The following is a 70,043-nucleotide window of genomic DNA, read 5'->3' on the forward strand; positions in this document are numbered from 1 at the left end:
CATCTACTTTGTGCATGACACAAATCATTTTTCCAACAATTGTTTAAAGACAGATTATTTCACTTATACAGTGCCTTGCGAAAGTATTCGGCCCCCTTGAACTTTTCGACCTTTTGGCACATTTCAGGCTTCAAACATAAAGATATAAAACTATAATTTTTTGTGAAGAATCAACAACAAGTGGGACACAATCATGAAGTGGAACGAAATTTATTGGATATTTCAAACTTTTTTAACAAATAAAAAACTGAAAAATTGGGCGTGCAAAATTATTCAGCCCCCTTAAGTTAATACTTTGTAGCGCCACCTTTTGCTGCGATTACAGCTGTAAGTCGCTTGGGGTATGTCTCTATCAGTTTTGCACATCGAGAGACTGAAATTTTTGCCCATTCCTCCTTGCAAAAAAGCTCGAGCTCAGTGAGGTTGGATGGAGAGCGTTTGTGAACAGCAGTTTTCAGTTCTTTCCACAGATTCTCGATTGGATTCAGGTCTGGACTTTGACTTGGCCATTCTACACCTGGATATGTTTATTTGTGAACCATTCCATTGTAGATTTTGCTTTATGTTTTGGATCATTGTCTTGTTGGAAGACAAATCTCCGTCCCAGTCTCAGGTCTTTTGCAGACTCCATCAGGTTTTCTTCCAGAATGGTCCTGTATTTGGCTCCATCCATCTTCCCATCAATTTTAACCATCTTCCCTGCCCCTGCTGAAGAAAAGCAGGCCTTAACCATGATGCTGCCACCACCATGTTTGACAGTGGGGATGGTGTGTTCAGGGTGATGAGCTGTGTTGCTTTTACGCCAAACATAACGTTTTGCATTGTTGCCAAAAAGTTAGATTTTGGTTTCATCTGACCAGAGCACCTTCTTCCACATGTTTGGTGTGTCTCCCAGGTGGCTAGTGGCAAACTTTAAACAACACTTTTTATGGATATCTTTAAGAAATGGCTTTCTTCTTGCCACTCTTCCATAAAGGCCAGAATTGTGCAGTATACGACTGATTGTTGTCCTATGGACAGAGTCTCCCACCTCAGCTGTAGATCTCTGCAGTTCATCCAGAGTGATCATGGGCCTCTTGGCTGCATCTCTGATCAGTCTTCTCCTTGTATGAGCTGAAAGTTTAGAGGGACGGCCGGGTCTTCGTAGATTTGCAGTGGTCTGATACTCATTCCATTTCAATATTATCGCTTGCACAGTGCTCCTTGGGATGTTTAAAGCTTGGGAAATCTTTTTGTATCCAAATCCGGCTTTAAACTTCTCCACAACAGTATCTCGGACCTGCCTGGTGTGTTCCTTGTTCTTCATGATGCTCTCTGCGCTTTAAACGGACCTCTGAGACTATCACAGAGCAGGTGCATTTATACCGAGACTTGATTACACACAGGTGGATTCTATTTATCATCATTAGTCATTTAGGTCAACATTGGATCATTCAGAGATCCTCACTGAACTTCTGGAGAGAGTTTGCTGCACTGAAAGTAAAGGGGCTGAATAATTTTGCACGGCCAATTTTTTTGTTTTTTATTTGTTAAAAAAGTTTGAAATATCCAATAAATTTCGTTCCACTTCATAATTGTGTCCCACTTGTTGTTGATTCTTCACAAAAAATTACAGTTTTATATCTTTATGTTTGAAGCCTGAAATGTGGCAAAAGGTCGAAAAGTTCAAGGGGGCCGAATACTTTCGCAAGGCACTGTAAGTCACTGTATCACAATTCCAGTGGGTCAGAAGTTTACATACACTAAGTTGACTATGCCTTTATTAAATAGCTTGGAAAATTCCAGAAAATTATGTCTTGGCTTTTGAAGCTTCTGATAGGCTAATTGACATAATTTTAGTGAATTGGAGGTGTACCTGTGGATGTATTTCAAGGCCTACCTTCAAACTCAATGCCTCGTTGCTTGACATTATGGGAAAATCAAAACAAATCAGCCAAGACCTCAGAAAAAAATTGTAGACCTCCACAAGTCTGGTTCATCATTGGGAGCAATTTCCAAATGCCTGAAGGTACCACGTTCATCTGTACAAACAATAGTACGCAAATATAAACACCATGGGACCACACAGCCATCATACCGCTCAGGAATTAGATGCGTTCTGTCTCCTAGAGATAAACTTACTTTCGTGCGAAAAGTGCAAATCAATTCCAGAACAACAGCAAAGGACCTTGTGAAGATGCTGGAGGAAACAGGTACAATATCGACATAACCTGAAAGGCCGCTCCGCAAGGAAGAAGCCACTGATCCAAAACCGCCATAAAAAAGCCAGACTATGGTTTGCAATTGCACATGGGACAAAGATCGAACTTTTTGGAGAAATGTCCTCTGGTCTGATGAAATAAAAATAGAAATGTTTGGCCGTAATGATCATTGTTATGTTTGGAGGAAAAAGGGGGAGGCTTTCAAGTCGAAGAACTCCATCCCAACCGTGAAGCCCAGGCTGGCAGCATCATGTTGTGGGGGTGCTTTGCTGCTGGAGGGACTGGTACACTTCACAAAATAGATGGCATCATGAGGCAGGAAGTTATGTGGATATATTGAAGCAACATCTCAAGACATTAGTCAGGAAGTTAAAGCTTCTTCACAAATGGGTCTTCCAAATGAACAATGACCCCAAGCATACTTCCAAAGTTGTGGCAAAATAGCTTAAGGACAACAAAGTCAAGGTATTGGAGTGGCCATCACAAAGCCCTGAACTCAATCCTATAGAACATTTGTGGGCAGAACTGAAAAAGCATGTGCGAGCAAGGAGGCCTAGAAACCTGACGCAGTTACACCAGCTCTGTCAGGAGGAATGGGCCAAAATTCACCCAACTTATTTTAGGAAGCTTGTGGAAGGCTACCTGAAACGTTTGACCCAAGTTAAACAATTTAAAGTCAATGCTACCAAATACTAATTGAGTGTATGATCCACTGGGAATGTGATGAAAGAAATAAAAGCTTCTGGCACATCTGCCAACCTCCTGCGAGTAGCTCATAAGGTCTTCAGGATGTCCCCCAGTGCACCACGTACCTTATGTCATCAACCTGTACGCCAAGTCCAAAAGCCTCTGTAGCAATAACACAGAGTACGGTGCTGTCTTGCCAGGCAAATGTAGACAATATCCTCTGCTGAGTGCGCACTGGTGTAAAGTGAGATGTAAAAACACTTTGATTAAAACCTCTACGGGATCAGTGTCCCCTGTGGAACAATACCATGATAATGTTTTAGGTGAGTGCACAAAAAAAAATGTTATCACTGCAACTGGTAAGATACATTCACCTCTGAAGGTAAATAATGTACTTACATTCAGTAATCTTGTCATCCTGAGGGTCCCAGAGATAAAATGTAGCATACTGTTGTTTGATAAAATCCAATTTTTATATTAAAATGTAGGAAATGGGTTCTACAGTTTGAACCCCTGTTGTAAATTTGAGCAAATGTATAAAAAGACTACTTAAATATCACATTTACATGTTCATCTTTCCCTCAATCCTGACTTGTCTCCCAGCCCCTGCCGCTGAATAACATATCCACAGCATGATGCTGCCACCTCCAAGCTTCATCGAAAGGATGGTGCCAGGCTTCCTCCAGACATTACACTTTTGGCAAACTCCAATTGGATTGTCATGTGCCTTTTACTGAGTAGTGGATTCTGTTTTGCCATTCTACCATAATGACCTGATTGGTGGACTGCTGCAGAGATGGTTGCCCTTCTGGAATGGTCTCCCATCTCCACAAAGGAACTCTGGAGCTCTGTCAGAGAGACCATCGGGTTCGTGGTCACCTCACTGACAAAGGCCCTTTTACCCCGATTGCTCCGTTTGTCCGGTCGGACAGCTCTAGGAAGAGTCTTGGTGGTTCCAAACTTCTTCCATTTAAGAATGATGGTGGCCACTGTGTTCTTGGGGACCTTAAATGCTGCAGAAATATTTTAGTACCCTTCCCCAGATCTGTGTCTCAACACAATCCTGTCTCAGAGCTCTACGGACAATTCCTTCTTCCACATGGCTTGGGTTTTGCTCTGACATGCACTGTCACCTGTGGGACATCATATAGACAGGTGTGTACCTTTTAAAATCAATTGAATTTACCACAGGTGGACTCCAAACAAGTTGTAAAACATCTCAAGGATGATAAATTGAAACAGGCTGCACCTGAGCTAAATGTTGATTCTCATAGCAAAGGGTATGAATACTTATGTAAATAAGGTATTTCTGTTTAGAATTTATCATAAATTTGGGGTATTGTGTGTGGATTGATGAGGATTTAAAAAAATCCATTTTAGAAGAAGGCTGTAACGTAACAAAATGCGGAATAAGTCAAGGGGTCTGAATTCTTTCCGAATGTACTGTATCTGTCTGAATAGAGTTTTAGTTACGATATAAACACATACTTAAAAAATATATATTTACACTCTAGATTATGTAATTTTAAAAAATATATTTATATGTGTGCAGGAATGTCACATCTGTGACCAGAGTTTACAGCAAGCTTATGAAAGAACTGAGAGATGGGGCTTGGATCGATGGTAATCGCATGCAGGAGAACAAGCTTGTCGACGTGTACCACAGCCATACAGACCCACGCACTCCACAGTGGTGGAAAATGTACTCAATTGTCATACTTGAGTAAAAGTAAAAATACCTTAATAGAAAATGACTCAAGTAAAAGTAAAAGTCACCCAGAAAAAGTCTAAAAGTGTCCAGCTTGAAATGTACTTAAGTAAAGTGGTGGAACAAGTACTCAACTGTCAAAAGTAAAGTAAATGCTATACATCAAATTCCTTATATTAAGCAAACCAGACGGCAACATTTTTATTATAGTATTTGTGTTTAGTGAGTCCGCCAGATCAGAGGCAGTAGGGATTACATCGCGTTATATTGCTGTCCTGCCTTAGCATTCGAAATGTAGGCCTACTTTTGGGTGTCAGGGTAAATTTATGGGAGTAAAAATGTAGTGTACTGGAGCAAAAGTAAAAGTTGTAAAAAATATAAATCGTAAAGTACAAATACCCCCCAAAAATGACTTAAGTTGTACTTTAAAAGTTAATTTGTGGAATTTCTTTCCTTCTTAACGCGTTTGAGCAAATCTGTCATGTTGTGACAAGGTAGGGGTTGTATACAGAAGATAGCACTATTTGGTAAAAGACCATTCCATATTACGTCATGAACAGCTCAAATAGGCAAAGAGATATGACAGCCCATCATTACTGATATGAAGGTCAGTCAATCCGGAAAATGTCAAGAACTTTGAAAGTTTATTCAAGTGCAGAATCAAAAGCCATCAAGCGCTATGATGAAACTGGCTCTCATGAGGACCGTCACAGGAAATGAAGACCAGCCTAGAATTACCAGCCTCAGAAATTGCAGCCCAAATAAATGCTTCACAGAGTTCAAGTAACAGACACATCTCAACATCAACTGTTCAGAGGAGACTGCATGAATCAGGCTTTCATGGTCGAATTGCGGCAATGAAATCACTACTAAAGGACACCAATGAGAAGAAGACACTTGCTTGGGCCAAAAAACTGTTATAAAATAATTTACACATCACAAAAACCACAAAGACAGACGCCCCAACACACACACACAAACACACACAGTGAGAAATTGAGATGATGTGTGCTACTGATTGAACTCAGACAAAACTAAAACGTTCTTGTGCATGTGCAGCATATCCCCTCCACGACCCCACACATGATTCAAGTTCACAGACAAAATAAACAACATTTCTGTCAAAATAAACACAATTTCTGACAAAATAAACATTTCTTGAAAGCATTGTTTACTAATGGGGAATGCAGTCAGAGGCGAGAAAGGTGCTGCAGATCCTCCCCAGTTCTCTCTTTGCTGAAGCCATGAGTTCACGTTTCAGTGCTCAACAGGTCATAGATCTGATTTCTTCAGATGTCCAGGAGGAACAAGAGAACAATGATTTAGAAGAGGAGGAGGTATCTGAAGAGGAAGATCGGGAAGAATACAACCCAGAGCACGATGCATCATCTTCAGATGAAGAAGAAATCCCCCAAGCTGAAAGAGAGACATTTTTGTAAAAAAACAGCAAAATGACATTGTCCTTGTCACCATATGACAACCAGGGCAGGATTGCAGCACAAAAAATCATAAGAATGACCCCTGGGCCCACAAGACATGCAGTTGCCCATGACCAGGACATCGCCTCAACATTCTACATGTTCATCACACAAATCATCCTGGAGATGACAAATTATTTCTATAAATATGGAGACAACTGGAAAAGGATGGATGAGATTGACCTGTGTGCCTACATAGGGCTGCCAATCTTAGCGGGTGTGTATAGGTCCCAAGGCAAGGCTACATGTAGTCTCTGGGATGCAGAAAGTGGAAGGGCGATTTCTTTCACACTTTCTCAAGAATGCTACGATTTGTTAACCGTGAGTCAAGACCTGCAAGACGTGTGAGAGACAAACTGGCGACCATAAGAGAGGTTTGGAAGAAGTGGGTGGTGCGTCTGCCATATATCTACAACCCTGGGCCTGAAGTAACTGTGGATGAGCAACTGGTTCCATTCAGAGGTAAAAACAAAATTAATATCTGTAATGTAAGTGTTTTTCACTGTTAATATTATTATGTATTGCTGTAATATCATTGATTTATGTGATTGTTTTCTGTGACACTGACCTTAATTACTGACAGTAATCTCTTTTGTCAAAAGGTCGCTGTCCTTTCCGGCGGTATATGCTCAGCAAGCCAGCAAAGTATGGCATCAAGATATGGGTGGCCTGTGACGCACAATCCAGCTACGCTTGGAAGATGCAAATCTATACAGGGCAGCCGACCAGTGGAGGCCCAGAGAAGAACCTGGGGTTGCGGGTTGTGCTTGATGTGACAGATGGACTGAGGGGGCAGAATGTCACGTGTGACAATTTCTTCACCTCCTATGAACTCAGCCACCAGCTCCTGAAGAGGAAGATCACTATGGTTTGCACAGTTGGAAAGAACAAGCCTGAGCTCCCACCTACACTCCTCGCAACAAGGGGGAGAGAGGCCTTCCCATCAAAGTTTGCCTTCACCCCTACCGCCACCACTCTAGTTTCTTACTTCCCAAAGAGGAACAAGAATGTGGTCCTCCTTATCACACTGCAAAAAAACGGCTGAGATCAGTGGTCGTGAGGACAGGAAGCCAACCATCATACTGGACTGCAACCACAACAAAGGAGGCGTTGACAACCTGGACAAGGTGATCGGAACTTACAGCTGCAGGAGGATGACTGCCCACTGGCCCCTGGTCATCTTCCATAACATCATTGATGTGTCCTCATACAATGCCTTCGTGGTATGGAACAAGATCAACCCTACCTGGAGCAGGAGGGTGTTCCTGGAGCAGCTGGAGCAGCTGGAACAGCTGGAGCAGCTGGGAAAGGCACTTGTAACCCCACACATTCAAAGAAGGGAGCGCCTCCCCCACATAAGCCTTTGTAGCACATGTGAAAGCTGTTCAGGGGGCTGAATATTGTCGTGATCCACCTGAGGCTGCAGCTGTGGCAGGAAAGAGGAGCAGATGCCAATTCTACCCCCCAAAGAAGGACTGTAAAACAAATGCTATGTGCTGCACATGTGAGAAATACATCTGCAAAGTCCATGCACACACACTTGCATACTGTCCTACATGTGCTAATTAGAGTTGATTGATTTATGTTCTTCACGTTTTTGTTTTGTATCTATTAACTGATTTTATTCTTATTTATTGTTGTTGTTTATACACCTTGTGGGTGGGGGCAATGGTTCAAAAAGTGGGAAAAGACTAGCATTTTGTAGTTGAATTCCTCATTGTACAGTATATAAGAATATATCACTATGTTGCCAAAAAAGTTCAAGACTGTTATTGTTTCCCTTCAATAAAATGCATTCAAAACTACTTTCTACACATATCTGCTACTTTCTTAAGCTATACAAGTGCTATCTCTTGCTAGAAAATGTATGATTACACCTATGCAGTACCATTAGCAATAATAATAATAATAATAATAATAATACACCTCTACTTTAGTAAAGAAAACAATTATGACAGGTGTGTTGTAATAAATATGAGTGGTGTCCACTGATTAAATGCATTCTTTCTGCCTTGTGAAGAGGGAAAACCCAGATATTCACAAAGTTTGTGATGAATGACAGGTTGTTTCTTCATGCAAAATAGATTTGGGGTTTAAAATTCAATTAAGCTACTTTATTTTAGGGGTTTAGTGAAGGTGGGTCATTTACAGAATGTTAAGACTACACAAGGGTTAAGACTGTTGGAAAAGCATTCCAGGTGAAGCTGGTTGAGAGAACGCCAAGTGTGCAATGCTGTCATCAAGGCAAAGGGTGGCTTCTTTGAACAATCTAAAAGCTAAAATATATTTTGATTTGTTTATCACTTCTTTGGTTACTACATGATTCCATATGTGTTATTTCACAGTTTTGATGTCTTCACTACTATTCTACAATGTAGAAAATACTAAAGATATAGAAAAAAATGAGTAGGTGTGTCCAAACTTTTGACTAATACTGTAGATAGAGGAAGATAAGTGTTTCCAATGACATCATCGGTGTGCATCATGTGATTTTAACAAATTGTGAGTAGGCATTGTCTACTAATTGGTTGATGATGTGGAGTGGTGATTTTAGCATGTAAAATTTTATGGGGCACAAAAAAAATTATGCATGCCAGGAAAGGTATACAACACTAAACAATACATGAATTGCAGTATAACGGTGACAAACGGTGACCACAAACTGTTAGGGCCTACATAAAGCTGTCCCAACAGCAGAGCTTTCTTTTCAACACCATCGAGTGAATCCTTACCACCGCTACACCTGGCTATCAGAGGAGCCTTGTCTAGCAGCGAAACAGTTCATTCAGCCTCATTTACTGCCTTTTAAAAAAACAGAGCTGATATTGCTGACTTGTTTAAACAAATGTGGTTTCTACTGACAATTGAGATGTACACACTATGGCATAAGTGGACGACTAGCAGATAAGAGGCAATCCGTAACTTTGATTAAGACATTAATGAGTGAGCTAGGACGGACGTAGTCAATATAATTGTTCAGCACTTTTGAAATGTACAGCGACATAATTCAGAACATGGGCCGTTCTTACAATATTGTCCCTGTACACCAAGTCAGAACCGTAGGATAAATAAAGGGGGCATACAAGCAGACAATGAAAGCTCTTACAATATTCAATGATTACATTTCTCTAAAACAGGCTATAGGCTACATGTGCACCACCAAGGCAGAACAGTAGGCTAAGTTATGAGGGGGAAAGGGACCAAATTATTAGGGTGATACATATCGGCTACTAACAGCTTACTATACAATATACACTTAGCATTACTTTCTTAGCTACAGTATGGCATATTAAACCAACCTGGATAAAACCTAGTTTTAAACACGTTTTTTGATAGCAAGGGACACATTCAACTTTACGGTTGGTAAGTAGAGTTCTTGATATTATAGACTTGCCTTTGTAGACAGGAAAAGTTGTTTGCGGGGGTAAAGCTGGCTATATTGTAATAGGTTAATTTTTTTCTCAATTTCCCACATTTTTCATAACCAAGAGTCCAGCACAATGTAAAACTTTTGGTTGCATCGAAGCTAATATACAGTCATTGGCACTAACCCACTACCACACTCGCAGTGGTAGGTTGGGAGAGGGGACTATTTTCAAGAATCATGAGTTAGGAAACATGGTCTAGTTTGATAGGCAATTCGTTGAATGTAAAGTTACAATAGAGAAAATAGACCAATTTTTTTTTAAAGTAATAAGTAAAAAAAAACGCCACCCATCAAAATAGCACTTATTTAATAGGAGGGCAAAAGGGCAGGTTCTCCTGCACCCCTAGGGCTCTAGCTCTGCATGTGCCTGATACCAGAGCTACTGAAGGTACAAGGACAGAGGACACCCTGATTATTATTGCATTGATGACATTATGAACACAGTGTGATTCTGTAACAGCTGGCAAAGTCACTTTATTTTGTTTAGACTTCGTACAAGCCTCTCAGACTGATGTTTAAAAACATTCAGTACTGTTAGATTATTGTTATTCTACTGCTGCTCTTTAATTATTTGTTACTTTTATTTTTGTAGAGATTTTTCTTAAAACTGCATTGTTGGTTAGGGGCTTGTAAGTTAGCATTTCACTGTAAGGTCTACACCTGTTGTATTCGGCGCATCTGACAAATATTTTTTTTTTTCCATTTTATTAGAATAGAAGGGGCCTGTCTCCAAGAGGCCCATTATATATGTTCTTTGCTTCTGTTCTGGAGGTGTTCTCCCTGAATTCTTGTAGTAACACAGATTGTTTTTTGATTGACATTATCAACGACTGCGCTCCTTTTGGTCTATCAGAAAATTCATTCTACACGTGTTGTCCCTATATCACTAATTAAAGTTATGAATTTGTGTGACATGGAAAATAAGTGATATCCTATATTTATTCATAGGTAGGTGATCATCAGTCATTGACTGGCCATAGAGACATGCAGAATTAGACAAAGGGTAGCTCTATGTACAGGAAGGTATGGTTAACAGTCTTGCAGTATTAGATATGGTAAATGCTAGAGGAGGAAATGCATTTCTTGTCCATATGGTATCTGACAGTGTTTGCCTGCAGAGCGCTGATGTCAGGACTGCAGTGAAAATTATCTAAAATAATGTCATATCAGATAAAGTGTATGCAAATTCCATAAAACAGATACTGTATACAATTATTGTTTCCAGGGGCTTTCATTATTATGAAAAATAAATATGTTGGTGTACCAAGTACATTTAGGAAGAACTGTTTGCAACTGTGCATTTGCTCTTTTCTCTTATAAGAAAAGCATATACAAATGTATGAAAAAGGCATGTCTGAATGGATTTGTATTTTGTCTGCATATTATTTGCACAGAACAGTACAGTACAAGCATCATTCTGAATCTGGACATGCCTCCTACACACAGATGTGAGTGCTAGCACTGCAGAATCTCTAAGAGTGTGGGAGTATAAAAACAAGATGAGTCTGAATAGACAGATTATAGTCAGGCTCAGACAAAGAAATACATTCAAGTGACTGTCTGTTAATGAAAATCCAATTATGCGTACACATACCGACGTCTAAGAGAACACACAGGGTCTCAGACATGTATAATCCTCTGAGGAGACACTGTACGGCTAAATACAGAATCAAAAACAATATCCTCCTTTTAACAGTATGTTGTTTATCGTGATGGTAGGCTATACTGTATTTGAATGACACTTGTTTTGTAATTCTACTGTTAGAAGTGGTTTGCAGGTGTGCTGACATGACATAAGGCTTGATATGACAGCAACTCTAATTATCAGAGATGTCTGTTGGGGAACGGCCAAGCATGAAGCGCTCTGACAATCTACAGGGACATTAAGGTAAACAAATTAATTAACGCTAGCAGAAAAAAAAACATCTTCAGCAGATATCCTAGTTGTTTGTGAAGCAGACGTGCCAAGAGGACAACTAAGACACATGAAACTAGCACCTCTGTCACGGCTGTCGTAGGAAGGAGCGGACCAAAGTGCATCGTGTGTGTCGTTCCACATTTTATTTTCACTGTGAACCTATGCAATACATACACATAAACTAAAGAACAAAAAAACAACAAACCGTGACGCAGAGGTGAAACATACACTAACTCAAAAACAATCTCCCACAAACCCAGGTGGGGAAAAAAAACCCTACTTAAGTATGATCTCCAATTAGAGACAACGAGGACCAGCTGCCTCTAATTGGAGATCATCCCAAACAAAACCCCAACATAGAAATACAAAACTAGAACCTGACATAGAAATAGACAACATAGAAAAGACACCCCTCACGCCCTGACCTACTCTACCATAGAAAATAACATCTTTCTATGGTCTGGACGTGACAACCTCTCTCTCTGGGCACATGTAAACTAGCACCTCTCTCTCTGGAGAACAACACCTTTGAAAATATGGAGAACAACATCTTTGACATTATGGTATTTATCAGTTGTGTGAAATGACCGTCATAAACATAAACTCCATTATTATCTGGGAAAGTAATCACTCCTGTGTATAGCCTTTTCATGAAGCTGAACATAAGAAGTGTAACTCTCTCGTTAGTCATCGCTCCATCTGAGGCAACATCTTTTCAATTATCTTCCCATCATCCATCACAAATTTCTGCTGCATGGGAACTTTATTTTAATTACATACATGCTAGTAAATCATGGCATGTTCATTTGTCTTCACAAAAGGCCAGCATGTAAAAGAAATCTTACATAAACACCTGAATATTGTGTTTCTCATTTTTTACTTGGTGATGTCATGGAAATTACCAACAGGGACTCAAAGTCAAACTTAAATTAATAATTCTTTGTTATCAGCAAGCTGGAGAGGTTCCAACAAACTTAATGCACCATAGTACAAGTCGGGCGGGAGCACTGCCGGGGAAGTCCCGTTAGCTCTCATATGAGCTGAAGAGCTCAATGACTTTCAACGTGGCACTGTCATCAAATTTCTGCCCTGCTAGTTGCCCCAGGCAACTGTAAGTGCTGTTAGTGTGAAGTGGAAACGTCTAGGAGCAACAATGGCTCAGCCGCGAAGTGGTAGGCCACAAAAGCTCACAGAAAGGGACAGCAGATTGCTGAAGTGTGTAGCATGTAAACATCGTATGTTCTTGGTTCCAAAACTATCTACCTCCGGAAGCAACGTCAGAACAAGAACTGTTCGTCGGGAGCTTCATGAAATGGGTTTCAATGGCCGAGCAGGCGCACAAAAGCCTAAGATCACCATGCACAATGCCAAGTGCCGGCTGGTGTGGTGTAAAGCTTACCGCCATTGGACTCTGGAGCGGTGGAAATGCATTCCCTGGAGTGATAAATCCCGCATCACCATCTGGCACTCCGACGAACTACTGGGTTTGCGGATGCCAAGAGAACACTACCTGCCTGAATGCATAGTGCTAAAGTTTGGTGGAGGAGGAATAATGGTCTGGGGCTGTTTTTCATGGTTCGGGCTAGGCCCCTTAGTTCCAGTAAAGGGACATCTTAATGCTGCAGCATACAATGTCATTCTAGAGGATTCAGTGCTTCCAACTTTGTGGCAACAGTTTGGGGAAGGTCCACAAAGTACAAAGTGAGGTCCATACATAAATGGTTTGTCACCCTGTGTGGAAGAACTTGACTGGCCTGTATAGAGCCCTGACCTCAACCCCATCAAACACCTTTGGAATAAATTGGAACGCAGACTGCGAGCCAGGCCCAGTAGCCCAACATCAGTGCCCAATCTCACTAATGCTCGTGGCTGAATGGAAGCAAGTCCCCGTAGCAATGTTCCAACATCCTATTGGAAAGTCTTCCCAGAAGAGTGGAGGCTGTTATCACAACAAAGGGGGGGGGACCAACTCCATATTAATGCCCATGGTTTTGGGATGAGATGTTGACGAGCATACTTTTGGCCATGTAGTATGTGTGTGTGTGTGTGTGTGTGTGTGTGTGTGTGTGTGTATACACTGCTCAAAAAAAATAAAGGGAGCACTTAAACAACACAATGTAACTCCAAGTCAATCACACTTCTGTGAAATCAAACTGTCCACTTAGGAAGTAACACTGATTGACAATACATTTCAAATGCTGTTGTGCAAATGGAATAGACAACAGGTGGAATTTATAGGCAATTAGCAAGACACCCCCTATAAAGGAGTGGTTCTGCAGGTGGTGACCACAGACCACTTCTCAGTTCCTATGCTTCCTGGCTGATGTTTTGGTAACTTTTGAATGCTGGTGGTGCTTTCACTCTAGTGGTAGCATGAGACGGAGTCTACAACCCACACAAGTGGCTCAGGTAGTGCAGCTCATCCAGGATGGCACATCAATGCGGGCTGTGGCAAGAAGGTTTGCTGTGTCTGTCAGCGTAGTGTCGAGAGCACGGAGGCGCTACCAGGAGACAGGCCAGTACATCAGGAGACGTGGAGGAGGCCGTAGGAGGGCAACAACCCAGCAGCAGGACCGCTACCTCCGCCTTTGTGCAAGGAGGAGCAGGAGGAGCACTGGCAGAGCCCTGCAAAATGACCTCCAGCAGGCCACAAATGTGCATGTGTCTGCTCAAACGGTCAGAAACCGACTCCATGAGGGTGGTATGAGGGCCCGACGTCCACAGGTGGGGGTTGTGCTTACAGCCCAACACCTTGCAGGACGTTTGGCATTTGCCAGAGAACACCAAGATTGGCAAATTCGCCACTGGCGAATGGTGTTCTTCACAGATGAAAGCAGGTTCACACTGAGCACATGTGACAGATGTGACAGAGTCTGGAGACACCGTGGAGAACGTTCTGCTGCCTGCAACATCCTCCAGCATGACCGGTTTGGTGGTGGGTCAATCATGGTGTGGGGTGGCATTTCTTTGGGGGGCCGCACAGCCCTCCATGTGCTCGCCAGAGGTAGCCTGACTGCCATTAGGTACCGAGATGAGATCCTCAGACCCCTTGTGAGACCATATGCTGGTGCGGTTGGCCCTGGGTTCCTCCTAATGCAAGACAATGCTAGACCTCGTGGCTGGAGTGTGTCAGCAGTTCCTGCAAGAGGAAGGCATTGATTCTATGGACTGGCCTGCCTGTTCCCCAGACCTGAATCCAATTGAGCACATCTGGGACATCATGTCTCGCTCCATCCACCAACACCACGTTGCACCACAGACTGTCCAGGAGTTGGCGGATGATTTAGTCCTGGTCTGGGAGGAGATCCCTCAGCAGACCATCCGCCACCTCATCAGGAGCATGCCCAGGTGTTGTAGGGAGGTCATACAGGCACGTGGAGGCCACACACACTACTGAGCCTCATTTTGACTTGTTTTAAGGACACTACATCAAAGTTGGATCAGCCTGTAGTGTGGTTTTCCACTTTAATTTTGAGTGCGACTCCAAATCCAGACCTCCATTGGTTGATAAATTGGATTTCCATTGATTACTTTTGTGTGATTTTGTTGTCAGCACATTCAACTATGTAAAGAAAAAAGTATTTAATAAGATTATTTCATTCATTCAGATCTAGGATATGTTATTTTAGTGTTCCCTTTATTTTTTGAGCAGTGTATATGTATATATTTATGTATGTGTGTGTGTATATATATGTACAGTGCATTCGGAATATATTCAGAGCCCTTGACTTTTTCCACATTTTGTTATGTTGCAACCTTTTTTATCTCATCCATCTACACACAAGCCAGTTTGCACTGTTCTGTGAAGGGAGTAGTATACAGTGTTGTACGAGATCTTCAGTTTCTTGGCAATTTCTCACATGAAATAGACTGAATTTCTCAGAACAAGAAGAGACCGACAAGTTTCAGAAGAAAGGTCTTTGTTTCTGGCCATTTTGAGCTTGTAATCGAACCCACAAATGCTGATGCTCCAGATACTCAACTAGTCTAAAGAATGCCAGTTTTATTGCTTCTTTAACAGTTTTCAGTTGTGCTAAAATAATTGCAAAAGGCTTTTCTAATGATCAATTTGCTTTTTAAAATGACATAAATAACTTGGATTAGCTAAAATAATGTGCCATCGGAACATAAGAGGGATGGTTGCTGATAATGAGCCTCTGTACGCCTATGTAGATATTCCATAAAAAAATCTGCTGTTTCCTGCTTCAATAGTCATTTACAACATTGACAATGTCTACTCTGTATTTCTGATCAATTTGATGTTATTTTAATGGACCAAAATGTAGCTTTTCTTTCAAAAACAAGGACATTTCTAAGTGACCCCAAACTTTTGAACAGTATTGTATATTTTACCACTTTTGAAGTTAATATAATGCCATTGTTAAGTGAGAAAACCTCTCTGGAAAAGGACGGAACAGCTCCTCTGGATGTGAGCATGAAAAATATTTTAAATTCACTGTTGTATGAAGAACTATTTCAAAGTAGAGAAGTGTATGCAAGAGATAATAAATAAATAATATGTTATTGTTGACAAAGATGGAATTTGGAATCTGTCTGATATACCAAATGCTCGGGGAAAAATACAGAGAATGTCTAATTCCCTGACAAAGACACAATGGTCTTTAACTGTACTAGCCAAAGTAAGAAAACGGTATGAGAAATTCTTTCTGGAGATTCATGACAGTACATTGCAGAGAGATAAGTATAGTTTGAAAGCTCTTGGTGGACAGATCAAAACCTTGAAAGAAGAGATTCAATAATTACAGGCAAGGGATGTAAAACCAGACTTGGCTCCAACATGTGGAGGACCTTTTGTTCCTTCAAATCCACTCTCACACTGAGTTACGGAAGCATCTGGTCAGCACTGCATGGCTTTGAGTCAACAGATATTGATAGTGGTGACGGACGATGTCTTAGGCCAACCAGAACACAGGCTGTAAAAGGGAGTAAAGGAAACCTCCGGTGACAGTAATCAGACATAAATCAGCATCTCCAAAACAGTTGGATGAATGGTCGAAAACTTTGAAACATCCCAGAGAACTGGGTATGAAAACGTGGGACCATTGGAAGCATTATAAGAAACTCTACAATCTTTTATTTTATTTATTTCACCTTTATTTAACGAGGTAGGCTAGTTGAGAACAAGTTCTCATTTACAACTGCGACCTGGCCAAGAATAAAGCAAAGCAATTCGACACATACAAAAACACAGAGTTACCAATGGAATAAACAAACATGCAGTCAATAATACAGTAGAAAAAAATCTATATACAGTGTGCGCAGATGAGGTAAGTTAAAGGGAGGTAAGGCAATAAATAGGCCATGGTGGCGAAGTAATTACAATATAGCAATTAAACACTGGAGTGATAGATGTGCAGAAGATTAATGTGCAAGTAGAGATACTGAGGTGCAAAGGAGCAAGATAAATAAATAAATACAGTATGGGGATGAGGTAGTTGGATGGGCTAAAATAAAGATGGGCTATGTACAGGTGCAGTGATCTGTGAGCTGCTCTGACAGCTGGTGCTTAAAGCTAGTGAGGGAGATATGAGTCTCCAGCTAAAGTGATTTTTGCAGTTTGTTCCAGTCATTGGCAGCAGGGAACTGGAAGGAAAGGCTGCCAAAGTAGGAATTGGCTTTGGGGGTGACCAGTGAGCTATACCTGCTGGAGTGGGTGCTACGTGTGGGTGCTGCTATGGTGACCAGTGAGCTGAGATAAGGCAGGGCTTTACCTAGCAGAGACGTGTAGATGACCTGGAGCCAGTGGGTTTAGCGCTGAGTATGAAGCAAGGGCCAGCCAACGAGAGCGTACAGGTCGCAATGCTGGGTAGTATATGGGGCTTTGGTGACAAAATGGATGGCACTGTGATAGACTGCATCCAATTTGTTGATTAGAGTGTTGGAGGCTATTTTGTAAATGACAGCGCTGAAGTCGAGGATCGGTAGGATGGTTAGTTTTACGAGGGTATGTTTGGCAGTATGAGTGAAGGATGCTTTGTTGCGATATAGGAAGCCAATTCTAGATTTCATTTTGGATTGGAGATGCTTAATGTGAGACTGGAAGGAGAGTTTACAGTCTAACCAGACACCTAGATATTTATAGTTGTCCACATATTCTAAGTCAGAGCCGTCCAGAGTAGTGATGCTGAATGGGCTGGTAGGTGCGGGCAGTGATCAGTTGAAGAGTATTTATTTAGTTTTACTTGCATTTAAGAACATTTGGAGGCAACGGAAGGAGAATTGTATGGCATTGAAGCTCATCTGGAGGTTAGTTAACACAGTGTTCAAAGAAGAGGTGAGAAGTATACAGAATGGTGTCATCTGCGTAGAGGTGTATCAGAGAATCACCAGCAGCAAGAGCGACATCATTGATGTATACAGAAAGAGAGTCGCCCCGAGAATTGAACCCTGTGGCACCCCCATAGAGACTGCCAGAGGTCCGGACAACAGGCCCTCCGATTTGATACACTGAACTCATTCAGAGAAGTAGTTGGTGAACCAGGCGAGGCAGTCATTTTAGAAACCAAGGCTGTTTAGTCTGCCAATAAGAATGTGGTGATTGACAGAGTCGAAAGTCTTGGCCAGGTCGATGAATACGGCTGCACAGTAATGCCTCTTATCGGTGGTGGTTATGATATCGTTTAAGACCTTGGGCGTGGCTGAGGTGCACCCACAACCAGCTCTGAAACCAGATTGCATAGCGGAGAAGGTACGGTGGGATTCAAAATGGTTGGTAATCTATTTGTTAACTTGGAATTTGAACACCTTAGAAAGGAAGGATAGGATAGATATAGGTCTGTAGCAGTTTGGGTCTAGAGTGTCTCCCCCTTTGAAGAGGGGGATGATCGCGGCAGCTTTCCAATCTTTAGGGAATCTCAGATGATACGAAAGAGAGGTTGAACAGGCTAGTAATAGGGGTTGCAACAATTTCGGCAGATCATTTTAGAAAGAGATGGTCCAGATTGTCTAGCCCGGCTGATTTGTAGGGGTCCAGATTTTGCAGCTCTTTCAGAACATCAGCTATCTGGATTTGGGTGAAAGAGAAATGGGGGAGGCTTGGGCAAGTTGCTGTGGTGGGTGCCGGGCAGTTGACCGGGGTAGGGTTAGCCAGGTGGAATGCATGGCCAGCCGTAGAAAAATGCTTATTGAAATTCTCAATTATAGTGGATTTATCGGTGTTTCCTAGCCTCAGTGCAGTCGGCAGCTGGGAGGAGGTGCTCTTATTCTCCATGGACTTTACAGTGACCCAGTACATCCTTATGATGGGTTACACCGTGAACATGGTGTACTTGAAGAAAATGTTTATAGAGCTGTGGGTGGTGAAGAGCAAGATGTGGCTGATCAATGGAGAGCCATATATGTTTTCCTTAAGGGTCTGACCAATGCATCCACCAATTGGGGAGAGATTACTAAATGTGTTCAAAAACCGAAAGAACTGTTTGTTGAATTTGAAGAAAGGTTTAGAGCAGAGGTCGTTAGACACAATGGGTTACCTGACATGGAAGATGAAGATACACTAAATTCCTCCAAAAATGGGGCAATCACTCATCAGCTGATGCAATCTATTGTGGTTTCCACAACTAATGACTGGGAGAGACAAAACTACGCGGACATCATCGACAGACTGTCACAACTGGACAGAGACATCAATCAACATAATAAGCCAGCTGTTATCAGAGTTGTGCAGGTTCCTAGTGAAACCAACAACATTATTTATTCAGCAGAAGAGAAACCTGGTGAATGTCATTATTGCGGGATTTCTGGTCACTGGCAACGAGAATGTCGGAAAAGAAAAAGTGTTCTTATGAGGAATCGCCAGGAGATGCAGGGTCCATCTAAGAGAAATTGGAATCAAGACAACAGCCCCAATAACACAATGTTGATGCAGAAATTTAAGAAGCTCTCTCCGGCTTAGCAGCAGAGTTTGCTCGATGCTGTGGAGGTAAACTAATAGACTCCCTCTTACGTCCCATCTCAGCAGGTGTACATATGAAATCAGATGGAATATATGCAACAGATTTTTAGTAGATATGGGTGCTGAAGTCACTGTATTTGCAATGTCTTATGCAAAACATGTATGTCCTCAGGACATGGGCAAGAAGATGAGAGCAACAGGAGTGGGAGGGGGAGACAAATATGAAACAGACCAAACCATTATCAATTTCTATTGGTCCAATGAAGATTGATGCAGGGGTGTGGATAGGCTCATTTGAACAGCCTATTTTAGGCCTCGATGTTATTATTTAACTTGACTCTAAGTTGAACATTTCTGAAGGGAAGGTGATGTTGCAAATTAGGCAACTGCAGGGATCTACAGTTCAGAAACCATGCTATTTGGACTACAAATAAAACTATTTTGGAATTTGGATATGGAACCAGTGTGCTTGACAGGTGTTGCCCCACCTTGTACAAAACAATATCCCATTAGCAAGGAAGCTATGGATGCTACTAAAGTAGTGAGTAAACATCTATGGGACATTGGTATAGTTGAAAAGACACCATGTAATCCAGCTACTCTGATGTATCCTACAGATACCACATTACTTGTACACGACTGTTATGAGTTGTTATGGATCAGCTCTCTGGTGGGTTTATAGAGTCATTCGTTGGAAAACCCTGAGTTTATCTTATACACAGACGGTTCAAGCATTGTGAAGGGGGGTGTAAGGAAGGCAGTCTGGGCAGTTACTACAGTGGACAATATGATAGTGACAGGCGAGTTACCTGCAGGAACATCAGCACGGGTGGCGGAATTGGTGACTTTGACAGAAGCATGTAAAAAAGCTAAAGGAAAGAAAGCTACTATCTACACAGACTTAACTTCTTTGGGATAGGGGGCAGTATTTTCACGGCCGGATAAAAAACGTACCCGATTTAATCTGGTTACTACTCCTGCTCAGAAACTAGAATATGCATATAATTAGATTTGGAAAGAAAACACTCTAAAGTTTCTAAAACAGTTTGAATGGTGTCTGTGAGTATAACAGAACTCATATGGCAGGCCAAAACCTGAGAAGATTCCATACAGGAAGTGCCCTGTCTGACAATTTGTTGTCCTTCTGTTGCATCTCTATCGAAAATACAGCATCTGTGCTGTAACATGACATTTTCTAAGGCTTCCATTGGCTCTCTAAAGCCGCCAGAAAGTGGAATGGGGTGTCTGCTGTCTCTGGGCAAAGAACAGCAGCAGAATTTGTAAGTCGTCAGCCTGGGGACAGTGTGACTGGAGATGCGCGGTCACGAGACTACTCCATTTTTTTCTTTCAGCCTTTGAATGAATACAACGTTGCCCGGTTAGAATATTATCGCTATTTTTATGAGAAAAATGGCATAAAAATTGATTTTAAAAAGCGTTTGACATGCTTCTAAGTAAGGTAATGGAATATTTTGAATTTTTTTGTCACGAAATGCGCTCGCGCGTCACCCTTCAGATAGTGACCTGAACGTACGAATAGAACGGAGCTATTTGAATATAACTATGGATTATTTGGAACAAAAACAACACCTGTTGTTGAAGTAGAAGTCCTGGGAGTGCATTCTGACGAAGTACAGCAAAGGTAATCCAATTTTTCTAATAGTAATTCTGAGATTAGTGAGCCCCAAACTTGTTGGGTGTCAAAATAACTAGCCGTGATGGCCAAGCTATGTACTCAGAATATTGCAAAATGTGCTTTCGCCGAAAAGCTATTTTAAAATCTTACACCGCGATTGTATAAAGGAGTTCTGTATTTATAATTGTTAAAATAATTGTTATGTATTTTGTGAAAGTTTATCATGAGTAATTTAATAAATTCACCAGAAGTTTCCTGTGGGTTTGCTAGTTCTGAACATCACATGCTAATGTAAAAAGCTGGTTTTTGATATAAATATGAACTTGATTGAACAAAACATGCATGTATTGTATAACATAATGTCCTAGGAGTGTCATCTGATGAAGATCATCAAAGGTTAGTGCTGCATTTAGCTGTGGTTTGGGTTTATGTGACATATATGCTTGCTTTGAAAATGGCTGTGTAGAGACTACTTCATGATCCTTTGCTATTTCACTTCTGATCATACACACATTTCATAATCTCAGTTCAGAGGCAGAGAATCCCAGTGGAGAGAGGGGAACTGGCAAGGCAGAGACAGCAAGGGCGTTCACCTTCACACTCCTGGGCCAGACTACACTCAATCATAGGACCTACTGAAGAGATGAGTCTTCAGTAAAGACTTAAAGGTTGAGACCAAGTCTGCGTCTCTCACATGGGTAGGCAGACCATTCCATAAAAATTAAGCTCTATAGGAGAAAGCCCTGCCTCCAGCTGTTTGCTTAGAAATTCTTGGAACAATTAGGAGGCCTGCGTCTTGTGACCATAGCGTACGTGTAGGTATGTACGGCAGGACCAAAATGGAAAGATAGGTAGGAGCAAGCCCATGCAATGCTTTGTAGGTTAGCAGTAAAACCTTGAAATCAGACCTTGCCTTAACAGGAAGCCAGTGTAGGGAGGCTAGCACTGGAGTAATATGATCAAATTTTTTGGTTCTAGTCAGGATTCTAGCAGCCGTATTTAGCACTAACTGAAGTTTATTTTGTGCTATATCCGGGTAGCCGGAAAGTAGAGCATAGCAGTAGTCCAACCTAGAAGTAACAAAGGCATGGATTAATTTTTCTGCATCATTTTTGGACAGAAAGTTTCTGATTTTTGCAATGTTACAAAGATGGAAAAAAGCTGTCCTTGAAACAGTCTTGATATGTTCTTCAAAAGAGAGATCAGGGTCCAGAGTAACGCCGAGGTCCTTCACAGTTTTATTTGAGACGATTGTACAACCATCAAGATTAATTGTCAGATTCAACAGAAGATGGGTCATGCCTTGCTTTTGTCATGTGTTCTCTTATGGGTCAATGATTTTAATTACAATATAGCAATTATGTTCACGGCTCAATTACTTAGAAGGGCCTGTGGTCCCACCCCTCCCACATGTGCCCAGGTGCATATTTTATAGCACATATACATCCAGGATGTAAGGCTTACTAGTTATGGCAAATGTTAGGAAGACCTGGTTGTTGTAAAAAATGTAATAAAAAAAACCAGCAACGTTTTATACTTTGACCACATCTATTCACATACGTTTTATTTGGGTATATTTCATTTACCTCATTGATTGGCTCCAGGCATTGGAAGTTTGGTGCATGTACAAAGAAAAAAAACGCAATTCAACCATTGCTGGATGATGACGAGAATAATGACATTGCAAGTAGTCATGTTAAGGTTTTCAATGTTTTATTGGTGGAGTTTTATGGATTTGCATATGACTGTGCATTATATGATGCTTGAATAGGGAAGAGGATCTGATCAAGCCTATTGGTATTCTTGATCAATTCTTGATCCAAAAAGACACAGAACTGTTATGGGTTAACAAAATCTCTAGCTCTGAGCAATTGTATTTGTATAAAATAATATAATTTCTCAATTATTTTGAGCATACAATATAAGTATGATTGGTAATCATACTTAGGCAGCCCTTTTTCCCTTCCTTCAGTTGTGGGATCTTGTTTTTGTTCAGCTCAGTGAAAGCCTGCAGAACGTGACATTCATTTTCCTTTGTTTGTTATATTGTTTAGTGTTCTGAGTATAAATAAAAAGTAAACATGAGCACTTACCACGCTGCACCTTGGTGTTCTCCTTACGACGATCGTCACAGGTCACCGGATAAGACAGGAGAAATATTCCAGATATAACAGACTGACCCTAGCCCCCCGACACAAACTACTGCAGCATAAATACTGGAGGCTGAGACAGGAGGGGTCAGGAGACACTGTGGCCCCATCCGATGATACCCCCGGACAGGGCCAAACAGGCAGTATATAACCCCACCCACTTTGCCAAAGCACAGCCCCCACACCACTAGAGGGATATCTTCAACCACCAACTTACCATCCTGAGACAAGGCCGAGTATAGCCCACAAAGATCTCCGTCAAGGCACAACCCAAGGGGGGCACCAACCCAGACAGGAGGACCACGTCAGTGACTCAACCCACTCAAGTGACGCACCCCTCCTAGGGACAGCATGGAAGAGCACCAGTAAGCCAGTGACTCAGCCCTTGTAATAGGGTTAGAGGCAGAGAATCCCAGTGGAGAGAGGGGAACCGGCCAGGCAGAGACAGCAAGGGCGGTTCGTTGCTCCAGAGCATTTCCATTCACCTTCACACTCCTGGGCCAGACTACACTCAATCATAGGACCTACTGAAGAGATGAGTCTTCAGTAAAGACTTAAAGGTTGAGACCGAGTCTGCGTCTCTCACATGGGTAGGCAGACCATTCCATAAAAATGGAGCTCTATAGGAGAAAGCCCTGCCTCCAGCTGTTTGCTTAGAAATTATTGGAACAATTAGGAGGCCTGCGTCTTGTGACCGTAGCGTACGTGTAGGTATGTACGGCAGGACCAAAATGGAAAGATAGGTAGGAGCAAGCCCATGTAATGCTTTGTAGGTTAGCAGTAAAACCTTGAAATCAGCCCTTGCCTAAACAGGAAGCCAGTGTAGAGAGGCAAGCACTGGAATAATATGATCACATTTTTTGGTTCTAGTCAGGATTCTAGCAGCTGTATTTAGCACTAACTGAAGTTTATTTAGTGCTTTATCCGGGTAGCCGGAAAGTAGAGCATTGCAGTAGTCCAAGCTAGAAGTAACAAAAGCATGGATTTATTTTTCTGCATCATTTTTGGACAGAAAGTTTCAGATTTTTGCAATGTTACAAAGATGGAAAAAAGCTGTCCTTGAAACAGTCTTGATATGTTCTTCAAAAGAGAGATCAGGGTCCAGAGTAACGCTGAGGTCCTTCACAGTTTTATTTGAGATGACTGTACAACCATCAAGATTAATTGTCAGATTCAACAGAGGATCTCTTTGTTTCTTGGGACCTAGAACAAGCATCTCTGTTTTGTCCGAGTTTAAAAGTAGAAAGTTTGGAGCCATCCACTTCCTTATGTCTGAAACACAGGCTTCTAGCGAGGGCAATTTTGGGGCTTCACCATGTTTCATTGAAATGTACAGCTGTGTGTCATCCGCATAGCAGTGAATTTTAACATTATGTTTTCGATTGACATCCCCAAGAGGTAAAATATATAGTGAAACAATAGTGGTCCTAAAACGGAACCTTGAGGAACACCGAAATGTACAGTTGATTTGTCAGAGGACAAACCATTCACAGAGGCAAACTGATATCTTTCCGACAGATAAGATCTAAACCAGGCCAGAACATGTCCGTGTAGACCAATTTGGGTTTCCAATCTCTCCAAAAGAATGTGGTGATCGATGGTATCAAAAGCAGCACTAAGGTCTAGGAGCACGAGGACAGATGCAGAGACTCGGTCTGACGCCATTAACAGGTAATTTACCACCTTCACAAGTGCAGTCTCAATGCTATGATGGGGTCTAAAACCAGACTGAAGCATTTCGAATACATTGTCTGTCTTCAGGAAGGCAGTGAGTCGCTGTGCAATAGCTTTTTCAAAATGTTTTGAGAGGAATGGAAGATTCCATATAGGCCGATTCGTTTTTTAGATTTTCTGGGTCAAGGTTTGGCTTTTTTAGGAGAGGCTTTATTACTGCCACTTTTATTGAGTTTGGTTCACATCCGGTGGATAGAGAGCCGTTTATTATGTTCGACATAGGAGGGCCAAGCACAGGAAGCAGCTCTTTCAGTAGTTTAGTTGGAATAGGGTCCAGTATGCAGCTTGAGGGTTTAGAGGCCATGATTATTTTCATCATTGTCAAGAGATATAGTACTAAAACACTTTAGTGTCTCCCTTGATCCTAGGTCCAGGCAGAGTTCTGCAGACTCAGGACAACAGAGCTTTGGAGGAATACGCAGATTTAAAGAGGAGTCCGTAATTTGCTTTCTAATGATCATGATCTTTTCCTCAAAGAAGTTCATGAATTTATTACTGCTGAAGTGAAAGCCATCCTCTCTTGGGGAATGCTGCTTTTTAGTTAGCTTTGCGACAGTATCAAAAATAAATTTCGGATTATTCTTATTTTCCTGAATTAAGTTGGAAAAATAGGATGATCGAGCAGCAGTGAGGGCTGTTTGATACTGCACGGTACTGTCTTTCCAAGCTAGTCGGAAGACTTCCAGTTTGCTGTGGCGCCATTTCCGTTCCAATTTTCTGGAAGCCTGCTTCAGAGCTCGTGTATTTTCTGTATACCAGGGAGCTAGTTTCTTATGACAAATGTTTTTAGTTTTTAGGGGTGCAACTGCATCTAGGGTATTGTGCAAGGTTAAATTGAGTTCCTCAGTTAGGTGGTTAACTGCTTTTTGTCCTCTGACATCCTTGGGTAGGCAGAGGGAGTCTGAAGGGCATCAAGGAATCTTTGGGTTATCTGAGAATTTATAGCTCAACTTTTGATGCTCCTTGGTTGTGGTCTGAGCAGATTATTTGTTGCGATTGCATACATAATAAAATGGTGGTCTGATAGTCCAGGATTATGAGGAAAAACATTAAGATCCACAACATTTATTCCATGGGACAAAACTAGGTCCAGAGTATGACTGTGGCAGTGAGTAGGTCCAGAGACATGTTGGACAAAACCCACTGAGTCGATGATGGCTCCGAAAGCCTTTTGAAGTGGATCTGTGGACTTTTCCATGTGAATATTAAAGTCACCAAAAATTTGAATATTATCTGCGATGACTATAAGGTCCGATAGGAACTCATGGAACTCAGTGAGGAACGCTGCATATGGCCCAGGAGGCCTGTAAACAGTAGCTATAAAAAGTGATTGAGTAGGCTGCATAGATTTCATGACTCGAAGCTCAAAAGATGAAAATGTCGTTTTTTTTTTGTTGTAAATTGAAATTAACTATCGTAAATGTTAGCAACACCTCCAAACTTTGCGGGATGTGCGGGGGATATGGTCACTAGTGTAACCAGGGGGTTGAGGCCTCATTTAACACAGTAAATTCATCAGGCTTAAGCCATGTTTCAGTCAGGCCAATCACATCAAGATTATGATCAGTGATTAGTTAATTGACTATAACTGCCTTGGAAGTGAGGGATCTAACATTAAGTAGCCCTATTTTGAGATGTGAGGTATCACAATCTCTTTCAATAATGACAGGAATGAGGAGGTCTTTATTCTAGTGAGATTGCTAAGGCGAACACCGCCATCTTTAATTTTGCCCAACCCAGGTCGAGGCACAGACACGGTCTCAATGGGGATAGCTGAGCTGACTACACTGACTGTGCTAGTGACAGACTCCACTAAGCTGGCAGGCTGGCTAACAGCCTGCTGCCTGGCCAGCACCCTATTTCATTGTGGAGCTAGAGGAGTTAAAGCCCTGTCTATGTTCGTAGATAAGATTATTGCACCCCTCCAGCTGGGATGGAGTCCGTCACTCCTCAACAGGCCAGGAATGGTCCTGTTTGTGGGTGAGTCCCAGAAAAAGGGCCAATTATCTACAAATTCTATCTTTTGGGAGGGGCAGAAAATAGTTTTCAACCAGCGATTGAGTTGTGAGACTCTGCTGTAGAGCTCATCACTCCCCCTAACTGGGAGGGGGCCAGAGACAATTACTCGATGCTGACACATCTTTCTAGCTGATTTACACGCTGAAGCTATGTTGCTCTTGGTGACCTCTGACTGTTTCATCCTAACATTCTTGGTGCCGACGTGGATAACAATATCTCTATACTTTCTACACTAGCCAGTTTTAGCTTTAGCCAGCACCGTCTTTAGATTAGCCTTAACGTCGGTAGCCCTGCCCCCTGGTAAACAGTGTATAATCGCTGGATGATTCGTTTTAAGTCTAATACTGCGGGTAATGGAGTTGCCAATGACTAGGGTTTTCAATTTGTCAGAGCTAATGGTGGGAGGGTTATTATGTAGTATATGGGCAACACATAACCAAACCACAGGGTGGAGTCCGTTTGAGGTCGTCAAAGGTTGACCCATGTCACTACCAGGTATGTCAGATTTGAGAAAAGAAGACATTCACTTTATGAGTGACACAATGCTTAACTATTGCATACAACTCTCTAATGCACTAGGGGAAGCAGGCAGACAAGGTTTTATTTCACCTTTGTTTAACCTGTCTGGGAACGTGGGGTTTCTATTTTGATCTAGATTTCTAAAGGCACTTGCTTGCAGTTCCTTTCACTGGATGTCCAACAGTCTTTAGAAATTGGTTGATGTTTTTCGTTTGAGTAATGAAGAAGTATTGCTGTTTAGAACAAGGGTCGAGTCTAGTGTACTGTTGTGGATGGGGCGCGCGACCTGAAAGCTCGCTCCACTTTGTTTTCGTCCTGTATTGAACAAAATTTTAAAAAATGTCAAAAATGTTATTGATTATTTACGTTAAAAAAAACTAAAGTTGTATTAGGAAAGTTTTTGAAATGTTTGGATCAAGATTACAGGTAACTTATTAGATATTTTGTAGTCATGTTGCACGAGTTGGAACCGGTGTTTTTCTGAATAAAACACGCCAAATAAATGGACATTTTGGAGATATAACGACGGAACTTATCGAACAAAAGGACCATTTATGATGTTTATGGGACATATTGGAGTGCCAACAGACAAGGGACACCAGAGTGTCTAACTTAAGTTGGATCTGCAGTTTGTTCCATAAATAAGGCGCAAAGGAACTAAAGGCAGTCCTACCCAACTCTGTGGAGACCGCAGGAGTCTCTAATGTAATCCACATCTGTGATCTGGTTTTAAAATTTGTATATCTAGTGGAAATTAATGATGATATATATGGAGGTAGTTTTAAAAGAAGCGCTTTATAAATAAACAAGAGAGCATGTTGCTCTCGCCTCACAGATAGAGAGGCCCAACCCACATGTTGATATAGGATACAGTGATGAGTTTTGTAACTATCACCCGTGATAAACCTGAGTGCACAATGGTAAATAGCATCCAGTGGTTTTAATGTGTTTGCCGATGCATGCATATAGATAATATCACCATAATCTAAAACGGACATAAAAGTAGCCTGCACAATTTGTTTTATATTTACAAAGGACAGACAAGCCCTGTTTCTGTAAAGGAACCCTATCTTGAATTTGAGCTTTTTTCCCAATTCAGTAACATGTTTTTTAAAAGAAAGCCTATAATCTAACCATACCCCTAAATATTTATATGCAGAGACCTGTTTGATTTGAGTACCATCCAAGCTAGTGATTACAAAAGTGTTTCTAACTGAGAGTTTAGACCTAGAAAAAAACATGACATTTGTTTTCTTAGCATTTAAAACAAGTTTAAGCTGTAAAAGAGACCCCTGTAGTATCCTAAAATCAGACTCCGACTGCATTAAAGCTTGGTCCGCTGTTGGAGCAATAGAGTACATCACTGTGTCATCTGCATATAAATGGAATTTACAATATCTGACATCATCACCAATGTTGTTTATATAAAGTGAGAACAATAGTGGGCCAATTATTGAACCCTGAGGGACCCCTTTAAGTAACTGTAAGGAGTCAGACTTGACCCCGTCGACCATGACGGCCTGAGTTCTATCTTTAAGATAGTCATAAAACCATCGGCAGGCATCAGTGCCCACTCCTATAGATGACAGCTTACTCAAAAGGATAGCATGGTCTACAGTGTCAAAAGCTTTTGACAAATCTACAAACAACGCAGCACAGTGCTTTCTATCATCTAAGGCATTTGCAATATCATTTACAACAAGCATAGTGGCCGATGTGGTACTGTGTTTTGATCTAAAACCAGATTGATTGGTGCTAAGAATACTGTTAGCAGAAAGAAAAGACTGTAACTGTTTGTTGACTATAGATTCTAGGATCTTTGCCAGACAAGGGAGCCTAGAGATGGGTCGATAGTTATCCAAATCACTACCGTCACCTTCCTTATGTAATGGCAGAACAAAAGCTGCTTTCCACACCTTAGGGATAATTCCTGTGCTTAATGTTAGATTAAAAATGTGTGTCACTGAACCAGCAATGATGCACACTTAAGTAAGAACGGGTCTAAATTGTCAGTGCCTAAGGATTTCTTAGTATCAATGGCACACAGGGCAGCTAGAACCTCTGCTTCGGTTATTTTCTGGAAACTAAAAACAGGGTTACCATTTTTCAGAGTAACGGTTGAAAAGCAAGACGAAAAATCAACTAACTGGCCAGTGCCACAATGGCCACTTTTCCTTTCAAATAAAAAACCAGCAGAGATGAAATGCTTATTAAAAGCATCACAAATATAATTTTTTTCACTTATGATAGAGGAATCAGAGGTAATTTGCTTAGGAAGAGAAACAGCAGAATTCCGCCGTTTCAGTGAATTAACGGTTTTCCAGAATTTTGCAGGATCTCCTGCAGAATCTGTCATAGCATTAAGGAAGTAATTTGATTTTGCCTTTTTGACAGCTGCAGTACATTTATTTCTCAATTGCCTAAAAAACAGCCAATCAGCTGGAGTACCTGTTTTCCTCGCCAAGGCCCAGGCCCGATTCTTTTGCAGGAAAAGACCTGACAATTCAGGAGAGAACCAAGAACTGGTTCGGTTTCTTACTCTGTGATTCTTAAGCGGAGCATGTTTATCAGACATAGAGGTAACAATAGAAGAGAAAAAAGCAAGGGCTAAAACCGTGTCCAGAAAGCAGCAAGTGGATAAAAACTCAGAGTGATATAAGTCAAGGGTAAAAGCTTGCTGTGAGAAATGTTTATAATTTCTCTTAGAGATTATACAGGGATCAGAGTGTTTCAGCCTGGTATCTCTAATACAAGCAATAGGGCAGTGGTCACTGATATCATTTGCAAAAACCCCACTGGCTGTGTATTTATGGGGGGTATTTGTTAGAATAATGTCTAATAGAGTAGATTTTACTGGGTTCTTAAAGTTGGGACGGGTTGGTTTAGTTATCAGCTGAGTTAGATTTAGCTCAGTACAAATGTATTTTAATTTATCGGATACTGGTGAAAGCCAATCCAGGTTAAAATCTCCCAAAATCAGTAATTCAGTTTGCATAATTAGACAGTATATCAGATAATTTGCATAGAGTACAAGGAGGAGCTGAGGGGGGGCAGGTGTATCTGGCAGGTGTAGAGGCACTGCTGATCAGGGCCCTTCATGCTGGCGAAGAAGCGTGTGTTGCAGAAGCCCACTGGGTAGATGGCACACTGGTCATGGAATAGCATGCTGTCTGTGATGATCTGGAACAGGGAAGGACATAATTTATTATTCTCTAGCCACTGATCTGAGAACAGTCATGGGCTGTGTCCCAACAGTCTTGAATAGCCTCTCCTGGTCTCCTTTCATGGATAATGATCCCGAGCAAAATGATAAGGGAGGACAATATGGTGAAAATCTGTTCAGTACTTTCAACTGAGAGTGGTCATGCAAGTGAGGAGACATGGAGAAAACCATGTAAGATCATTTGGAGAGTGTTTATACAGAGCAAATGTGAGGCATAAGTATGAGTTGAGACACAGACATCCCCTAGACTGTACACAGTCAGACCCCCAAGTACTATGGGGAAGACAGGACGTCCTGAGGAGTCCAGAGCAATGAGTTAACTTACATCTAGACGTTCCGCTAGCGGAACACCTCTCCAATATCCAATGATAAGGAGTGGCGCGAAATACAAACTCCTCGAAAATCCGAAAACTTCAATTTTTCAAACATATGACTATTTTACAGCATTTTAAAGACAAGACTCTCCTTTATGTAACCACACTGTCCGATTTCAAAAAGGCTTTACAACGAAAGCAAAACATTAGATTATGTCAGGAGAGTACCCAGCCAGAAATAATCAGACACCCATTTTTCAAGCTAGCATATAATGTCACAAAAACCAAAACCACAGCTAAATGCAGCACTAACCTTTGATGATCTTCATCAGATGTCACTCCTAGGACATTATGTTATACAATACATGCATGTTTTGTTCAATCAAGTTCATATTTATATCAAAAACCAGCTTTTTACATTAGCATGTGTCGTTCAGAACTAGCATTCCCACCGAACACTTCCGGTGAATTTACTAAATTACTCACGATAAACGTTCACAAAAAACATAACAATTATTTTAAGAATTATAGATACAGAACTCCTTTATGCAATCGCGGTGTCCAATTTTAAAATAGCTTTTCGGTGAAAGCACATTTTGCAATATTCTGAGTAGATAGCTCGCCATCACAGGCTAGCTATTTTGACACCCACCAAGTTTGGTACTCACCAAACTCAGATTTACTATAAGAAAAATGTGATTACCTTTGCTGTTCTTCGTCAGAATGCACTCCCAGGACTTCTACTTCAACAACAAATGTTGGTTTGGTTCCAAATAATCCATAGTTATATCCAAATAGCGGCGTTTTGTTCGTGCGTTCAAGACACTATCCGAAGGGTAACGAAGGGTGACGCGCGGACGCGTATCGTGACAAAAAAATGCAAAATATTCCATTACCATACTTCGAAGCATGTGAAATGCTGTTTAAAATCAATTTTTATGAGATTTTTCTCGTAAAAAAGCGATAATATTCCGACCGGGAGACGTCCTTTCCGTTCAAAGACTGAAAATCTAAAATGGACTCTTCACGTACACGCGCGCACCCGTCTCATTGTTCTCAGATCGACCACTATCCAAATGCGCTACTGTTTTTCAGCCTGGGACTGCAAAGTCATCATTCAAAATTCTGGCGCCTTCTGAGAGCCTATGGGAGCCTTAGAAAATGTCACGTTACAGCAGAGATCCTTTGTTTTGGATAGAGATGACAAAGAAGGCCAAGAAATGGTCAGACAGGGTACTTCCTGTATAGAATCTTCTCAGGTTTTGGCCTGCCATTTCAGTTCTGTTATAGTCACAGACACCATTCAAACAGTTTTAGAAACTTTGGAGTGTTTTCTATCCAAAGCTACTAATTATATGCATATTCTAGTTTCTGGGCAGGAGTAATAACCAGATTAAATCGGGTACGTTTTTTATCCGGCCGTGAAATACTGCCCCCTATCCATAACCAGTTAAACCAGCTTACGAGACCCCCTGTCAGCAACCTTCCGCTTTTTCAACATTCTTTTTGGTCCGAGGAAAATATGTTTTATGGAGAATACATTGTGCTGCCCATCACCACAGGACATAAGAATGTGTCTAATCTACAGGTAGTCTGGTATAAACATGGCTCTACGCACCGTCTTCTTCTCTATTCTCCCTGCCTCCTTCCTTTCGTTCTTTCTTGGGCTTCTTAGGAAGGCCAGGCTTAGGGACCAGGTTATGACCCCCGGGCAGGACTGACCCCCACGTTGGGCTGGAGCTGAAGGTCACAGGGGGGTGAGAACTGGTACTGGCAGCAGTAAGCATCTCCCCCTCTGACACAGACTGGTACTGCGACAGCGATTTCAGTAAGAACCTGAAAAATAAAGGACAAGAGATGACTGATTAGACAACAAAAACAGTTTTCAAAGTACCTGTCAATCAGTGGCCGAAAGTGAAAATGTTTTTGCATCAATACAATGCAGTTAGAGGGAAGGTATTGGGTTACATGCACAGCCATGAGTGTACTCACCTGTGCTCCTCTTTTACTCGCACAAACTTCTCCAAGTGTGCAACTTCATCACAGAGAGCTGCATTCTCCTGTGGGTTACATACCATGTGACTTCAATTAGTGACTTCAGCCCTCAGCTTATAGTACCATAGTCTACTACACATCGACTATGCATTTAAGTGTAATGGGGGAAGCATGTAGCATCTGAATTCATTGTGTTACAGAAATGACTTGAATAATACTGATTCAAATCATTGTCTTTAGTATGTAGACTTTACTCACAAATATCATGGCCCTTGCTGCTTTGTTGACTTTACTCACAAATATCATGGCCCGTGCTGCTTTGTGTAGTCTGAGGTACTTTAGTCGGTACTTTTCGGTCGGGTTCTAGCTTGGGCCTGTTTTGTTCTTGGGCCTGGTCTCAGAGAGACCTGTGGGGGAGGGGAAGGGAGGCATAGAGGCTGCAGAACCCAAGCTGGAGAAGTTTGACTGGGGGGACACCCCATGAAATATTGGGTGGTGAAGGACTGTAGAGCCTGTTGCCCCTCATCATCTGTCTGTGGATGGATAGAGTGGGCATTGCATCATAACACCACATCCAAATACTAGTGGCAATGTAGGCCACAATACACACTCTTGACCACATCAAAGGATTGTGCATACAATGACAATGTTATGTGGATGAGGTATATCTGGAAAAGTAACTGATGCAACTCAAAAGAAAAATTATGACAGAGCAAAGTAACATAGCTACAATGACTATATAAAGAAAAAATAAGAATGTTCATTATCCAAACACATTGATCTTCAACTGCACTCTCCTAAGTGTGTATATTTGTCAGATCAGCAGTGATATAATTGAACTAAAGGAATTTCTTCTGATATCCTTTGCATAATGAGAGCAAAGACCCCATTTCTGTTCTCAACCCTCATGAATCTCCTGCTGTCTTTCTGTGTCTGCAACATAGTGGGATACTGAGGCGAAGGCTATGTCTTGGGGAACTGACATGTCTTAAGGGTGGGTTTCACTGTTGTAACCTTGAATGACTAAGATCAAGCCTGTGTTAAGTGCTACTTAGAGAACATCATGATGAATGTTCTAGTCCTGCACACTGTAGCAGGTTCTTAGGTTATTAGGTTCTTAGCTTCTTTCACATGCATTGCTTGCTGTTTGGGGTTTTAGGCTGGGTTTCTGTACAGCACTTTGAGATATCAGCTGATGTACGAAGGGCTATATAAATACATTTGATTTGATTTGATTTGAAAGAGAGCTATTGCATTTTCTCTGGTTCAAGGTACAGGCCTTTGATGTGCAAACCTGTCCTACGTTCAACTAATGGCCTGTCTTTCAATAACAAAAGGAAGAGATTTTAGATTTCTATTACGGAAATATCCACTTCGATAATGTACAGCACAAATAATGAAAATAATGTGAAAGGCTTAATTTATTGTGACCATGGTGTGGAGTCCATTCGAACACAGCAAAGAAAATGGAAATGCTAACACGGAACCCAAACCGGCTGTGCATGTGCGCCGTTGTACCCCATTGTGCGCCATCGTGCATAAATTTATTTTGTCCCCCCACACCAAACGCGATCACGACACGCAAGTTAAAATATCAAAGCAAACTCTGAACCAATTACATTAATTTGGGGATAAGTTGAAAAGCAGTAAACATTTATGGCAATTTTGCTATCTAGCTTGCACTTGCTAGCTAATTTGTACTATTTAGCTAGCTTGCTGTTGTTGGCTCATTTGTCTTGGGATATAAACATTGAATTGTTATTTTACCTGAAATGCACAAGGTCCTCTACTCCGACAATTAATCCACACATAAAAGGTCAACCGAATCGTTTCTAGTCATCTCTCCTCCTTCCAGGCTTTTTCTTCTGTGGACTTCATATTGCGATTGGCAACTTTCATAAATTAGGTGCATTACCGCCACCAACCTCGTTCGTCTTTCAGTCACCCACGTGGGTATAACCAATGAGGAGATGGCATGTGGGTACCTGCTTCTATAAACCAATGTGGAGATAGGAGAGGCAGGACTTGCTGCGCGATCTGCGTCACAAATAGAAATTACTTCTATTTTAGCCCTTGGCAACGCAGATGCTCGTTGGCGCACGCGAGCAGTGTGGGTGCAATAATTGAATAATATAGATTTCTAAATGTATTTTGCAAAGCTCGCACACACGACGCGAGGGGTGTAGTCAGGCTGTAAGAGCTTTGGGCCTATCACAGCCATTGCAGTGTCTCACTCATTAGCCTTACCTCACGGTAAATGACAGCCTCAAGGCTCAACTTCGCACTGTTCAGAAATAGGATGTAAATGTGGTTATGGACAGTTGAGGAATGAATACTGGGAATATCATGCTGTTGATCTATAAGGAATGTTTTTTTGAATGGATGCAGTTGATACATTTTGTCTTGCTTTAACCTGTTAGGGCTAGCGGGCAGTATTGACACGGCCGGATAAAAAACGTACCCGATTTAATCTGGTTACTACTCCTGCCCAGTAACTAGAATATGCATATAATTATTGGCTTTGGATAGAAAACACCCTAAAGGTTCTAAAACTGTTTGAATGGTGTCTGTGAGTATAACAGAACTCATATGGCAGGCAAAAACCTGAGAAGATTCCAAACAGGAAGCGCCCTCTCTGACAAGTTGTTGTTCATCTTGGCTCTTTTTATTGAAGACTGAGGATCTTTGCCGTAACGTGACACTTCCTACGGCTCCCATAGGCTCTCAGAACCCGGGAAAAAGCTGAATGATATCGAGGCAGCCTCTGGCTGAAACACATTATCGCGTTTGGATAGTGGCTGGTCAGAGTACTCTGAGACTCACGCTCGTGCACGAGGGCACGAGATGTATTTATTTTCTCTCTCTTTGTACGTATACAGGCTTTCCCGGTCGGAATATTATCGCTTTTTTACGAGAAAAATGGCATAAAAATTTATTTTAAACAGCGGTTGACATGCTTCGAAGTACGGTAATGGAATATTTAGAATTTTTTGTCACGAAATGCGCCATGCTCGTCACCCTTATTTACCCTTTCGGATAGTGTCTTGAACGCACGAACAAAACGCCGCTATTTGGATATAACAATAGATTATTTGGGACCAAACCAACATTTGTTATTGAAGTAGAAGTCCTGGGAGTGCATTCTGACGAAGAACAGCAAAGGTAATAACATTTTTCTTATAGTAAATCTGACTTTGGTGAGTGCTAAACTTGCTGGGTGTCTAAATAGCTAGCCCTGTGATGCCGGGCTATCTACTGAGAATATTGCAAAATGTGCTTTCACCGAAAAGCTATTTTAAAATCGGACATATCGAGTGCATAGAGGAGTTCTGTATCTATAATTCTTAATATAATTGTTATGTTTTTTGTGAACGTTTATCGTGAGTAATTTAGTAAATTCACCGGCAGTGTTCGGTGGGAATGCTAGTCACATGCTAGTCACATGCTAATGTAAAAAGCTGGTTTTTGATATAAATATGAACTTGATTGAACAAAACATGCATATATTGTATAACATAATGTCCTAGGATTGTCATCTGATGAAGATCATCAAAGGTTAGTGCTGCATTTAGCTGTGGTTTGGGTTTTTGTGACATTATATGCTAGCTTGAAAAATGGGTGTCTGATTATTTCTGGCTGGGTACTCTCCTGACGTAATCTAATGTTTTGCTTTCGTTGTAAAGCCTTTTTGAAATCGGACAGTGTGGTTAGATTACCGAGAGTCTTGTCTTTAAAATGGTGTAAAATAGTCATATGTTTGAGAAATTGAAGTAATAGCATTTCTAAGGTATTTGAATAACGCACCACGGGATTACACTGGCTGTTGAGTAGGTGGGACGCAAGTGTCCCACCTAGCCCATAGAAGTTAAAATGTATTATATATCTATAGATGGCTTCAAATTGTTTGTTTTATGAATTGATTAAAGTGTTGTACAGTACTTGGACTGTACCAATCCCCTGTCACTGATTTGCTGATTAATCTTCTTGATGTGCATTGGGCGTCCAGCTCCCTCCAGTACAATCTGGGAAAGCGCAGACTGTTGTATTGCAGCTGTATTTCACTGACAGACAGCAATCTGATTTTAAATGTCAACATGGTATATACAATAACCTACAGACGGTGCTGTGTTAAAAAATACTCCACCTGTGCAGCATCAATCCATGTGAGATTGAGCTTGTCTGCAACATTGTTAGGTGGTTCACTATGGAAAGAGAATAAACAGGCTTATTCATATTTATGTAGACATAGCTTTAGACGAGGCAAATAAATATTCAAGTATGAGACTTATCCTTATACCGGTACAAGCAGAAAGACCCAACACTATATTTCCAGTGTAGGGGCTGCCTATTTGTCCTCCCACATACAACAGAATGAGGATGTGTGTGTGTGCATGCTGTTCATTTGGTATTGCTTAACTTCTCTAGAGCCTCGGCAGCGCCTCTCAGACTGGCCATGTTGTCCAAGGCAGGGAAGAGAGAGTAGTTTCCCTGTCCGGCTCCATCTCGGACTCAAATTTGGACAGTGTGTTCAGTGGATCCATAGGTGAGAGAGAGGAGTTCTTGTGGTGTGGTTTCTGCTCGTTGAGGGCTGGAAAAAAAAGGAAAACACACATCCGAGAACTCTGGTAATCTGGATGAATTTTGCAGAGAATAGCTACTGCCTGGGAAAACAAGAAGAGCATGTTTAAAAACATAGCTCGTTTTAGGACATCGGCAACGGTGCATGCACAGCTACTACTATCGATCTATCAATGATCGCAGGCGAGAGATTTTTAGCAAGTAGATAACTTGAAAGGATGCACATAACTCTGCATCATTGGGTTGTATTGGAAAAAGTATCAGTTGTAAATCATTTTACACACACACTCTGGACCTGTATTTAGTTTTCATGCTAGTGAGGGCCAAGAATCCACTCTCACATAGGTACATCGTTGCAAAGGGCATGTAATGAGGTCTGTGTGTAGCTTGTGTAGAGGAGTCAGGTGCAGGACAGCAGATATGAGTAAATAAACGTAATTTACTCAAAATAGGCAAATACAATACAATAAAGCAAGCCCACATAACAGACCGTAAAACATACAAACAATCACTCACAAAAAAACATGGGGAACAGAGGGTTAAATTATGAACAAGTAATTGGGGAAGTGAAACCAGGTGTGTAAAACAAAGCCAAAACAAATGGAAAATGAAAAGTGGATCGGCGATGGCTAGAAGGCCGGTGACGTCGACCGCCGAATGCCGCCCGAACAAGGAGAGGGTTCGACTTCGGCGGAAGTCGTGACAGGGCATCAGTGTCTTAACAGCACAATTTGCCAAGGCAGGATACTCTGAGCCACAGCCCAATCCAGAAATCTGCTAGTAGCTTCTGATTAAATTCAATTTTAACACAACCGCTTGTTGCAATTTCGATGAGGCTCTCTTGATCAGATATCGGTAACTGGACTGGAGGCAGGGCGTGAAAGGGATAATGCAGACCGAGAAGAGCTCCAACTTCTTAATCATAGCCTCAATTTTGTCCCGCACATTGAATATAGTTGTGTAGAGTCCCTGTAATCCTAGATTCAGATCATTCAGGTGAGAAAAAACATCACTCAGATAGGCCAGTCATGTGAGAAACTCGTCATCATGCAAGCGGTCACACAAGTGATAATTATCGTCAGTAAAGAAAACTTTAAGCTCGTCTCTCAATTCAAAAAAACGTGTCAATACTTTGCCACTTGATAACCAATGCACTTCTGTATGTTGTAAAAGCGTTACATGGTCACTGATTAGTGCAGATTGTCACTGATTAGTGCAGATTGTCACTGATTAGTGCAGAAAATACACACAAAAGTTCAGGGACCTTGCTTTAACAAAGTTAAACATTTTCACTGTAGTGTCCAAAACGTCTTTCAAGCTGTCAGGCATTCCTTTTGCAGCAAGAGCCTCTCGGTGGATGCTGCAGTGTACCCAAGTGGCGTCGAGAGCAACTCCACTATGTCTCCCTTTCATGGATTTTGCTCCATCAGTACAGATACCAACACATCTTGACCACCAAGTCCATTTGATGTCACAAAGCTGTTCAGTACTTAAAAAAATCCTCTCCTGTCATCCTGGTTTCCAATGATGTGTAGAGGAGGATGTCTTCCTTAATTGACCCCTCCCCATAATCATAACGGACATATACCAGGAGCTGCCACGTCTGTTGACTCATCCAGCTGTAACACATAGAATTCACTGGCTTGTATGCGAAGCAGTTGTTTCAAAACATTTCCTGCCATGTGACTGATGCGTCATGAATCAGTGTTTTTTTTGTTTTTTGGGCCTTTTCCGCCAGCATTGTCCCAGCCATATCCGCGGTAGCAGGAATAATTAAGTCCTCTACAATAGTATGGGCCTTGCCTGTCCTTGCCACTCGGTAGTTCACCATATAAGACTCTTCTAGTCCCTTCGTATTAATGGTATTTGTTGTTTTTATACATGTCTTACTACTCAAAAGTAGTGTTAATTCTCGCTCCAAAAACTCCTGTGGCTTATTTTTGGCTTAGTTTTGTTTCTAAATGTCTGCGCAAGAGTGAAGGTTTCATCAAGCTCTGAGATAGACTTTTGCACATATAACACACTGTGGCTGAGGAAAGGCACTACTCCCAATATAAGTGAACCCCAAATCAATGTAGTTCTCATCATATTTGTGCCTCTTCGATGGTCCAACGTCCATGTCTGTTGTTCGGTGCTTTCCCGGGTAAGGTGGCAGTAACTCTTCGGCTGCATCAGATTCACAACTGTCAGTGTCCATGCTAGCTGGGCTAACAACAAATGTAGAATTACTGATGCTAGCATTGGATGCGCTTGTGGAAACAGAACAACTTGTGTCATTGACAGGTGCAGGTGTAGTACTGCTGGTAGTAGCAGTACTACCAGTATAGCTGGTATGTGTCTCTTACTTTTTGTTAACCATTTATCAGTTTTCGAGCAAACGAAATGAGCAGCAGCTACGTTTGGCTACATACGGACCGAGAGTAACGGTTAATGTGATTGGATGTTAATTATTTGACTAGGCTACCTGTATTTGACATTGTGTTGTTATTTCACTGAACGCTAGATGGTTTAATTTTATTTTTGGCATTGAAACGAGGCTACTCAGGTGAGAAAAAAACATAATCCAAATGCATTGACCCGTTGGAAAATAGAAATGGACTGTTTGAAAATGAGAAGAATTTTGTATTTAAAAAAAATAATAATAACCCGGCAGTTATCTATTATACCCAACAGTTATTTGAACATCATTTGATATAAATCAAAGACAGTAATCACTTATTTATAGTATTTAACCATTATTTTGAGTCAGGCTGAGACCAAGGTCTCTTTTAGAGATGAGCCCATACACATCAATATATTAATATTTTTTCATAAGGAGACATACTGTCACGCTGGCATGAATGATCTGGGAGACAGGCACAGGAATGCGTAATAGTTTTTTTTTATTATACCCCAAATTACGGCGCACCGTGTAAAGGCACGGTGACGAAGACCAAACAAACACGTAACAAAAACACAGGGTTGAAACCCAAACAAAAGAACGAGGATCACCTCAAATAAATACACGCGCACAATGATTAACGCATGGGACGAGACCTATAATCATCTGCGCAATCCACAAGGGCACGAAAGCCCAAAACACACAGCACAGGTACTCACACGCACCAACGGACATTGTAACAATAATGGACCATCCAATGGAAACCAAAGGGCAAATACAGTATATACAAATACAATCAGGGGAATAGGGCCAGGTGTGTGTAATGAAAGTTCCGGAGGGATCCGTGACAGTACCCCCCACCTCTGAAGCGCTGCACCAGCAGCGCAATGACAACGGCCTCGAGGACGATTATAGGAACGGCAGTGTCGGCAAGTTGCGGCAGTGTCGGACGGACCAGTAGCAGTGGCGTCGGACGGATCATTCCCGCTGTCTCCCTTAATGGTCGATTATTCTGTCACGCTGGCATGAATGATTCGGGAGACATGCGCAGGAATGCGTAATGCGTAACAAAGACACGGGGTTGAAACCCAAACAAAATAGCGAGGAGTACCTCGAATAAATACACACACGCACAATGATTAACGCACGGGACGAGACCCGTAATGAGTGCGCAATCCACAAGGGCATGAAGGCCCAAAACACACAGCACAGGTACTCACACGCACCAACGGACATTGTAACAATAATGGACAGCACCATGGTGAACAAAGGGCACATATATACAAATACTAATCAGTGGGAATAGGGGACAGGTGTGCGTGATGAAAGGTCCGGAGGGATCCATGACACATACACACACTCTATAACCGCTTTTTCTTCGTTTGTAGGGATAGACAAGCAAGAAGCACAGTAGTAGAACTACAACAGTTCCAAAATTATTTACAGAGACGGAAAATTTGCGAAATACTGCAGTTTGTAATTTCTTTGTGGGAACAGGACAAAAAGGCTTCTCAACAGTTTTTACCCCCAAGCCATAACACTCCTGAACAGGTAATCAAATGGCCCCCCAAACCCTCTTTTTACGCTACTGCTACTCTCTGTTTATCATACATGCATAGTCACTTTAACTCTACATTCATGTACAGTGAGGGGGAAAAAGTACTTGATCCCCTGCTGATTTTGTATGTTTGCCAGTCTCCAGACCTTAATCCCATAGAAAACCTGTGGAGGGAGCTGAAGGTTCGAGTTGCCAAACGTCAGCCTCGAATCCTTAATGACTTGGAGAAGATCTGCAAAGAGGAGTAGGACAAAATCCCTCTTGAGATGTGTGCAAACCTGGTGGCCAACTACAAGAAACGGCTGACCTCTGTGATTGCCAACAAGGGTTTTGCAACCAAGTACTAAGTCATGTTTTGCAGAGGTGTCAAATACTTATTTCCCTCATTAAAATGCAAATCAATTTATAAAATTTTTGACATGCGTTTTCTGGACTTTTTTTTGTTATTCTGTCTCTCACTGTTCAAATAAACCTACCATTAAAATTATAGACTGATCATTTCTTTGTCAGTGGGCAAACGTACAAAATCAGCAGGGGATCAAATACTTTTTTCCCCTCACTGTACATACTACCTCAATTGGGCCGACCAACCAGTGCTCCCACACATTGGCTAACCGGGCTATCTGCATTGTGTCCAGCCACCCACCCACCACCCACCAACCCCTCTTTTACACTACTGCTACTCTCTGTTCATCATATATGCAGTCACATCTACATGTATTTACTACCTCAATCAGCCTGACTAACCGGTGTCTGTATGCATTGGCGAAAATCTGATATCAACTTTGGAGAGGACAATTACATGAAATTTTCTCAAGAGCAATTCCTGAGGGGGACACCAAAAGTAGTGCTGTAAAACATAGCCTACATTGTAATATGGTAAATGTATATTGAGGAACCAAAGAAATAAGGTGTTTGCCGTACTCCTAACTACCGGTACCCAAAACTACACAACTAATCACAACAGCAATGCCATTGCCTTTAACAAATCTTAGTTCAGTCACTAGTTTAAGTTGAGAGTGGGGGTATCCATGGCATTTTCCAATTATGTTCCTATTTTACAAGTAAAAAAAATTGAGAACCTTTCATAATGTTGCCAAACAAAGACTCAAACTTACCTGAGACTCCCTGTCTCTGCCAGTCTGGCCCTGCATATCTGTCCCCAACTCTGCTGTCTGTGCGCCATCTGTTGCCTGCTCTACCTAATGACATCATTGTGAAACATTTCCATTAGAATTTCATTTCTTTCTTATGAACATTTTATCAACTAGTCTTTGAGATATTAGGCTACTAGGGTTCTTACTATGCGTTTTGGTGTACTGAAAAATACTCTGATGTCCGTCTTTTATTTTTCTGCCATTTTTCTACCTGGCTGGCTGGCTACACACAGTGTGTAGGTTATTTACAGTAGGAGATGGGCTTCTATCATCTTCTATCATTCTATTTGGGCTTCGATCTAAAAGGTAGCTAGCAAATGTGAAACGGATTAAAATGACAAGAGTTGACAGCTGTATGAGTTCACCATTTACACGACATATGCTGCAACCTTTAGTAATTTTAATAGTTTGTTTCATATTGGCTGGCTTCCAACAATAGCTGAATTTGCAAAGCTAGCGAGCACCAATTCCGTTTCAGTGGTGTTTGCTATAATCTTTGCTACGCGGGTTAAATAAAGGTGAAATAAAATAAATAAATAAAAGTTCCCTTGCGACAATTTAGCTTTTGCAACGCGACCATTAAATATATTTAAGACAATGGTAGAAGAGAGTGTAGTTCTGTTCAGTTTGGATTTCAGTTTATCGCTAACCTTATCACAGGGACTTTGAAGCACTAACTTACATCATCTGCATGCTGATTCCATCTTTGACGACGCCACATAAATGGAATGTCCGGGGGTTTCATCGGATGGGGCCACAGTGTCTCCTGATCCCTCCTGTCTCAGCCTCCAGTATTTATGCTGCAGTAGTTTATGTGTCGGGGGGCTAGGGTCAGTCTGTTACATCTGGAGTATTTCTCTTGTCTTATCCGGTGTCCTGTGTGAATTTTAATATGCTCTCTCTATTTCTCTCTCTTTCTCTCTTTCTTTCTTTCTCTCGGAGGACCTGAGCCCTAGGACCATGCCTCAGGACTACCTGGCATGATGACTCCTTGCTGTCCCCAGTCCACCTGGCCGTGCTGCTGCTCCAGTTTCAACTGTTCTGCCTGCGGCTATGGAACCCTGACCTGTTCACAGGACGTGCTTGTTGCACCCTCGACAACTACTATGATTATTATTATTTGACCATGCTGGTCATTTATGAACATTTTAACATCTTGACCATGTTCTGTTATAATATCCACCCGGCACAGCCAGAAGAGGACTGGCCACCCCTCATAGCCTGGTTCCTCTCTAGGTTTCTTCCTAGGTTTTTGGCCTTTCTAGTGAGTTTTTCCTAGGGAGTTTTTCCTATCCACCGTGCTTCTTTCACATGCATTGCTTGCTGTTTGGGGTTTTAGGCTGGGTTTCTGTACAGCACTTTGAGATATCAGCTGATGTACGAAGGGCTATATAAATAAATTTGATTTGATTTGATTTGAATAGGTACTAGCTAGCTTAACCTGTTGGGGGTAGGGGGCAGTATTTACACGGCCGGATAAAAAACGTACCCGATTTAATCTGGTTATTACTACTGCCCAGAAACTAGAATATGCATATAATTATTGGCTTTGGATAGAAAACACCCTAAAGTTTCTAAAACTGTTTGAATGGTGTCTGTGAGTATAACAGAACTCATATGGCAGGCAAAAACCTGAGAAGATGCTGTACAGGAAGTGCCCTCTCTGAACATTCCTTGAGCTTCTTGACTCTGTTTATTGAAGACTGAGGATCTTTGCTGTAACGTGACACTTCCTACGGCTCCCATAGGCTCTCAGAAGGCGGGAAAAAGCTGAATGATGTAATTCCAGCCACTGGCTGAAAAACATTAGCGCGTTTGGCAAGTGCTCTATCAGAGGACAATGGGCTGAGGCGCGTGCACGAGTCGACCCCATGTTTTTATTTTCTTTCGTCTTTGAACCTAAACACGCTTTCCCGGTCGGAATATTATCGCTTTTTTACGAGAAAAATGGCATAAAAATAGATTTTAAACAGCGGTTGACATGCTTCGAAGTACGGTAATGGAATATTTAGAATTTTTTTGTCACGAAATGCGTCGTGCGCGTCACCCTTCTTTACCATTCGGATAGAACAAAACAGAGGATATTTGAACAGAACTATGGATTATTTTGAACCAAACCAGCATTTGTTATTGAAGTAGAAGTCCTGGGAGTGCATTCTGACGAAGACAGCAAAGGTAATAACATTTTTCTTATAGTAAATCTGATTTTGGTGAGTGCTAAACTTGGTGGGTGTCTAAATAGCTAGCCCTGTGATGCCGGGCTATCTACTGAGAATATTGCAAAATGTGCTTTCACCGAAAAGCTATTTTAAAATCGGACATAGCGAGTGCATAGAGGAGTTCTGTATCTATAATTCTTAAAATAATTGTTATGTTTTTTGTGAACGTTTATCGTGAGTAATTTAGTAAATTCACCGGCAGTGTTCGGTGGGAATGCTAGTCACATGCTAGTCACATGCTAATGTAAAAAGCTGGTTTTTGATATAAATATGAACTTGATTGAACAAAACATGCATGTATTGTATAACATAATGTCCTAGGGTTGTCATCTGATGAAGATCATCAAAGGTTAGTGCTGCATTTAGCTGTGGTTTGGGTTTATGTGACATTATATGCTAGCTTGAAAAATGGGTGTCTGATTATTTCTGGCTGGGTACTCTGCTGACATAATCTAATGTTTTGCTTTCGTTGTAAAGCCTTTTTGAAATCGGACAGTGTGGTTAGATTACCGAGAGTCTTGTCTTTAAGACGTTCATCAGTAGTGTATAGTGATGGTATTGAGTCAATACCATTGTCATGGTCCATACTCACATCCACCCTTGAAGAGGATTATGATGTCGGCAGTGTCAGTGTAGATCTGTTTGAAGTCCAGAGGGATTACATCGCTGTAGATCTAGAAGGCCTGGGCTATAGTTGCATCTACGTACATCACTGCCTCGGGTCTGGTGTGTACTGAGTGATTTTGTCAAACACAAGTCATTCAGCACTCCCTCATTGACATTACATGACAAGTAAAAGGGACCCATTTTACTCCTCCAGTGCAGGCATTGCACAATGACCCAGGCTGGGCAACAACAGATTTGACATTTTTAGCAGATGATCAACAATGATCCATGAATACAATAATCTTTTCCTTGATTATAGCTGTCAAACTTAATGCATTTCAAAAGCAGTCAAAGTGCTCGTCTACAGTTAGAGCTTTCACTATACCTGTAGGTAACAGTGTTCTTCTCCCATTTTGGTTTCCTGTGGAGTGTCCATATCTGCTGATGTCAGACACTTTACATCTGGACACCTTCATCACCTCCAGAGTGTTTTTGTCCAGAACCCCAGTGACCTCCAGGCCAAAGAGTGCCTGCATGGCCTCCGGGCTCTTGTTGAAGTCAGGCTTGATAATACTCTGGGAAGTTGAGTTTGTCAACCTCACATCTGTGTGGTATTGAGACAGATAGTCCTGGTGTTGGAGGAGGATTAGAGACAACATTTTAAACAATCTGTTTTCTCATTCCTATTAGGACTCTCATGCGAAACAGGACAAGCTTAACCTCTCTAGGGTAGGTGGGACGAAATCTTCCCACCTACTCAACAGCCAGTGGAATCCCATGGCGCGTTATTCAAATACCTTAGAAATGCTATTACTTCAATTTCTCAAACATATGACTATTTTACACCATTTTAAAGACAAGACTCTCGTTAATCTAACCACACTGTCCGATTTCAAAAAGGCTTTACAACGAAAGCGAAACATTAGATTATGTCAGCAGAGTACCCAGCCAGAAATAATCAGACACCCATTTTTCAAGCTAGCATATAATGTCACATAAACCCAAACCACAGCTAAATGCAGCACTAACCTTTGATGATCTTCATCAGATGACAACCCTAGGACATTATGTTATACAATACATGCATGTTTTGTTCAATCAAGTTCATATTTATATAAAAAAACAGCTTTTTACATTAGCATGTGATGTTCAGAACTAGCATTCCCACCGCAAACGTCCGGTGAATTTACTAAATTACTCACGATAAACGTTCACAAAAAACATAACAATTATTTTAAGAATTATAGATACAGAACTCCTTTATGCAATCGCTATGTCCGATTTTAAAATAGCTTTTCGGTGAAAGCACATTTTGCAATATTCTGAATAGATAGCCCAGCCATCACGGGCTAGCTATTTAGACACCCACCAAGTTTAGCCCTCACCAATGTCAGATTTACTATAAGAAAAATGTGATTACCTTTGCTGTTCTTCGTCAGAATGCACTCCCAGGACTTCTACTTCAATAACAAATGTTGGTTTGGTTCAAAATAATCCATAGTTATGTTCAAATATCCTCTGTTTTGTTCGTGCGTTCAAGACACTATCCGAAAGGTAAAGAAGGGTGATGCGCCCGACGCGTTTCGTGACAAAAAAATGTCTAAATATTCCATTACCGTACTTCGAAGCATGTCAACCGCTGTTTAAAATAAATTTTTATGCCATTTTTCTCGTAAAAAAGCGATAATATTCCGACCGGGAAACCCTGTTTTAGTTCAAAGAAAATAAAAACATGGGGTCGCCTCGTGCACGCGCCTCAGTCTCATTGTACTCTGATCGACCACCATCCAAATGCGCTAAAGTTTTTCAGCCAGGGCCTGCAAAGACATCATTCAGCTTTTTCCCGCCTTCTGAGAGCCTATGGGAGCCGTAGGAAGTGTCACGTTACAGCAAAGATCCTCAGTTTTCAATAAAGAGAGTCAAGAAGCGCAAGAAGTTGTCAGACAGGCCACTTCCTGTAAGGAATCTTCTCAGGTTTTTGCCTGCCATATGAGTTCTGTTATACTCACAGACATCATTCAAACAGTTTTAGAAACTTTAGGGTGTTTTCTATCCAAAGCCAATAATTATATGCATATTCTTGTTTCTGGGCAGTAGTAATAACCAGATTAAATCGGGTACGTTTTTTATCCGGCCGTGCAAATACTGCCTCCTACCCCCAACAGGATAACAAGTAGGCTAACAAGTATTTTCCCGCCTGATTCTGAGATAATACTGACGATAAGGGTAGCAACATACTGAGCCATGTGATGCAATTCTTCAGGTAAATTACCTCAGCGACTGTCTTGTCGTCCTCTGGTGATGTTTGGACCTCTGGCGCGCTGGCCGGGGCAGCATGACACAGACCCAAACAGGCCAGAAACAGGACTGCAGAACCCGTATAAAGACAATTTACAAACCTGTGGTAATGCAGAGGGGAGACTCCCTCTCTATCACTCTGCCCTGTCCACATTCTCTTTTGAATGATCCCTGACAGTCTGGGGTGTACATGGTTCCGTTTAGAACATGAGTGAGATGCCAAGGTAAGCTTTGTGCTCTTGAACATTCCTGTAAACTTTTGGACAAACCCCTATCCTCATTGAAGAGGGATCGTTCTCCTGATAACATTGTTGGAGGTGGTGTGTAGTTTTGGGTGATTGTTAGGGTGAGGTTTAGGCATACTGTAGGTACACATAAGTTAACATTGTAAGGATAAAACTGTGGTTAGTTTGAATATCTTTGATCAGTCAATGTAAGCACATTTATTAACAATCAAACTTCAAAATACTTTTTTATTCAAAGACATTTCAAAAGTATAACATGTTACTACATTATAATACAATTCATCAATTTGTAATTTATGTTCTGTACCCATACAGTAAGATACCACAAAGGTTTAAGTGAAATGGCCTTGAAGATGGTTGCTTGATGATGCAATTTCACTTCTTGCAACACTGTCATCAACATTCAGCTGATGAGTTATCTTGGTTCATGCTAGGTGAGGTAGCCCTGAGGTACTTAGATACTGCATATTAATCTTACTCAATACAAGATTCAATTAATCCGATTTAAAATATCAAATAAAAAAAAACTACTTTGAACAGCAATTCTTGATATTTACGTCAAAGCTACAAAAGACGTGTTTGGGCAGGGACATTAAACCGATTGCTACGTACAAAATCTGGCATACTCATATCCCTAAGGTATACTTCAGGATATGTTCAATTGATTGAGCAGGTACACTCTTGTCAGATGTTCTTTCAAAGTTGGGCTAGGTCGGTAACAAGCTTTGTAACAGAGACAGGTAGCCTAGCAGTTAGAGCGTTAGGCCAGATACCAAAAGGTCGCTGGTTCATAGCCCCGACCCAAATTGGTGAAACAAATCTGTCGATGTGCCCTTGAGCAATGTACTTAAAATCGAATTTATTATGTAAGTTGCTCTGTATAAGAGTGTCTGTAGGTAGGGTCACATCTAGTGTCTTTGACAGATATGTTAGCAGCCCAGCCATGCATTGGCTAGGATTCGATTCAGCACCCGGTTCCGTCTGTAGTCATAGTTGTATGCTTTTGTTCCACTGAAGAGATAGATAGTACCTGTTGTTGAGAAAATATGATAATGTTTTGTTAAAGTGGGCCTAGTAATCAAGATAACACAAACTTGTCATGATATTAAAATGTATGCAATTTAAGGCAAGGTGAAGTGTTTTATAGGCTACCTTGTAACTCAAATGCAGCATCAACCCTCCTCCCAATACCTGGGCAGGAGGTTTGGATGTCTCTTGGAAATCCTGGATCCATCCTACGTCTGTGTTCATCATATCTGTACAATAGACAACGAATAAACATTGAACTTATAAATAAATGACGGATAGCTTATGTGCAGTTCCTTTCTAAAAAACGTCTCATTGTTAAACACTAGATGGCAGGCTTTGCCTCTCAGAAGCTGGAATGCCTATTCATCAAAACATTGCTACAGTGAAAACATACTGCTCTTACCTAAACAGTGGACATTGGAAACAGTATATTTTCTGCAACAGAATATTGTATTATACTGTAATAACCATTCACTTTGTCATTTACCAAAAACATTTTGTTAGAGGCTGTTTACCTGTAGTAATCGTGTCCTATGAAGAAGAAGGTTTTTCCATATTCACTGATATGAACAGCAGTGTCAATGTTCCTTACTCTGGCTGGGAATCCATAGTCATATATGGAGCCAAAGTGGCTTTTCATCTTAAGCTGTCGAACCACCCAGTACTTAGGACCTGAAACAAAGAGCACTTTCACTGCATTTGGAACCCTATGAAAACATACAACAAGAACTGCCAGATGCCAATGAGCTTCGTGAGTTTCTTGCATGAAGTGTGACAATTTTGACCCAGGGCCATAATTTAGGTCCAGTGGTTCTTTGAAACAACGTTCTGTTTCAAATCTAGCCCTGTTATGCTGCGAAGCCTAAGTGAGGCCTTTGAGGCGATCAGACCGCACATTACCAGTGAAGACACATGCCACGCCTTTGGCAGGGATGTCATAGGCCGCGTCCACAGGAGAGTTGATGCTGGGGAGGTATGTGCTGCTGGGGCCCTCTCTCAGACGGTTCCAGTATGTCGTCCATGTTGTCCTCAACCACATGTACCTGGAGGGAAACAAACATCTGTGTTGGGGCAAATAAGAACATATACTATAAAAGTTATATTGCATAATTCAAAACTCCTTTACCTGTTTTTAAAGAACACAATTTCCTTCCCGAACACTGCCACTGCATCAACAGAGAAGTTGGGATCGCACTTCTTAGGAAGGTTTGGTGGATCCTGTTTTCTGACTGGCTTGCCTTGGAAATAAAAGCAAAGTCTCCAATGTTTAGATAGAAATCCACCCAAAAATGTACCATGTGATAATTATGTTATTGCTGATTTCTACTCACCATACAGCGCCTGGATTCCCAGTGCATCATCTCGTGGCAGTGTGTACTGTGCTCCATTGTAATAATTGTAGTTGGGGTACATGAGAGATGAGGGGTCTTTGGAATGGGAGAGGCCAAGGGAGTGGCCTAACTCATGGGCCGCAACAGTGAACAGGTTGTAACCTAAAACAGCATCCAATAAGAAAATGTTTATTTGTCTACAACCATAGTCTTTTATAAAAGAAATTCAGATCATGTTATGCTTGTAACAGTGGCCCTACCTAGCTTGGAATGCCCCATCGTCCAGATTTCGTCCTCGTCAAAGTGCACATCTCCCCCCATGTCCTCCCCTGGCGCGAAGGCGTGGGCCAGAACACCCTTGGGGCCGTCAAAGGGAAAGAAGTCTCCGTGAGCTATGATGGATGGATGGATGGAGAGAGATGGATTATCAGTCATGTACCTGGAAACTGGCTCCAATAAGTATATAAGTATAGCACAATTAAAACCTCACATGCAGCCACATACATTCTCTACCACCTCTATTAGAAAATACGCTGAACTGAACGGAGAATGATTCAGGGTCAGAATACTTTTTTTTGCGAAGGAGAGGATGATATCTGCCTTGTCGTGGTTGACCTTGATGAACTTCAGTGGGGCCGCGTCACTCCAGATCTTCAGGGCCAAATGGAATGAGGTATCCACCTCCTCCTGTGTAAGGTCAGGGGTGTACTGATCAATCCTGCAGGTCATTGGCACACAGAAAACAAAGAAAAACATGAAGCAGCCTGAAAGAAAGCATAAAAAAACTGGGCTAGTTAGATCCAGTGAGCTGGTAATCTGTTGGCAGATGTCTGGTTTTAAAAGGGAAAGGGGGGTACCTAGTCAGTTGAACAACTGAATGCATTCAACTGAAATCTGTCTTCCACATTTAACCCAACCCCTCTAAATCAGAGTGATGCGGGGGGCAGCCATAATCGACATCTTCGACGTCTTCGGCGCCCGGGGAACAGTGGGTTAACTGCCTTGCTCAGGGGCAGAATGACAGATTTTTACCTTGCCAGCTCGGGAATTTGATCCAGCAACCTTTTGGTTACTGGCCCAATGCTTGAACCACTATACAATTCAGTGATGAAACAAAACTGTGATGTTATGATGAAAACATGGTTAATTTTGGGGATTATGTCATTCCTCTTATACACAGTGTACAAAACAGGAACACCTTCCTAATATTGAGTTGTACCCCATTTTTCCCTCAGAACAGCCTCAATTCATTGGGGTGTGGACTCTACAAGGTGTCGAAAGCATTTCACAGGGATGCTGGCCCATGTTGACTCCAAATTTTCCCACAGTTGTGTCAAGTTGGCTGGATGTCCTTTGGGTGGTGGACTATTCTTGATACACATGAAACTGTTGAGCATAATCCAGAAACGTTGCAGTTCTTGAAACACTCAAACTGGTGCGCATGGCACCTACTACCATACCCCGTTCAAGGCACTTAAATCTTTTTTCTTGCACATTCACCCTTTGAATGGCACACATAAACAATCCATGTCTCACTTGTCTCAAGGCTTAAAATCCTTCTTTAACCTGTTTCCTCCTCTTCATCTACTCTGAGTGAAGTGGATTTAACAGGTGAAATCAATAAGGGATCATAGCTTTCACCTGGATTCACCTGGTCAGTCTATGTCATGGAAAGAGCAGGTGTTCCTAATGTGTACTACACTTAGTGTAATTCCCTGCAGTTAAAAAATATGAAAGTCTGTTTTAGGAAGTTATATCTATATTCTGACAGATATTTTGAATATCAATAGAGCAAATCCCAAAAGATAAAATAAATACATTTTATCTTTATTTTACCAGTCAGGTCTATTTAGAACAAATTGTTATTTACAATGACGGCCTGGCTAGAGGCAAAAGGAATCCTGTGTGGCAGGGGCATGGGATTACAAAAATGGTACAACAAGATGGATAACACAGATGGAAGACAATCATCAGCAAAAAGAAGAAGACATTGTGACCGACAACTGATACTAGACAGATAACAGATAATAATATGCACCTGTATGTGATGGTGTGATTCTTCCACTTGATCTGGTCAGGGTTAAAGCTGTAGTTTTTCACATCAGGCACTCCACACCTATGCTTCCTCATCACAGAGAGTGTCTGGAGATCCAGTATGCCAGTCTGCTTCAGACTAAAGAAAGCCTGCATCTCCCTGATCTTTTCCCGCAGGGCTGTGGTGGCAGTGGCCCTCCTATTGCGGGGCCGGGGGCCACTGCTGGGGCTCATGTGGTAGAACCTCCTCAGGTAACCCTATCATACAGCTGGTTACTAACCAAACTTCCACTGATAGCAGGTCACTTCTCTTATGAGGACAAAAAAGTCTTATTTGTCCTAAAGTAGGCACAACCATTAGTTGTCCAGAAGATGACAGATTTTGCTTGACCTAAAGTAGTCTTAACTTTGTTGTTCTAAAGTGCACCTCATAAATGTACTCAATATTTACCATTGAAAAACAAACAATAACTAGAATTGCAATACCTGAGCAAGTAGTCAAAACACAATCAATGTATTCCAATACAGTTTTTTTTCTTCTAGAGATAGGATTTTCCAGAAGATTTTCTAAAGAGTGGATGAAGACACAAACCTCAGCCAGTTCCATGTCCTCAAGCCTTGGCCATTGTTCCTTAGAGATGGGTAAAGTCCACAACAGGTCTGTGAGCACTAGAAAGCACAGCACTTGGATCCAGGGCCAGAGCCACTCCATCTTTAAATGAACAAGCTCTTCACAGCCCATGGCTTTATAGATAAGAGCATGCTTAAGGTCTGTGGTGAATCACATGGTTTCCAAGCCCTCAAATCATGCAGTTGCAGCAGTTCTACCTGCAGCTATTACCATGAGGTGTGTGGTAAGAATAATTACTCTTTGGAAAACCCTGAACTATATCTTGTTTACCTCAATCCAGGTCTTAAGAGTGAGAAACAGGATAAAGGGATGTCCTATAGCCCTATCTGTCAACACTGGGCTTGTTACTTTGGTTACCAAGTATATTGTTTCCTGCAAGCAGGCTAGACGTTTGCACATCAATCGTCTTTCTAATATTTCCAAAATATCCAAATGACATATGGCCTTATGTTGGCCATGATTTTTAAACAACAATTGGATTAGACTAGAGTTATTTGGAATAACTTTCTTATACTGGAGTTATTTGGCTGACCTGTTGAATTGCACGTGTCAAATAGGCAGTGTTGTCCTCCCTTAGTCGTAATGTGTCAATTGGCACACAGCTCCAATAACATAGATACTCTCGGTCTGGTTTGATATCTTCATTACAATCTCAACCGTACTTGTAGATGTCTGAACTGAAATATGTGATTTAGGAAATGTTTATGAAATTAGCCATAGAAACTCACCCATTAATTTCTGCCTGATGTGCTGGGAGCATGTTGGTATTATGTAACACATTCCTTTCTCACGGTATTGATTCATGAACCTGTAAATATTTCCAAAATGTTTTCCTTACAGGCAACCCAATACATTGGACTGAACTCAACATGTTAGAATTATGCCAACAGCTTTATACAGCTTTGCATAGCCTTTATTGCATTATGGACACAAACATTTAATTTCCCATTAAATGTTTTTGGTCACTTCATATCAAAATCCTTCCGCATCTGAGCCAGGTATTTCCTTTCTCAGTTCCAACAACTTGTTTCTGGGTATAATTGTACTTAAAAACTTTGGTCCAACGAAAAAGTAGATGAAGTCTAGGATAAACAAAAACTGAACAATTAAAAGGAGTTTTACAAAATGAAATGTTCAAATTGAGCTGGCATGGTCTTTGTTGTTGTGATATAATAGTAGCTTACCATCTGTGAAGGAGGACCAATACGCAGCAGGTACGTGTATGCTCATCTTGAGAATTTATTTACTTCAAAAAATGAACGTACAAAAATCACAAAACAAAAAGAACGAACAAACAACTACAAACAGTCTGGTTAGCATAGGCTCAACACAGAACAATCACCCACAAATAACACATACAAACACACCCTAATATATGGGACTCTCAATCAAAGGCAGATAGACAACACCTGCCTTCAACTGAGAGTCCCAACCCCAATCAACCAAACATAGAAACACACACACTAGACTAACCATAGAATTAACTAAACATAAACCAAAACCCGGAAATACTAAATCAAACACCCTTTACACAAACACACCACCCCGAACCACATAAAACAAATACCCCCTGCCACGCCCTGACCAAACTACAAAACAATTAACCTTATATACTGGCCAGGACGTGACAGTACCCCCCCCTTAAAGGTGCTACCCCGAAGCACCTTAACAAAAAAATAACCCCAAGCAACACCAACAAAAAGTCCAAAAGGGAGGGTGGCTGCCGTCAACGACGGCACTGTGCGACACCCCCTCCCCAACCCACCTATTTCTGGAGGTGGCTCTGGTTCCGGCCGTTCCAGGCTGTCGGGCCACTCTGGCATCGCCGAGGGGCAGTCGGGCCAGTCTGGCATCGCCGGGGGACAGTCTGGGCAGTCTGGCAGTTCGGGACAGTCTGGGCAGTCCGGCAGTCCGGGACAGTCTGGGCAGTCCAGCAGTCCGGGACAGTCTGGCCACTCCGGCAGTTCAGCGCAGTCTGGCCACTCCGGCAGTTCAGCGCAGTCCGGCCACTCCGGCAGTTCAGCGCAGTCCGGCCACTCCGGCAGTTCAGCGCAGTCCGGCCACTCCGGCAGTTCAGCGCAGTCCGGCCACTCCGGCAGTTCAGCGCAGTCTGGCCACTCCGGCAGTTCAGCGCAGTCTGGCCACTCCGGCAGTTCAGCGCAGCTCTGACGACTGTTGACTGGCGGGCAGCTCTGACGACTGTTGACTGGCGGGCAGCTCTGATGATGACTGTTGACTGGCGGGCAGCTCTGATGATGACTGTTGACTGGCGGGCAGCTCTGAGGATGACTGTTGACTGGCGGGCAGCTCTGATGATGACTGTTGACTGGCGGGCAGCTCTGATGATGACTGTTGACTGGCGGGCAGCTCTGATGATGACTGTTGACTGGCGGGCAGCTCTGATGATGACTGTTGACTGGCGGGCTGACGCACTATAATCCTGGTGCGTGGTGCTGGTACCGGATATACCAGCTTATGAACACGCACCTCCAGGCTAGTGCGGGGAGCGGGAACAGGACGAGTCGGACTGGGTTGACGCACTTCCGGGTCCGCACGAGAGACAGGAGCTGGAAACCCAGGGCTATGGAGGCGCACAGTCGGTCTAAATCTTACCTCCTGCACAACCCGCCTTGGCTGGATGGAACTAGTAGCCCTGTACGAGCGGGGTGCTCGTACAGGGCAGACTGGGCTGTGCAGGGGCCTGATGGTAGCCGTGCGTAGAGCGGGAGTTGGGTAGCCTGGTCCTCGGAGGCGTACCGGCGACCAGATGCGCTGCGCAGGCATCCTCCTACCAGGCTGGATGCCCGCTCTAGCACGGCACCTGCGAGGGGCTGGAATAACGCGCACCGGACTGTGCGTGCGTATGGGTGAGATAGTGCGCTCCTCAGCGAAACATAGCGCTCTCCACCCCATACGCTCCTCCATATAACCACGGGTAGCTGGCTTCCTGCTCTTCTTACGCCTAGCCAAACTACCCGTGTGCCCCCCCAAAAAATGTTCTTGGGGGTGCCTCTCGTGCATCTCCTTCAGCGCGTCCACTCTGGCCTCGTACCACCGCCTCTCTGCCTTGGCTGCCTCAATTTCCCACTGCGGGCGGCGATAATCCCCAGCCTGATGCCAGGGTCCGGCCCCGTCCAGAACTTCCTCCCAAGTCCACTTCTCCCGCCAGTCCAACTCGAACTCCGTCTGCTCCTTCCTCTGCTGCTTGGTCCTTTGGTGGTGGGTGATTCTGTCACGGTTGTCTTCGTCCTCTGATGATATAACGAAATCATCGTTGGAAAATGTGGACCAATACGCAGCAGGTACGTGTATGCTCATCTTAAGAATTTATTTACTTCAAAAAATGAACGTACAAAAATCACAAAACAAAAAGAACGAACGAACAACTACAAACAGTCTGGCTAGCATAGGCTCAACACAGAACAATCACCCACAAATAACACATACAAATACACCCTAATATATGGGACTCTCAATCAAAGGCAGATAGACAACACCTGCCTTCAACTGAGAGTCCCAACCCCAATCAACCAAACATAGAAACACACACACTAGACTAACCATAGAATTAACTAAACATAAACCAAAACCCGGAAATACTAAATCAAACACCCTTTACACAAACACACCACCCCGAACCACATAAAACAAATACCCCCTGCCACGCCCTGACCAAACTACAAAACAATTAACCTTATATACTGGCCAGGACGTGACAGTACCCCCCCCTTAAAGGTGCTACCCCAGAAGCACCTTAACAAAAAATAACCCCAAGCAACACCAACAAAAAGTCCAAAAGGGAGGGTGGCTGCCGTCAACGACGGCACTGTGCGACACCCCCCCTCCCCAACCCACCTATTTCTGGAGGTGGCTCTGGTTCCGGCCGTTCCAGGCTGTCGGGCCACTCTGGCATCGCCGAGGGGCAGTCGGGCCAGTCTGGCATCGCCGGGGGACAGTCTGGGCAGTCTGGCAGTTCGGGACAGTCTGGGCAGTCCGGCAGTCCGGGACAGTCTGGGCAGTCCAGCAGTCCGGGACAGTCTGGCCACTCCGGCAGTTCAGCGCAGTCTGGCCACTCCGGCAGTTCAGCGCAGTCCGGCCACTCCGGCAGTTCAGCGCAGTCCGGCCACTCCGGCAGTTCAGCGCAGTCCGGCCACTCCGGCAGTTCAGCGCAGTCCGGCCACTCCGGCAGTTCAGCGCAGTCTGGCCACTCCGGCAGTTCAGCGCAGTCTGGCCACTCCGGCAGTTCAGCGCAGCTCTGACGACTGTTGACTGGCGGGCAGCTCTGACGACTGTTGACTGGCGGGCAGCTCTGATGATGACTGTTGACTGGCGGGCAGCTCTGATGATGACTGTTGACTGGCGGGCAGCTCTGAGGATGACTGTTGACTGGCGGGCAGCTCTGATGATGACTGTTGACTGGCGGGCAGCTCTGATGATGACTGTTGACTGGCGGGCAGCTCTGATGATGACTGTTGACTGGCGGGCAGCTCTGATGATGACTGTTGACTGGCGGGCTGACGCACTATAATCCTGGTGCGTGGTGCTGGTACCGGATATACCAGCTTATGAACACGCACCTCCAGGCTAGTGCGGGAGCGGGAACAGGACGAGTCGGACTGGGTTGACGCACTTCCGGGTCCGCACGAGAGACAGGAGCTGGAAACCCAGGGCTATGGAGGCGCACAGTCGGTCTAAATCTTACCTCCTGCACAACCCGCCTTGGCTGGATGGAACTAGTAGCCCTGTACGAGCGGGGTGCTCGTACAGGGCAGACTGGGCTGTGCAGGGGCCTGATGGTAGCCGTGCGTAGAGCGGGAGTTGGGTAGCCTGGTCCTCGGAGGCGTACCGGCGACCAGATGCGCTGCGCAGGCATCCTCCTACCAGGCTGGATGCCCGCTCTAGCACGGCACCTGCGAGGGGCTGGAATAACGCGCACCGGACTGTGCGTGCGTATGGGTGAGATAGTGCGCTCCTCAGCGAAACATAGCGCTCTCCACCCCATACGCTCCTCCATATAACCACGGGTAGCTGGCTTCCTGCTCTTCTTACGCCTAGCCAAACTACCCGTGTGCCCCCCAAAAAATGTTCTTGGGGGTGCCTCTCGTGCATCTCCTTCAGCGCGTCCACTCTGGCCTCGTACCACCGCCTCTCTGCCTTGGCTGCCTCAATTTCCCACTGCGGGCGGCGATAATCCCCAGCCTGATGCCAGGGTCCGGCCCCGTCCAGAACTTCCTCCCAAGTCCACTTCTCCCGCCAGTCCAACTCGAACTCCGTCTGCTCCTTCCTCTGCTGCTTGGTCCTTTGGTGGTGGGTGATTCTGTCACGGTTGTCTTCGTCCTCTGATGATATAACGAAATCATCGTTGGAAAATGTGGACCAATACGCAGCAGGTACGTGTATGCTCATCTTAAGAATTTATTTACTTCAAAAAATGAACGTACAAAAATCACAAAACAAAAAGAACGAACGAACAACTACAAACAGTCTGGCTAGCATAGGCTCAACACAGAACAATCACCCACAAATAACACATACAAATACACCCTAATATATGGGACTCTCAATCAAAGGCAGATAGACAACACCTGCCTTCAACTGAGAGTCCCAACCCCAATCAACCAAACATAGAAACACACACACTAGACTAACCATAGAATTAACTAAACATAAACCAAAACCCGGAAATACTAAATCAAACACCCTTTACACAAACACACCACCCCGAACCACATAAAACAAATACCCCCTGCCACGCCCTGACCAAACTACAAAACAATTAACCTTATATACTGGCCAGGACGTGACAGCTGCATCGATAGTAGTATTGAGCCATGGGAAGTCATCGGAGATGTACTGTGGGTATCCAGCATCCATAACTCTTCGTTTTTCATTATAACTGAAAATAAATATATATAAATACAGTACCAGTCAAAAGTTTCAATACACCTACTCATTCAAGGGTTTTTATATATTTTCCTATATTCTACATTGTACAATAATAGTGAAGACATCGAAACTATGAAAAAACACATATGGAATCATGTAGTAACCAAAAAAAGTGTTAAACAAATCAAAATATATTTATATTTGAGATTCTTCAAAGTAGCCACCCTTTGCCTTGATGACAGCTTTGCACACTCTTGGCATTCTCTCAACCACCTTCATGAGGTAGTCAGCTGGAATGCATTTCAATTAACAGGTGTGCCTTGTTTAAAGTTAATTTGTGGAATTTCTTTCCTTCTTAATGTGTTTGAGCCAATCAGTTGTGTTGTGACAAGGTAGGTGTGGTATACAGAAGATTGCCCTATTTTGTAAAAGACCAAGTCCATATTATGGCAAGAACAACTCAAATAAGCAAAGAGAAACAACAGTCCATCATTACTTTAAGACATGAAGGTCAGTCAATGAGGAAAATGTCAAGAACTGAAAGTTTCTTCAAGTGCAGTCGCAAAAAACATCAAGTGCTATGATGAAACTGTCTCTCATGAGGACCGCCATAGGAAAGGAAGATGCAGAGTTACCTCTGCTGCAGAGGACAAATTCATTAGAGTTAACTGCACCTCATATTGTAGCCCAAATAAATGATTCACAGAGTTCAAGTAACATACACATCTCAATATCAACTGTTCAGAGGAGAATGCGAGAATCAGGCCACCATGAATTAATTTCTGCAAAGAAACCACTACTAAAGACACCAATAAGAAGAAGAGACTTGCTTAGGCCAAGAAACACGAGCAATGGACATTAGACCTGTGGAAATCTGTCCTTTGGTCTGATGAGTCGAAATTGGAGATTTTTGGTTCCAGCCGCCGTGTCTTTGTGAGATGCAGAGTAGGTGAACGGATGATCTCCACATGTGTGGTTCCCACTGTGAAGCATGGAGGAGGAGGTGTGATGGTGTGGGGGTGTTTTGCTGGTGACATTATCAGTGATTTATTTAGAATTCAAGGCACACTTAATCAGCATGGCTACCACAGCATTCGGCAGTGACACGCCATCCCGTCTGGTTTGCGCTTAGTGGGACTATCATTTGTATTTCAATAAGACAATGACCCAAAACATAATTCCAGGCTGTGTAAGGGTTATTTGACCAAGAAGGAGAGTGTTGGAGTGCTGCATCAGATAACCTGGACTCCATAATCACCTGACCTCAACCCTATTGAGATAAATTGGGATGAGTTGGACAGCAGAGTGAAGGAAAAGCAGCAAACAAGTGCTCAGCATGTGTGGGAACTCCTTCAAGACTGTTGGAAAAGCATTCCTCGTGAAGCTACCTGATACACTTGACCTACTCCAATTTGCTTACCGCCCCAATAGGTCTACAGACAAGGGAATTGTCATCACACTGCACACTGCCCTATCCCATCTGGACAAGAGGAATACCTATGTAAGAATGCTGTTCATTAACTAAAGCTCAGCATTTAACGCCATAGTACCCTCCAAACTCGTCATTAAGCTTGAGACTCTGGGTCTCGACTCCGCCCTGTGCAACTGGGTCCTGGACTTTCTGACGGGCTGCCCCCAGTTGGTGAGGATAGGAAACAACCTCTCCACCACGCTGATCCTCAACACTCCACAAAGGTGTGTTCTCAGCCCCCCTCCTGTACTCCATGTCCACCCATGACTGCGTGCATGCCTCCAACTCAATCATCAAGTTTGCAGACGACACTATAGTGGTAGGCTTGATTACCAACAACAACGAGACGTCCTACAGGGAGGAGGCGAGGGCCCTCAAAGTGTGGTGTCAGGAAAATAACCTCTCACTCAACATCAACAAAACAAAGGAGATGATTGTGGACTTCAGGAAACAGCAGAGTGAGCATCCCCAATCCACATCGATGGGACAGTAGTGGAGAAGGTGGAAAGTTTTAAGTTCCTCGTCGTACAGATCACAGACAAACTGAAATGGTCCACAAACACAGACAGCGTGGTGAAGAAGGCGCAACAGCTTCTCTTCAACCTCAGGAGGCTGAAGAAATTTGGCTTGTCACCTTAACCTGTCTGGGCTAGGGGGCAGAATTTTTAAGGCCGGATAAAAAACATACCTGATTTAAACTGGTTACTACTCTTTTCCAGAAACGGGAATATGCATATTATTAGTAGATTTGGATAGAAAACACTCTGAAGTTTCTAAAACTGTTTGAATGGTGTCTGTAAGTATAACAGAACTCATATGGCAGGCAAAAACCTGAGAAAATTCCAAGCTGGAAGTGGCATGTCTGCGAATTTGTAGTTCTCCCTTTGCTTCTCTATCGAAACTACAGTGCATGTAGCACATTCTAAGGCTTCCATTGGCTCTCTAAAGCATTCAGAAAGCGGATTGACGCGTCTCCTGTCTCCGGGCAGAGTCACGAGACCTCGCCATTTTTTCTCTTCCTTTTTGAATGTACAATCATCTATCCGGACCCGTTTTACTGCCGATGCGGAGCCCCATCGGGCATTCACGACTGGACTACCAACGTTATTTTCCCGAGGGAGTTATCCAACTGGGCCCTCCGTCGCGACGTAACCTGAACTCCCATCTGCGTCCTGCTAATCGTTAGCTGTCTTATCGGCTGCTATCTGAATAGGTCTATTGGACAATTTCCTTGGGCCACTATAACTATAACTATTTTGCCAATTGAACTGGTCCCCCCTACCACACGGAACCCCACTAATCTACAGACGGAAACGCATGAGGTGGCTAAAAACAGACCTCCCTCCATCTTCTGCCAGCTTGCTACCTAAAGCCCTGCTAGCTGTCTGAATCTCCCGGGACCCTTATGATCACTCGGCTAAGCATGCCTCTCCTTAATGTCAATATGCCTTGTCCATTGCTGTTCTGGTTAGTGTTTATTGGCTTATTTCACTGTAAAGCCTCTAGCCCTGCTCATTATACCTTATCCAACCTTTCAGTTCCACCACCCACACATGCTATGACATCTTCTGGTTTCAATTATGTTTCTAGAGACCATATCTCTCTCATCATCACTCAATGCCTAGGTTTACCTCCACTGTATTCACATCCTACCATACCTTTGTCTGTACATTATACCTTGAAGCTATTTTATCGCCCCCAGAAACCTGCTCCTTTTACTCTCTATTCTGGACCTCATAGACGACCAATTCCCATAGCTTTTAGCCGTACCCTTATTCTACTCCTCCTCTGTTCCTCTGGTGATGTAGAGGTGAATCCAGGCCATGCAGTGCCTAGCTCCACTCCTATTCTCCAGGCACTCTCTTTTGATGACTTCTATAACCGTAATAGCCTTGGTTTTATGCATGTTAACATTAGAAGCCTTCTCCCTAAGTTTGTTTTATTCACTGCTTTAGCACACTCTGCCAATGTCCTAGCCGTGTCTGAATCCTGGCTTAGGAAGTCCACCAAAAACTCTGAAATCTTCATCCCTAACTACAACATTTTCAGACAAGATAGAACGGCCAAAGGGGGCGGTGTTGCAATCTACTGCAGAGATAGCCTGCAGAGTTCTGTCCTACTATCCAGGTCTGTACCCAAACAATTTGAACTAAAACTTTTAAAAATCCATCTCTCTAAAAACAAGTCTCTCACCGTTGCCGCCTGCTATAGACCACCCTCTGCCCCCCAGCTGTGCCCTGGACACCATATGTGAACTGATTGCCTCCCATCTATCTTCAGAGCTCGTGCTGCTAGGTGAGCTAAACTGGAACATGCTTAACACCCCAGCCATCCTACAATCTAAGCTTGATGCCCTCAATCTCACACAAATTATCAATGAACCTACCAGGTACCACCCCAAAGCCGTAAATACAGGCACCCTCATAGATATCATCCTAACCAACTTGCCCTCTAAATACACCTCTGCTGTTTTCAACCAAGATCTCAGCAATCACTGCCTCATTGCCTGCATCCGTAATGGGTCAGTGGTCAAACGACCTCCACTCATCACTGTCAAACGCTCCCTGAAACATTTCAGCGAGCAAGCCTTTCTAATCGACCTGGCCCGGGTATCCTGGAAGGATATTGACCTCATCCCGTCAGTAGAGGATGCCTGGTTATTTTTTTAAATGCCTTCCTCACCATCTTAAATAAGCATGTCCCATTCAAGAAATTTAGAACCAGGAACAGATATAGCCCTTGGTTCTCTCCAGACCTGACTGCCCTTAACCAACACAAAAACATCCTGTGGCATTCTGCATTAGCATCGAACAGCCCCCGTGATATGCAACTTTTCAGGGAAGTCAGAAACCAATATACACAGGCAGATAGAAAAGCCAAGGATAGCTTTTTCAAGCAGAAATGTGCTTCCTGCAACACAAACTCAAGATGTTCTGGGACACTGTAAAGTCCATGGAGAATAAGAACACCTCCTCCCAGCTGCCCACTGCACTGAGGATAGGAAACTCTGTCACCAAAGATAAATCCACTATAATTGATAATTTCAATAAGCATTTTTCTACGGCTGGCCATGTTTCCACCTGGGTACCCCTACCACGGTCAACAGCACTGCAACCCCCACAGCTACTCGCCCAAGCCTTCTCCATTTCTCCTTCTCCCAAATCCAGTCAGCTGATGTTCTGAAAGAGCTGCAAAATCAGCCGGGCTAGACAATCTGGACCCTTTCTTTCTAAAATTATCTGCCGAAATTGTTGCAACCCCTATTACTAGCCTGTTCAACAACTCTTTCGTGTCGTCTGAGATTCCAAAAGATTGGAAAGCAGCTGCTGTCATCCCCCTCTTCAAAGGAGGGGACACTCTTGACCCAAACTGCTACAGACCTATATCTATCATTCCCTGCCTTTCTAAGGTCTTCGAAAGCCAAGTCAACAAACAAATTACCGACCATTTCGAATCCCACCGCACCTTCTCCGCTATGCAATCTGGTTTCAGAGCTGGTCATGGGTGCACCTCAGCCACGCTCAAGGTCCTAAACGATATCGTAACCGCCATCGATAAGAAACAATACTGTGCTGCCGTATTCATTGACCTGGCCAAGGGTTTCGACTCTGTCAATCACCACATCCTCATCGGCAGACTCAATAGCCTTGGTTTCTCAAATGATTGCCTCGCCTGGTTCACCAACTACTTCTCTGATAGAGTTCAATGTGTCAAATCGGATGGCCTGTTGTCCGGGCCTCTGGTAGTCTCTATGGTGGTGCCACAGGGTTCAATTATTGGGCCAACTCTTTTCTCTGTATACATCAATGATGTCGCTATTGCTGCTGGTGAGTCTCTGATCCACCTCTACGCAGACGACACCATTCTGTATCCTTCTGGCCCTTCTTTTTACAATGTGTTAACAACCCTCCAGACGAGCTTCAATGCCATACAACTCTCCTTCCGTGGCCTCCAACTGCACTTAAATACAAGTAAAACTAAATGCATGCTCTTCAACCGATTGCTGCCCACACCTGCCCGCCCGTCCAGCATCACTACTCTGAACGGTTCTTACTTAGAATATGTGGACAAATACCTAGGTGTCTGGTTAGACTGTAAGCTCCCCTTCCAGACTCACATCAAAAATCTCCAATCCAAATTTAAATCTAGAATTGGCTTCCTATTTTGCAACAAAGCATCCTTCACTCATGCTGCCAAACATACCCTCGTAAAACTGACCATCCTACCGATCCTTGACTTCGACGATGTCATTTACAAAATAGCCTCCAATTCCCTACTCACTAAACTGGATGCAGTCTATCACAGTGCCATCCGTTTTGTCACCAAAGCCCCATATACTACCCACCACTGCGACCTGTACGCTCTCGTTGGCTGGCCCTCGCTTCATACTTGTCGCCAAACCCACTGGCTCCAGGTCATCTACAAGACCCTGCTAGGTAAAGTCCCCCCTTATCTCAGCACCCACCTGTAGCACACGCTCCAGCAGGTATATCTCTCTGGTCACCTCCAAAGCCAATTCCTCCTTTGGCCGTCTCTCCTTCCAGTTCTCTGCTGCCAATGACTGGAACGAACTACAAAAATCTCCGAAACTGAAACACTTATCTCCCTCACTAGCTTTAAGCACCAACCGTCAGAGCAGCTCACAGATCACTGCACCTGTACATAGCCCATCTATAATTTAGCCCAAACAACTACCTCTTCCTCTACAGTATTTATTTATTTTGCTCCTTTGCACCCCATTATTTATATTTCTACTTTGCACTTTCTTCCACTACAAATCTACCATTCCAGTGTTTTACTTGCTATATTGTATTTACTTTGCCACCATGGCATTTTTAACTTTACCTCCCTTATCTCACCTAATTTGCTCACATTGTATATAGTATCACAACGTCCACAGAAGGTGGCGCCACTCCCCGGTCGGGCGGCGCTCGGCGGTCGTCGTCGCCGGCCTACTTGCTGCCACCGATCCATGTTTCATGTGTCTGTTGATTATGTCTGTTTAGTACGCACCTGTTCCTTGTTTGTAATTAGTGGGAGAGTATTTAGTTTGTCTGTTTCTTGTTTGGGATTTGTGCGGGGTTGTTCTGTGTTACGTTAAGGGCTGGATGATTTTTTTCCTATGTGTTTTATTTACACGACATTTTTGATAGGCTATAGGGTTGCCGGGCTGCGCCCCGTGTGTTTTTGAGTTTGGAGCTGTTCTCCCTCTTGGTTGTGGTTTGCACCCTGCCTAGTCGTTGTATTCACTCTGGACATTATTAAATATATATTCCACGGATATTTCGTCTCCTGCGCCTGACTCACCCATTTCCTGCTCCTTGAGATACGTGACATATAGACTTATTTTCCTACTGTATGTTTGTTTTACTCCATGTGAAACTCTGTTGTATGTGTCGAACTGCTTTGCCTGATCTTGGCCAGGTCGCAATTGTAAGTGAGAACTTGTTCTCAACTTACCTACCTGGTTAAATAAAGGTGAAATAAAATTTTAAAAATCTAATTAGTGTAATTGTAAGGAACAACACTGGTAGAGATGAGATGCAGGTACAGGGAGTGAACATTTAATTATCAACGGACATGGGACAGGACATGAACACATAACATTAAAGCAGACACAGGGAACAAATGGGGGAGCAGACAGTTATAGACGGGGCAATCAACAACGGGAAGGAGTCCAGGTGAGTCCAATGAGCGCTGCTGCACCTAATGATGGTGACAGGTTTGCGTAATGAAGGGCAGCCTGGTGCCCTCGAGCGTCAGAGAGGGAGCAGGCGTGACCGCAATCTCAGTTGATGCATTTGGCTTTCATTTATTTTCTGAAAATGAGTCTTAGTACATTCGTTGCACACTGTTAACCATGATGGGGTAGTATGGTATGAATCTGCCTGTACCATGAATCAGCTAAGCAGTGGATCTCGAGGGACCCAGAAGGCAGCATCAACTTTGGATTCAATCTTTGGCAGGAAGTTGTTGATAGGACCTTATTTTAAATAAGTTTGCTGATTGTGCTTGATCCATATACCTTCAGAAGAAGAAAAAAAATGACATTTGAATGTGTCACAGTTGACTTGGACTGGTGTAAGGCGGAATCAGATGCAGGCGACAGGTGCTGGAGGTGAGTGTCCTTTTAATAATTTGACACACAAAACAAACCGCGAGGCACAGGGCGCTACAGACAGACTGCCTGGGAAAAACACATTCCCAATATTGCGAACAAAATATATATATATGCGGCACAAAAGGGCACGGGGCGCAGCCCGGTAAATCCTCGCTTCGTGAACTGTCAGAAACAAACCCGTAATAAAACACGGACCACCGTCCTGAGTGGACAATCAACAATCCCGCACAAAACCCCAACTGAAAACACACATTAAATAAGGCCCCACTAATGACAGACACAAAACAGGTGCGGAACAGACAGACGAAACCAAAAGACACAGAACCAACGATCGGTGGCAGCTAATAGGCCGGCGACGACGACCGCCGAGCGACCGAGGAGGGGCGCCACTTTCGTTGGATCCTGTGACAGAATTACTTATTTTTTTTTTCATTCAACAATACAACAGTGCATTCAGAATTAGATTTTGTTGAATGGTCTCCTCCTTACCATAAAGTGAGTTGATTATTGATCTGTCTTCTTTGGAGAGCAGGTTTTGTGTACTGCGACTGGATTTGTATGTAAGATACATCAGTGACTTTGGGTTTTGGGAGTGCCTTAAGCCTAAAGAATGACCAAACTCATGGGCTGCCACTAGATACAGGTTGAACCCTGAAATCATAAACAGGAACATGCATGAACAGTTTATTTGGTCATTTTCCATTGTTTAAAAACAACAAAAATACTGATAAATAAATATAAAAAAATCGAATGATTCTGTAAAATTTAAATGGATACCTTTTGACCCTGCAATCCAAGTTTCATCGTCGTCAAAGTGGGCATCCCCTCCAATTCCCTCTCCAGGGCCAAAAGCATGTGCCAAAGTGCCCTTAGACCCATCCAACGAGTAGGCATAACCATTATCTTTGTCCCAGAAGTCAGAAAACACCCAAACTGTCAAGAGTTAAAGCAGTTATTTTTTGCTACTCCCTTGTTAAGGAACTGAGCATTAGGAGCAGCAAACAGTAAATTAACTGTTTATAATTGATTCAAAACTATCTGTAAACCAACCATCTATAAACAGTCAAAAGTATAAACCCATTATAATGTATACCTTAATGTAAAGTATTACTCAAAGACCCCAACAGGTGTTACCCACCAAAGGTAGCAAACTCCAGCATGATGTCATCCCTCTGTGGGCTGGCCCTGGCACTGAGCGCTGACTCAGAGAGTCTACAGTGCTGTGAGCCAAATCACTGGTGTACCTCCCATTACTACAACATCAAACAATTACATGTGACTAATTTAGCAGACACTCTTATCCAGAGCAACTTACAGGAGCAATTAGAGTTAAGTGCCTTGCTCAAGGGCACAGACAGATTTTTCATCTAGTTGGCTCAGGATTTGAACCAGCAACCTTTTGGTTACTGGCCTAACGCTCTTAACCACTAGGCTACCTACCACAGCCTCCAATTGAGCTAATACACAAATCCTCTGACGATATCATGCCTTCCAGTTGCCTTGGATCTAATTTCAAAGTGATAACTTACCTATAGGTGATGACGTTCTTGTTCCAGCGGTTAACTCGGTTGTTGTGACTGTAGTCCTCCACATTAGAGACCCCACAGCGAGGGGTCCTCATCACCTCCAGGGTCTCAGTCCAGACTACCTGTGGTGTCGAGGCCAAAGAAGCTCTTCATGTCCTTCACCTTGGAGGTGAACGAGGACAGGTACCTCTTGCTCCGACCCAAAGGTTACTCTTTCTTCAGGTTGTAATAACGCCGGAGGTACTCCTGAGAACAGACGAAAGCTTCTGTAGTGTCTCACTATCATATAATGTAACATCATAAATCAATATTATGCTGACTGAGCAATGACTCAATCACTTTGTAACAACTTCTTGTTAGAAACACTAGACATGTGGATACCCTGTATAAATGATTAACTTTATAGGAAATTGGAGGCAAAGGCTTCATAATATTTTCCCCATTCTAACTTCTTTCTGGTGTTTGTGACTCCATCACAACTGGTGTTCCACAGAGACATAAGAGTGAGACTTGGCATAGCAGAACCATTCATGTTCAAGCATAATTTACATCTGTGGTTCACAAATAATGCATTGTTTGCTCGAATTCACCAAATAATTATAGGGTGTGTTCAGACGCAACATTGAAATAATCACAATTATCCTACACAATGGTCCAAAAGTGCATATGTCACGACTTCCGCCGAAGTTGGTGCCTCTCCTTGTTTGGGCGGCGATCATCGTCACCGGCTTTCTAGCTACCACCGATCCATGTTTCTTTGTCCATTTGTTATGTCTTGATTGTTCACACCTGGTTCCCCATCTCGTTATGATTATTTCCCTATTTAAACCCTCTTGTTCTCATGATGTTGTGTTTCGTCAATATTGTTTATACCTGCATGGATTTTAAATTATGAGTTTTTCTAGAGTAAATTATGTTATTTTACTCAGTTTGGTGTCCTGCGGTTGACTCTATTCCTCACCTCCACTATACTGACACTGACAGCATATCACATTTACAATCTGTCACGACTCCTACCGAGGGTGGCTCCTCTCCCTGTTCGGGTGGCGGTCGTCGTCACCGGCCTACTAGCTGCCACCGATCCCCTTTTTCTGTTGGTTATGCCTTTATTAGTTGCACCTGTGTCAATTATGTGATTAGTTGTGTTATTTAAGCCCGTCTCCCCACCTGTTTTGTGTGTGGGCTTGTTACGTTCAGTTTCACTGTGTTTGAGTAATGGATCGTGTTTTGGACTTTGGGTTTTGTTACGCCCTGTTGTTTTGGGCATATTCTCTTTTGTGGTACTTATTAAAGAAGCATTGTACCAAACGTTTTCTGCCTCCTGCGCCTGACTCCACACCCACGATGTCCAAGCGTTACACAATCTAAATGTTTTAATAATTTTTTGGAGCCTTGCCTTGACATAAACTTGGAACATATACTGTACTTGATTGTGAGGGAACTTACATTCTGAGGTAATTGTGTTTACCTCCAACCTCCGCCCACGACAATAAAAAGGATAAAAAGAGATTATCGCAATATCTCACACAGTGCAGTTACAGTGCACAGCTTGATAGCAGCACCCTTTTTTGATTACTCTACGTTTTTTCGTATCCGCAGTCATAAATTCAGAAAAACGTAACATGTTATTTAAAATTGCATTTTTATGTACTGTAAACAATGTAACATGCAGTCACTGTCAATTGTCTATACTTTTGTAATTGAACGAATTCAGTACACTTACAGTGGCCAGCTTCAGATTATTGTGGGTCTGTCCTGTGAGGAATGCAGTAACCTCTTCTTCAGGAATAGCTGTAGGAGCTGTAGAACATGGACCAGTTAGAACCAAGACCAGAACACAGGGCCAACAGAACAGAAGATGCATTTCTAATAGTAACCATACAGGGTTGAAGTGGGGCTAGGTTGCATAGAGTAGCAAGTCCTGGTTAATGATAAAGCTGGTTAATAAACTGGTTGTTTTGAGTCGTACTGACTCTGCCAAAGCCAAGAAAGCCTCAAACAGCAGTATGGATTAGTTGGAGTAAAGGGAGATAAAAAAAAATGCATAAA

At 42.7% G+C, this 70,043-nt stretch overlaps 1 protein-coding gene, 1 long non-coding RNA gene and 1 pseudogene across 2 annotated transcripts; all 3 read right to left on the reverse strand.

The window, feature by feature from the left end:
• Positions 1 to 30,401: 30,401 nt before the first annotated feature.
• LOC106612944 (transforming growth factor beta regulator 1-like) lies at positions 30,402 to 37,432 on the reverse strand (annotated as a pseudogene).
• Positions 37,433 to 48,173: 10,741 nt separating this feature from the next.
• On the reverse strand, positions 48,174 to 52,966 carry mmp20a (matrix metallopeptidase 20a (enamelysin)). The gene is made up of 10 exons (XM_014214922.2): positions 52,952 to 52,966; positions 52,364 to 52,617; positions 50,895 to 51,043; positions 50,586 to 50,717; positions 50,326 to 50,487; positions 50,121 to 50,232; positions 49,895 to 50,037; positions 49,510 to 49,666; positions 49,118 to 49,221; positions 48,174 to 48,995 (listed from the first exon to the last, which is right to left on the reverse strand). The coding sequence occupies exons 1-10, from the start codon at positions 52,964 to 52,966 to the stop codon at positions 48,895 to 48,897; spliced, it is 1,329 nt and encodes a 442-aa protein (XP_014070397.1). The 3' UTR covers positions 48,174 to 48,894.
• A 12,931-nt stretch (positions 52,967 to 65,897) lies between these two features.
• LOC106613107 (uncharacterized) lies at positions 65,898 to 69,851 on the reverse strand. Its single transcript, XR_001330442.2, has 6 exons — positions 69,718 to 69,851; positions 67,998 to 68,240; positions 67,607 to 67,721; positions 67,246 to 67,401; positions 66,958 to 67,119; positions 65,898 to 66,372 (listed from the first exon to the last, which is right to left on the reverse strand). It is a non-coding gene; the product is annotated as an uncharacterized lncRNA (long non-coding RNA).
• Between the last annotated feature and the right edge of the window lie 192 nt (positions 69,852 to 70,043).

The sequence above is a fragment of the Salmo salar genome, chromosome ssa09, assembly GCF_905237065.1.
Source record: "Salmo salar chromosome ssa09, Ssal_v3.1, whole genome shotgun sequence".
Lineage (NCBI taxonomy): Eukaryota > Metazoa > Chordata > Actinopteri > Salmoniformes > Salmonidae > Salmo > Salmo salar.

Bases quoted from the DNA above. Each gene is read 5' to 3' on its own strand.
- mmp20a (XM_014214922.2), bottom strand. The intron at 51,044-52,363 runs GTGCATATTATT...AATGACCTGCAG, and splicing joins AATCACACCATCACATACAG to GATTGATCAGTACACCCCTG. The intron at 48,996-49,117 runs GTAGCCTATAAA...TCTCAACAACAG, and splicing joins TGCTGCATTTGAGTTACAAG to GTACTATCTATCTCTTCAGT.